The sequence below is a fragment of the Rutidosis leptorrhynchoides genome, chromosome 1 (assembly GCF_046630445.1).
Source record: "Rutidosis leptorrhynchoides isolate AG116_Rl617_1_P2 chromosome 1, CSIRO_AGI_Rlap_v1, whole genome shotgun sequence".
NCBI lineage: Eukaryota > Viridiplantae > Streptophyta > Magnoliopsida > Asterales > Asteraceae > Rutidosis > Rutidosis leptorrhynchoides.
The window spans coordinates 463,054,618-463,126,706 of NC_092333.1; the positions used below are offsets into that span (position 1 = coordinate 463,054,618).

Sequence of the window (72,089 nt, forward strand, 5' to 3'; positions counted from 1 at the left end):
CCTTGACTCATTTGACTCATTTTCAATTCTTTCATCATTTATAAGAGTGCTAGTGACTAGCAACTCAATTTAACACTTACAAAACTCCAAATACATGAACAAACGCTAGGTTAACACCATTTGGGTTATCTTACACCAATTTAACCCAAACTAGGTCAATATTACATAATTGACCCACTTACAATTCTTTCAACAATAAACAAGTGTGTTAATGCCTACCAACATAATTAACACTTACAAATCTCAATTCATGAGACCAAACCTTAGATTATAGCTATTAGGGTTTCTTTACATCAACATAACCCAAATTCACCCATTTTACCCTCAAATGGGTCATACAAGTCTCTAGTAACCAAAACCCTAGCCATAAACCAATTAAAACTCAAAACATAGGGTTAGGACTTACCAATACCATCAAAATGTAGCTAGAGACGCAAGGAACAACTTTAAAGCTTGGGTTCGGGCGAGATTCCTTCTTCTTCTTCTCCAAAGTGAGCTTTCTCTCACTAAAATCCTATCTCTCTCTCTAGATTTGATTTAGGTGGAAGAAGATGTGGTAAATGAGGATAGGATAAGGTTTGATCAGTTTTCAAGTTCTCCAAACCGTCCAACATGTTGAAAAGACCATTTAGCCCCTTAAAAACCCCAAATTTAAGGTTAAATTCGTAACCTGTCAGCACCAAATATTACGGCCGTAATCTACAAAATTGCGGCCGTAATCCCCAATATTATGGCCGTAATCCCCAATATTATGGCCGTAACTTGGCTGTTTTCAGCAACATGTCTCCCTGCTCATAAGTTGCGGCCGTAAGGCCATAAATTGCGGCCGTAAATTTTGGTTTTCAGGCCCTTGTTCATTTTATGACTAGATTAAACAAACATGGATAGAGTCAAACACAATAAAGATCGAATACGCACCTTTGGACTTCATACGCGAAAAAAGGGATGTTACAACTCTCCCCCACTTAAATTCGATCACGTCCTCGTGATCCTGGTCAACACTAGAAGTTAAGCACTTCTCTCTCGAACATTTCTGTTTTCAACGCGGAGTCACACATATAGTAAATCACGCATCCGAATTCCCGCTTCGTACACTAACGCATCATATCACAACGATCGTACTCTATACTTCCCTTTAATCAAAATTTCCACCACTCACTCGGAAGTACACCGTGAAACTTCATAACATTCTTCTAACGGCCTCACTATTCCATCATTTTCAATGATATCGGGTAATCAATACACGAAACAAAACAACCGCAAACGTTCGTTCCTACGCCGAGTATCCAAACTCATACCATACACCTCACAATCGTCCTAAAAGTAGAAAAATTTACGACAATTATCGTCGTCGTGCCCTTCAATCGTGGTGTATTCAAGAATCATCCCGACGCCTTACGAAAATCTCTCGTATCCGCCATTTGGGAACTTCGCCATTCCAACTCACGTCACAAAATATCCTTCACAATTCATTTCAAAGTCCAACTTGGGACTTCTCCAAAGACCATCAAAGTCTTCCTTTCCTAAATAAGCGATACCCGTTCACCCATCATGACTACTAGATAGGGATTATTCCGAAATCCCGGTACTTACTCCCCCACTTAGGATTCTAACCATGTACACTCACCGCCAAGGTGATAATATTTCGCAAAATCGTAACATTGCACAAACCCACTAAACACGATTCCTTCTAGGTCGCATAACTAGCCTATTAGCCTTTCAACTCATCGCTAAGGGGATGCTTGGAAACACCAAGGCTTATACTATTCCCACTTCGTCCTAACCATCGTCACGGTTACCTTCTCACATCAAGTCTATGAACACTCGCTACACGCACCGCATCGAACGTAATCGTGGTTAACAAAAATGCCTCTCTAATGGCATACCACGCATACACCCGAAAGTCATAGAAGGAAATAGTGGCCGTCAAGAGCGTACCACACTCGCCATATCGTATCCAAGCCAACAAATCAGACCACCAATTAACATGTATATACCTCCTAGCATGTTAATATCGTCAAACGTACAACTACACTCCGGTTACACCCTAATCGGTTTCACCATAATGCTCAACAAAATCGAAAAATCCTACGGGTCTAACTCGAACGAGTTTAACGACCCAAAAGCCACGACATAGAAAGCCTAGACAACCAAAGACCCAAAAAACAAAGTCAAGGCACACACAACGACCTATACGACAAATCTCCTCATCGATCATAGCTCATGATCTCTTGCGAATTCATTTCACCATAAAACCGACGCTTACTTTCCTCCGTTGGCATCAATTAAGCAACGACTTAACGCCAACATAACTCGTACCTCGTATATCAAGAATGCCACTACTCGCAGGGTAGACTTTTCCAACCAGTGGGTTCATTCGACCCATTGTACCCGAATTTGTCCGACCGACAATACACCTAAGTTTATCCTCTTGGTAAAAGAGTGAACTATGTTACCATAACAATTGCATTACTCACCTTTTACACCACCATCTCGTAAAAGAGAGACGAGGTTCACCCGTCTTGTATCTCATAACACACACATCACCAAACCTTGCTCCATCCTTGAGCATACGAAGGATTTCAGATTATCCTTTGCTACTTTAACCGAAGCATTTACCTAACTGTATGAGTATTACTGATAATGCCAAAAATGAACACATATTTTATAGCATTATTCCCCAAGAAAGACAAGATTTTAGTTGATATTGTTCAAATTACAAGCACTATTCGTTTAAATATTAAAAAGAGAAGACAAAAGGCAGATTCGACAAATTAAAGACAAAAAGGTCCAAAGAGCTAAAAAGTACAAGATTCAATCAAAAAGGTTCAAATTATTGATGAGGAACGTCTCAAAATGACAAGAGTACAAGTTACAAGACACAAAGTACACGATTTAAAATAGTACGCGAGGACGTCCGAAAATCCGGAACCGAGACCCGAGCCTAGAAGAAACGCCCGACGCAACGGACTAAAAATATCTACTCAACTATGCATATAAATATAATATAATATATAAATAATTATTAAAATTATTTATATTTTATTTATATTTAATAATTATGTCGACAAGCTAGCTGCCAGAAGATCCTGAGCTGGAATTCATGGCCATGCGAGTCGCATGGCCTTATGCCCATTATCATGCGACTCGCATGAGGGGTTTTTCCAGGCCACATTCTATATAAAGCGAGTTTCGTGATTCAGTTTGATGTACACCATAATATCTATCTCTCTCTGTCTCAAACATATGATATAAATAAATATTTATAATTTTAATTTTAATTAATAATAATAATAAGGTTATGTTAAGGATTGTTTTGAGTGTATAAGTCCAAATTCTGCCCGTATAATATTACTCTATATTATTAATCACTGTAAGTTATGTCTATATTATTTTCATTAATGTCTAGTAGCTAAGCCGTTATTATGCTTATTTAATACCGAAGTAATCATGATGTAAGGCTAAACACTAAAAATGGGGTAATTGGACTTTGGACCATAATTGGGGTTTGGACAAAAGAACGACACTTGTGGAAATTAAACTATGGGTTTTTAATGGGCTTTATATTTAATTAACGATACCTCGTTAATTTTATATAAAGGTTATAATTTTGTGTATCTATAAATATCCATTTACGCCTATTCAGATACGAGTGGCGGGATATTTATAAGTACATATTATTGTTCATTTGACCGAAAACGGGGGGTGAATTATTGGCCACTAGAATAGTTGAAACAGGGGTGGATTACATTCAAGGGTAATTGGTGTAATTGTTAACAAAGTATTAAAACCTTGGAATACACGCAGTTGTTAACCCGGTGTATTCATTAAAACAAAGAATTAAGACCTTGTTACAGTTTAAGTCCCCAATTAGTTGGAATATTTAACTTCGGACATAAGGACTATTTGACAAAGAACCTCGCATTTATAATTATGCCCGTTGGACCATTATGGACAAAACCGTATGGACATCTTGAATAATCCAGGACAAAGGACAATTAACCCATCGGATAAAAAACTAAAATTAATACGCCGAACATCATGATTATGGAAGTTTAAATAAGCATAATCCCTTTAATTTCATATTTAATTGCACTTCTAATTTACGCATTTTAATTCTCGCACTTTAATTTCTGTCATTTAAATTATCGTTATTTACTTTACTTTTTAAATTAAGTTTTAAGTTATTTTTAATATTTTGTTTTAGGATTTAACTGTTTTTAAGTTTTAAAAATCGACAAACCGGTCATTAAACGGTAAAAAAAACCCCCCTTTTATATATTTATAATACTACTACTTAATATTTATATATTTATATATTTTTCTTTTTATTGTACGTTTTACTTTTCGAGCTTTCCCTGTGGAACGAACCAGACTTACTAAAAGCTATACTATAATACGATTAGGTACACTGCCTATAAGTGTTGTAGCAAGGTTTAAGTATATCCCACTCGATAAATAAATAAATAACTTGTGTAAAATTGTAGCATATTTAATAGTATTTAGCACTAAAAATAATACTATTTCGTATACACCCGCTTCGACATCAAGTATTTTTGGCGCCGCTGCCGGGGAACGCCGAAGCGAAATGTCAAAATATATATAAAATTTTTTAAGTTTTAATTAGTTTTTGTATTAAATATATATTTTTGTTTAAATTTTGAAAAAATATAAAAATTAAAAAACTATAAAAACGAAAAAAAAAAAAAAATTTCATTAAAATCTATTTTTAAGTTATTAGTTATAAAATTATAAGTATTTTTATTTTTTTTAGTTTTTAAAATTAAGTTTATTTTAATTATATATAAATATCATATTATTAAAACAGAAAATAAAATAAATAATAAAAATACGTTTGAACCTGTATTTGACCTCCCTGATTTGAACCTGCAAGACAGGTCATGCGACTCGCATGACCTTCTGCCGTGGCCCATGCGACTCGCATGGTGAGACTGACCAGGTCACCTTTTTACCCTAAACTTGCATTAATTACGTATTTTATTATTATTAATTCTAAAACCCTAAACTATTATTATTATTATATTTAAGTTTTTAGTTTATTTTATTTATATTACTTAAAATCTAGTTTTATATTTTATAAACTTAATACTTCTATTAAAAAAATATAAAAATAATATTTTTATAAAATCTAATATTTTTATAACTTTTATATTTTGTATCTTTTAGTTGTTTTTAGCGTAATTTTTATTTTTATTCGTTCGTAATCAGTTTTAAGTCTAGTTTCTTGCCATAGTTTTATTTTTATTTCTAGAATCTTTAGGATTGCCGTAAAATCCCTTAAGTGCTTATTCCTTAGATTAAGTATTAGGTGCTTTAGAATTTTGCGACGCTATTTTTCTTGCTATTTTCTTATTTTTCGACGCCGTTTACCTATGTATCAATTACAATTCCAATTAGTGATCTCCATTTGCAATTTTAATTTTAAGATAATAGTCGTAATAAGGATCGATTAGTTGAGTGTTTTAAAAGTCTTTTAAGCCGCTCTTCGCCTTTTTATTTTTCGACACTTTTCGACGCGCAATCTATTTCTTCCTTATTTCTCGACACTCTAGTTATAGGACATAGAATTTTATCTACTTCTTATCTAATATTTCTTAAACGGAAAGAAAAATTATCTAAGTGGTTAAATTAATAGACGTTGACATTTTTCTGGTTCGTAGTAATAGTTGGATTTGTACGTGGAACGGGTTGTTGGAGCCAAACAGTCCTCAATTATATTGAGATCAAACGAATCCTGCCCCTCTGCTGCATCTTTTGGCTATTTGAAACGTGGGCAAAAATCAGAAAAGTCTATTAATTGGATAGCTTATATAAGTTTTTCTTATTATTTTTATAACTAATAGGATATTCTGTGAATGCACCGAGCAAAACGTTCGCCGCCGGTCATACGTTCGCCACCTGTAACTCGATCAAGACATCGTTTAACAAATATTGCCGCCGTTGATTTTTCTTTAAACTCGCCATCTAGTCAACCAAATACTCAAACTCAAATTTCCGATAATCCAGTTTTTGAAACAAACATCACAATTGAGAATCCGGAGAATACCCAGGGACAATTCCAAGACCCTGATCCACTAATTATTCCTCCGGAACCTCCAATTATTCAAACAGAGATTGTTGAGGAAGAAACCATTAAATCAGAAACCTCTAGTGATTCGGATACAACACTTCCAATCATGGAAAATCTAGAACCTTTAAGTATGGAAGACCGAATGAGAGCTAAACGTACTGGCCAAGGTCATGCAATTACTCAACCAAACGTTAATGCACCAGATTATGAAATCAAAGGACAAATTCTACACATGGTGACTAACCAATGCCAATTCAGTGGTGCGCCGAATGAAGATCCGAACGAACATCTTCGTACGTTCAATAGAATTTGTACACTATTCAAAATCCGAGAAGTGGAAGACGAACAAATTTATCTCATGTTATTTCCCTGGACTTTAAAGGGAGAAGCCAAAGATTGGTTGGAATCATTACCTGAAGGGGCGATTGATACATGGGATGTTTTAGTTGAAAAATTTCTTAAACAATTCTTTCCGGCATCCAAAGCCGTAAGACTTCAAGGAGAAATTGTTACGTTCACACAAAAGCCAAATGAAACTCTATATGAGGCATGGACGAGATTTGGAAAGTTGTTAAGAGGATGTCCGCAACATGGTTTAGATACTTATCAAATAGTGCAAATATTCTACCAAGGTTATGACATCACTACAAGGAAAGATATCGACATAGCAGCCGGTGGTTCCATAATGAAGAAAACCGCAACTGAAGCTTACAAAATCATTGATAACACTGCTTCCCACTCACATGAGTGGCACCAAGAAAAAGATATCGTTAGATCATCTAAAGCAGCTAGAGCCGATTATAGCCATGACTTAGATTCCATTTCTGCAAAGATAGATGCTTTCGAGAGACGAATGGAAAAGATGACTAAAGATATTCATGCTATACGAATTAGTTGTGAGCAGTGTGGAGGACCACATTTGACAAAAGATTGTCTCAGTATTGAACAAACAATGGAACAAAGAGAGAATGTTTCGTACATGAACCAAAGGCTTGGAAATAATTATCAGAATAATTATCAACCGCCAAGACCAAACTACAATCAAAACCAGAATTATAACCGAAATGTTCCATACAACAACCAACAAGGTCCTAGCAATCAACAAGTATCTAACAATACTTACAATCAGCAAAGACCTATTTTTCTGATTAAACCACCACAAACCGATGAGAAAAAGCCAAATTTAGAAGATATGATTTCAAAGCTAGTTGAATCTCAAACTCAGTTTTTCACATCACAAAAACAAACCAATGAACAAAATGCTCAAGCATTTAGGAATCAACAAGCTTCGATTCAAAATTTGGAACAAGAAGTGAGCAACCTAGCAAGGTTGATAGGTGAAAGAAAACCGGGAAGTTTACCGAGTGATACAAATGCTAACCCCAGGAATGAAACAGCTAAAGCCATTACCACAAGAAGTGGTATTACACTTAAACCACCTGAAATACCTGTAAATTCAGATGATTCTATTCCTACTCCACAAGAACCACAATCCGAGCAAGAAAAAGAAAAAGAACCGGTAGTTGAAAAGGTTAATGAAGATAACCCAGTTAAGGCAAAACCTTATGTTAAACCATACCAACCACCGCTTCCTTACCCGAGTAAAATGAGAAAAGAAAGACTTGAAGCCGAGCAATCCAAATTTTTGGATATGTTTAAACAAATAAATGTAAATCTTCCTTTCATTGATGTGATTTCAGGAATGCCAAGGTATGCTAAATTCTTGAAAGATCTAATCACGAATAGAAAGAAAATGGAAGAACTCTCGGCTGTCACTATGAATGCAAATTGTTCAGCAGTGCTGTTGAATAAGATACCCGAAAAACTCTCCGATCCAGGAAGTTTCACAATTCCATGTTTTCTGGGTAGTCTTAGTTCAATAGAAGCATTGGCAGACTTAGGTGCTAGTATAAATTTAATGCCGTATTCACTATACGCTAAACTAGACCTTGGAGAATTGAAACCAACAAGAATAAGTATACAACTAGCCGATCGATCAGTAAAATATCCTAGAGGGATAATGGAGAATATGCTAGTTAAAGTTGGTAATTTAGTATTTCCAGTAGATTTTGTTATTCTGGACATGGAAGAAGATTCTCGAGTTCCTCTCATATTAGGAAGACCATTTTTAAACACGGCTAAAGCAATAATAGACGTGTTCAATAAGAAACTGACCCTAAGTATAGAGGACGAGAGTGTTACCTTTTCAGTGGATAGAGCCATGCAACAACCGCAATCTGCAGATGATACATGCTATTATATTCAAACTATAGATTCATATGCTGAATTGTTAGAAGAATTTCCAGAATTACAAGGAACGGGAGAATGTTCGGTAGGAGAAGGAACTGAACCAATTGATGAAGCTGAAATGTTAGCTACACTTATGGATAATGGATATGAACCAACAACAGAAGAACTTCAAATGTTAAAAGAGGAAGACCGATATCGATATAAATCATCGATAGAAGAACCACCAACTTTAGAGTTAAAGCCACTTCCAACCCATTTGGAATACGCTTATTTACATGGTGAATCTGAATTACCTGTAATAATATCGTCTTCTCTCACAAACGATGAAAAATCTCGACTCATTTCTGTGCTTAAAGCTCATAAACCAGCTATTGCATGGAAGATTCATGACATCAAAGGCATAAGTCCTTCGTATTGCACTCATAAAATCCTTTTGGAAGAAGGTCATAAAACGTATGTGCAACGCCAACGAAGACTCAATCCTAATATGCAAGATGTTGTTAAAAAGGAGATAATTAAACTGCTAGATGCAGGTTTAATTTATCCAATTTCCGATAGTCAATGGGTAAGCCCAGTTCAATGCGTACCTAAGAAGGGTGGCATGACTGTCATCACAAATGAAAAAGATGAGCTTATTCCTACTAGGACTGTAACGGGATGGCGTGTGTGTATTGATTATAGAAAATTAAATGACGACACCAGAAAAGATCACTTTCCATTACCTTTCATTGATCAAATGTTGGAAAGGTTAGCCGGAAACAGTTACTATTGTTTTCTAGATGGTTTTTCCGGATACTTTCAAATTCCAATAGCACCCGAAGATCAAGAGAAAACCACTTTCACGTGCCCTTATGGTACTTTTGCTTACAAACGAATGCCATTTGGACTTTGCAACGCCCCTGCAACCTTTCAAAGGTGCATGATGGCGATTTTTCACGACATGATAGCAGAATGCATGGAAGTTTTCATGGATGACTTTTCAGTTTTCGGTGATACATTTGAATCATGTCTAGTTAATCTTGAACGAATGCTTATTAGATGCGAAAAATCAAATTTAGTTCTTAATTGGGAGAAATGCCATTTCATGGTTAAAGAAGGCATCGTTCTTGGTCATAAAATTTCAAAGAAAGGAATTGAAGTGGATAGAGCTAAAGTAGATGTAATTGCTAAACTTCCACATCCCACCAATGTTAGAGGAGTTAGGAGTTTTCTAGGGCATGCCGGTTTCTACCGACGTTTCATAAAAGATTTTTCTAAAATTGCCACTCCTATGAATAAACTCCTAGAGAAGGATGCTCCATTCATCTTTTCGGATGAATGCATCAAATCTTTTAATATTCTTAAAGAGAAACTCACTAATGCGCCGATCATGATAACGCCAAATTGGAATCTACCATTTGAACTCATGTGCGATGCAAGTGATTTTGCAATGGGAGCCGTTTTAGGACAAAGGATTGAAAAACGATTTCAACCTATTTACTACGCCAGTAAGACATTACAAGGAGCACAAACGAATTACACAACTACTGAAAAAGAACTCCTTGCTATTGTCTTTGCTTTTGACAAATTTCGTTCATATCTCGTTCTATCTAAAACAATAGTCTATACCGATCATTCTGCTCTTAGATACTTATTTTCGAAACAAGATGCCAAACCACGATTAATTCGTTGGATCTTACTCTTACAAGAATTCGATATTGAAATTCGAGACAAAAAGGGAGCAGAAAATCTCGCAGCCGATCATCTTTCTCGTCTTGAAAACCCCGATTTAGAAGTTCTAAATGAATCGGCCATTCAAGATAACTTTCCTGATGAATATCTATTGAAGATAGATTATAGTGAAATTCCATGGTTTGCTGACTTTGCAAACTACTTAGTATGTGGATTCCTTGAAAAAGGGTTGTCGTACCAAAAACGAAAGAAATTCTTCAGTGATATAAAACACTATTTCTGGGAAGATCCACATTTGTTCAAAAGATGTCCCGATGGAATAATACGCCGATGTGTATTCGGAGAAGAAGCCAATCAAATCTTAAACCATTGTCACACAGGACCAACAGGAGGGCATTATGGGCCTCAACTCACAGCAAGAAAAGTTTACGATGCTGGATTCTATTGGCCTACAATTTTCAAAGACGCACACCTTCTTTGCAAATCCTGTGATGCATGTCAAAGGGCCGGAAAAATAAGTCAACGTGATGAAATGCCACAAAATGTCATTCAAGTATGTGAAGTATTTGACATTTGGGGTATTGACTTTATGGGTCCATTTCCAAAATCTCATAATAATCGCTACATTCTCGTTGCCATTGATTATGTATCTAAATGGGCGGAAGCACAAGCTCTCCCAACTAACGATGCACGAGTTGTAGTCAATTTCTTAAAACGTCTTTTTGCAAGGTTTGGAGCACCGAAAGCTTTAATAAGTGATCGGGGAACTCATTTCTGTAATAATCAACTTGAGAAAGTTCTCAAACGTTATGGAGTAACTCATAAAATCTCAACCGCTTATCATCCACAAACAAGTGGACAAGTTGAAAATACTAACCGAGCATTAAAGAGAATTCTAGAGAAAACCGTAGGATCAAATCCGAAGCTTATGAAGACATGTAATCTTGATTTACATGAAGCCGGACGTCTACGATTAAGTCAACTTAACGAATTAGAAGAATTAAGGAATGAAGCTTATGAAAATTCATTAATCTATAAGGAAAGAACGAAGAGATGGCATGATAAAAGAATCAGAAGTTGTAAAGATTTTAGAGAAGGAGACCGAGTTCTTCTTTTCAATTCACGATTCAAGCTATTTCCTGGAAAATTGAAATCAAGATGGTCTGGACCATTCACAGTCAAAAGAGTTTTCCCATATGGAACAATAGAGTTGATGGATTCAAATGGAGTTGAATTTAAGGTTAATGGTCACAGAGTTAAACATTACATACACGGTCCGATGGAAGTTGACAATGAAGTTAGTCATAATTTCATTACCAAAGAAAATCCTCAGAATGAAACCATAAATATGTTATCAACAACATATGAAAAGTCAAAATCTGAAGAAGAGGAAGCTTCAAACTGGAGTGATGAAGAAGAATTTCTATACAAACCACCTACTCTAAGAAACAAAGGAAAACAAGAAGTAGAAGAACCGAGAAAAGATCACCCGGATAAGGTTAACAAACCAACTGTTCCTACCAAGGTAAGAGATCCAGGTGAATTTATCATTTCTTGTTTACTTAAAGATGGTGTTGTGTATAATGGACTCGCAGATTTAGGAGCAAGTGCAAATGTTATGCCACTTTCCTTACACAAAAGATTAGGTGCAGGTAAATTAAAACCAACCAAACTAAAAGTTCAAGTATTCGACCAAACCATTAAACACCCGGTTGGAATAGCAAACAACTTGATTGTTAAAGTGGGAAGTCTGACCTTTGTTGCAAACTTCATAGTTATTAATATGGAGGAAGACCTCAATATTCCTCTAATTTTAGGTCGCCCATTTTTAGCAACAACCGACGCGTCTATTGATGTAAGAATTGGTAGAATAACACTTAGGGATGGAGATGAATCAGTCACCTTTGTGAACAAAAAGTTTAGACCTCCACCAACCAAAACTGTTGAACCAATAGAACTGCCTAAGTGTGGGAAAGATAAAGAAACACCTGTTAAGGAATCGATAACAAAGAACCCCGATGATGATAAGAAATCAGATAAACCCATTATTAAAAGTTCAACGAAGATACTTTATCACCGGATTCTAGATGCTAGAAATAGGGGGAATTTTGAGTTATGTAATCGATTAATATTCAATTCATCACCTAGAGAAAGAGGGATGTTAGTTGAATATATAAATTTTAGAGGAGAAGTCATGAATTGGCTTAGAACAAAATTCAAGAATGAAGATGAAGCTAATCACAAATTTGATACCACAGCTAACTAAGTGTGGGGAGAATCGAGTCTTTTTAAGGATTATATGAATATCTGTTAGAGTTAGATTGTCTGTTTTCGTATACTTTTCGAAAATGGAACCCGATTGGTCTTTCCCTAGCAGACCCTAAAGAACTAGTCTTCTCCTCCCATTCTGAATTTTTATTTTTTTAGGTTTTTCAAGATGAAGAATTCCTTTGATCTGAACCATGGTTTACTACTACATGACATGATTGCTAAAAGTAATAATGACGAACTCCCGAGTGAACTAGTATCCGTAATAAGAGAAAGAATGGACATAGAAAGAAAAGAATTAAGGAACGATTATAATAAGATGCATTTTGGTAAAGGAAAATCAAAATCCGCAGCAAAAAGAAGAGCACGACACCTTGAAAAGTGTTACAAATGCGGAAAATGGTCCCATGAAGGAAAATGTTCGAACAATCAAACACATTCCAATACCGAGTTCGTTACGCTATGCAGAGAAGGACCGTACGTATGTTCAGAAGAAAAGTTACTAAACGCTCGTGGATACGCTTATGTAGCAATGGAAAATGAAATCGAAAGACTCTCATATGAGTCATCTAAAGCAGGTCATTAAGAATTCCATCTATCAGGTAAGTATGTACAGTTTTTTTTATTTTTATTGCTTTTAACCTTTTGAAACTAAAACGCTAAATCGTTCGCTATAGAGTATTAAATTGGTATTCAATAAAATTAGGCATAAGCCGAAATTATTGATATCGTCCAAAAATTTATTACATCACTGCGAAGCTTACCGTTTATTCATAAGGTATAAATATCTTTAATCAATCAAACCAAAATATTCCAAAAATTCGTCATGAGTAAAATTAGGCTAGAAAACTAAATTACTTTACCCAAAAAGAGGGGCGTATATTTTTGATAATATTTGATTGATTAAAGTGGGATAAAAGACCAAAAAGATTTTTAATTTTGTTTTTACTTTGTTTTAAAACTAATATATATAAATATTAATATTATAAATCTTATAATATAAATATCTTTAAGTTTTTAAATATTTTAAATTAATATTCAATATAAGTTTATAAAAATTAATATAAGTTTAAAAATATCAATGTTATATTGCATCTTTAATTTTTAAAATAATAATTTTTAATTTATTGCATTTTAAATTTAAGTTGTGTGAATTTAAAAACAAAAATTTACTTTATCTCTTTAAGTTAAAAATATGATTTTCAAAATTCGTCATGAGTTGAAGACTAGACCGTTGAGTCGAAATTGCTTTACCCGAGGGCGGGACGAGAATTTTTATTATCATTATTTTTAATCTTATTGATTTAAAGTATGCCAAAAAAAAAACAAAAAAAAATCAAAAAATCTAAGCTTTTAAAACAATTGCTTGAAAATGACAAATTTTAAAATTTTGTCGAGGGGCGGACTAGGGCATCGTTCCGAAACGTCCTCATTCTTAAAAGAAACAAATTTTTAAAATTAATTAATATTTGTTTTATAAGTTAAAGGTTTTATAAAAAAAAAATATGTATATATGTTTGTAGTTTATCTTATGTACACAACAGGGTAAAACAACGCATTTTCAAAGACTGGCATTAAGTTCAGCAAAAGTAACTAATTTTAACGACAAGATGAAAAACATATGTGATGTGATAACAGACGGAATGAACAAATGAAGTGCACCATTTATCATTCAACAAACAAACGCCAATATGTTTGGAAGCTTTGGTAAAATTTAATCATCTTTCTACGCTAATCACCCTCAATAATTTAAATTGTTTCTGATTTCTTGCAAATGAGGGCATTGCAAGATCTTAAGTGTGGGAAGGGGTTAAATTCTTTCAGATTTTTAAAAATTTTTTTGATTTAAACACTTGGTTACCATTAAAAATACTAGTAACGCAGTAGTTGTATTAGAATCTAGTGCTCTCTGATAACAAGGAACAACCCTAGTCTTATATACTGACTACCCACTTCTAGTAAATTTTTCAAAATTTTCAACAAAATGAATTCAAAATCATGTTTGTACATATTTATGAACGATGAAAACTAGGTCATTGAGCCGAAATTATCGTTACCTCGGAAAGGACATAAATTGCGAAACAACCAAAATGTTAGAATTCATTTAAGAATGGAATAGAGGAGAAAAAGGCAAAGAAAAATATAAATAAAAGCCAAGTGTGGGAAATTTTTACCAAGTTATTCAACATATATCACATATTTTTGTACAAACAATTGAAAATACTTTTTGGACGATAATCAACTGTTTTACCCGAAGAAAGAAAAGAAAAGATGGATCTACACGATGAATCAATTCCATCATTTAAAGGAAGTAAAGTCTTCCGAAAAAGACACGCGCTTCTTGATTTAGGTCATGAAGTTGTCGTCCAGACCAGCTGTAGGTTGACGAAAAATCTAGAAAAGTCATCACTAAAATTGGCTGGAAATCCACGGACCTCAGCATCAAACAGGGTCGCCAAGTGGTCAGATTTATCCTAACCATGAGAAGGATTTATCTCGTACAATGGGGGGGGCACCGTGCAAATTAGCTTGATAAGACTAATGAATCAGATCCCCAGAAAAGGATAATCTCCTTAAAAGATTAAAAATCAGCTTTTAAGACTGATATTACTCAATCCTTGAGATTGACATTAAAGATTGAGAATTACAACTCATGGAATTCAATGATATCTAAACTCGATCTTGAACGAGAAAATATTTTGATCAAAAATACAAACCGATTTGTTTTCTGAAAATCCATTTTCAATGCGTTCATTACCATTGAACGTAAAATCCTAGGAATTCACCTGGAATTCATTAGGTCACCTGAACCAAATCGGGTGTCAACCGTAAGAACGGTGGTTGCATAGCATGGTCGGAGACAGGACCTTGTGCCAGACTGAAAAATCATAGGATGATTATGATCTTTACTATCGCTCCTACCAAGGATAGTTCTAGCATCCGACACGTTTAAAAAGACCATAATCATCTGCATGTCATTGGACATTGCCTTAACAGTTTCTTGTTCATCGCTTTCCTTTACAACCGGACGGTAGTTTACCGAAAGGTAATATACGGAACAAGTGAACTGGATGTGTGCTATTCGATACCGGGATAGCAGTGGATTACACGAGCCTAAAAGTTTTTAGCCAAAATATTGATCCACAAATATATTTTGCAACACCGATGATGGATCAAATCAGAAAACTTGTCTAGGGTAAAATCTAGCTTGAATTTTTAAAAGATCAAATGTTTTCATAAAGATCCAATTTCCTTAAGGATCTAAATTTTTATAGTCATGTGGGACTGTAAACCGCCTTTCAAATGTGCACTTTGCTTTGGAAACCGAAAGTAAATCGGCTATTTGATTGCCAGTGTCGTTGACCTAAACCCGAGGAAACTATAAAAGACACACCCACCTTTAACCACATCGTTACTATCATTGTTTATACCGCTGTATTGAAGTCACTGATGTACAAAGTGTGAAGAATAAAGAAGTGATTCAAGTGTTTCAAGACTATATTGCTTGAGGACAAGCAACGCTTAAGTGTGGGAATATTGATAATGCCAAAAATGAACACATATTTTATAGCATTATTCCCCAAGAAAGACAAGATTTTAGTTGATATTGTTCAAATTACAAGCACTATTCGTTTAAATATTAAAAAGAGAAGACAAAAGGCAGATTCGACAAATTAAAGACAAAAAGGTCCAAAGAGCTAAAAAGTACAAGATTCAATCAAAAAGGTTCAAATTATTGATGAGGAACGTCTCAAAATGACAAGAGTACAAGTTACAAGACACAAAGTACACGATTTAAAATAGTACGCGAGGACGTCCGAAAATCCGGAACCGAGACCCGAGCCTAGAAGAAACGCCCGACGCAACGGACTAAAAATATCTACTCAACTATGCATATAAATATAATATAATATATAAATAATTATTAAAATTATTTATATTTTATTTATATTTAATAATTATGTCGACAAGCTAGCTGCCAAAAGATCCTGAGCTGGAATTCATGGCCATGCGAGTCGCATGGCCTTATGCCCATTATCATGCGACTCGCATGAGGGGTTTTTCCAGGCCACATTCTATATAAAGCGAGTTTCGTGATTCAGTTTGATGTACACCATAATATCTATCTCTCTCTGTCTCAAACATATGATATAAATAAATATTTATAATTTTAATTTTAATTAATAATAATAATAAGGTTATGTTAAGGATTGTTTTGAGTGTATAAGTCCAAATTCTGCCCGTATAATATTACTCTATATTATTAATCACTGTAAGTTATGTCTATATTATTTTCATTAATGTCTAGTAGCTAAGCCGTTATTATGCTTATTTAATACCGAAGTAATCATGATGTAAGGCTAAACACTAAAAATGGGGTAATTGGACTTTGGACCATAATTGGGGTTTGGACAAAAGAACGACACTTGTGGAAATTAAACTATGGGTTTTTAATGGGCTTTATATTTAATTAACGATACCTCGTTAATTTTATATAAAGGTTATAATTTTGTGTATCTATAAATATCCATTTACGCCTATTCGGATACGGGTGGCGGGATATTTATAAGTACATATTATTGTTCATTTGACCGGAAACGGGGGGTGAATTATTGGCCACTAGAATAGTTGAAACAGGGGTGGATTACATTCAAGGGTAATTGGTGTAATTGTTAACAAAGTATTAAAACCTTGGAATACACGCAGTTGTTAACCCGGTGTATTCATTAAAACAAAGAATTAAGACCTTGTTACAGTTTAAGTCCCCAATTAGTTGGAATATTTAACTTCGGACATAAGGACTATTTGACGAAGAACCTCGCATTTATAATTATGCCCGTTGGACCATTATGGACAAAACCGTATGGACATCTTGAATAATCCAGGACAAAGGACAATTAACCCATTGGATAAAAAACTAAAATTAATACGCCGAACATCATGATTATGGAAGTTTAAATAAGCATAATCCCTTTAATTTCATATTTAATTGCACTTCTAATTTACGCATTTTAATTCTCGCACTTTAATTTCTGTCATTTAAATTATCGTTATTTACTTTACTTTTTAAATTAAGTTTTAAGTTATTTTTAATATTTTGTTTTAGGATTTAACTGTTTTTAAGTTTTAAAAATCGACAAACCGGTCATTAAACGGTAAAAAAAAACCCCCTTTTATATATTTATAATACTACTACTTAATATTTATATATTTATATATTTTTCTTTTTATTGTACGTTTTACTTTTCGAGCTTTCCCTGTGGAACGAACCGGACTTACTAAAAGCTATACTATAATACGATTAGGTACACTGCCTATAAGTGTTGTAGCAAGGTTTAAGTATATCCCACTCGATAAATAAATAAATAACTTGTGTAAAATTGTAGCATATTTAATAGTATTTAGCACTAAAAATAATACTATTTCGTATACACCCGCTTCGACATCAATTACTCTAGCAATCATCGAATTGCTATAGATTTAACTTCCACACGAAGGCGAACACGCTCTAACATCCGAAAACCAAAGCCCGTCTCCATGGCTTGGTAGAAACATTTTCCCCAACACTAAGGAGTGCTTGGTTGGACCAAGTCTTACGCCCTGCAGTCGTCAATCCAACTCCAATATAGGGTAATTCCATTATGAATGCTACCCATAACAATACCACGTATTTACATTAATGCATTCGCCCCCAAGTCGCATTCTCATGAGTCAATGACTCAAGCGCTACCCTAGTGCACCGTCATCGTGATTACTAACCCCACACCTATATGGGTACTATTAAGATATACATTCACTTAAAACTAATTAGGTTTCGTAACGAGATTTAAGTCTCAATTTCATAACCGAATACATCGGCACACAACAATAATAATAAGGCATATTTGCATCGAAAAATGGAAATACCTGAAATAACATCGTTCGGTGCTTCACCATCCATCGAATACTCGCGCTCTAACCTCTTAACCCGCTCGGCAAACGATTCGGAACACTCAGACTTTCGGTGTCCCTCCTTCTGGCAAATGAAGCACTTAATCGTGCTTAAAGGTGTACCCGTACAATCCCGTGTCAAATGACCTCGTCCTCCAAACCTAAAACACGTAGGCACAAAACCTCCAAATCTCTTAGTCTGATTATTAGCTAAATCGGGACACTCAGACCTTTGGTGCCCTTCCTTCCGACAATAAAAACATACAGTTTTGCTCGACGGACATTCGCGAGACTTATGTCCTCGTTGCCCACAATTGTAACACTTAGACCCACCGGAGCCCGACATTCCCTTCCTCATGCTATGCTACTTGCTGCCTTAATTACACATGTACCTTGATCATTGAACAACTCGGGACACTCCGACCTTCGGTGTCCCTCTCTTCAACACTTAAAACATATGTCGTTTTTAGGAGGCGCATTTGTGCAATCACGCGACAAGTGACCCTTTTCTGCACAATTATAACACGTAGGTACATGACCTCCCTTACTCCTCTTTTTCACATTTCCGACGCCTTCAGGCGCACTTCTTGTCCTCTTACCAGGAGCACTTGACTCCAACCTTGCAAGTACTTCTTCATCACCACTACCTCGAGGTTTAGAAAACCTCTTCTCAAACTCTCCTCTTACGACCTTGGTCACTTGGTCTCGGACCATCTCGGTTACTCGCCCTTCGATTGACTCCTTGACTACTCGACCAACTCCGTTGGCGAAACCCGAGACGCATTGTTCAATTGCGGCTTCAACCATTACCGTTAACTCGTTCTTCCTTTCATGAGTAGGCTCTTCCGTCTTCATTCTTAAGAAATGAAATATATTAAACAACGAAACGAAAGGACATAACACGTATGTATATATATATATATATATATATATATATATATATATATATATATATATATATATATATATATATACCACACTACTCCATCTTGCTCAACAATCGTCGTACATCGCTCGTTTGGCACGATTTGAACCCGTAACAATGGTAGCTAATCATTGGTACGCGAGCACGTCGCGTTAGCTTGCTAGTAAAACGTCTATCTCGCTTGATGATTACAAACACGACACAAACTAATTAGCATAAGGTTAGATCACATAAACCTAAGCACTAACAATTCCCATTTCGACCCAAAGTCCTACAAGTCCCGCATAAAGCGCACACACAATAAAGTCTAAGTCTAGGCACCTATCTCAAGTCGCCTAAATCCCTTAGACCATGCTCTGATACCACTTGAAACAACCCAACCCGTATACATCCGACAAATTTTTTTTTATAATTTAATAAATCATAGATGCGCCGTTTAAATAGTTACATGAAATGAACCGTTTCTTACAAAACGTTTAAACATCCAACAATCCAAAGTTTACATAGTTGGCACGAAGGCCATTAACCAAATGTAATACAAGTTCGACCTTAAAATGATAGTTTTAGACCAAACGACACACGAGCATGGTTTGGGACTAAACTACCCAAACAATAGGTCGACTTCCAAAAGCTTCATCTAGCAACCAACATGGGATTATCTAATGCCCAACAACCCCTTTCCCTTTCTCCATACATGCACCTAAAAAGTAAACAAAGAGAGGGGTAAGCTAACGCTTAGTGAGTGCAATAAGTATCCACATGCATATATAATATACCTACTTGCAACCACCTACACACATACCACAAACATGCTAGCAATATAATATTAGCATACGAACTCCAAATATAAAGCTAATAACCTCCATTATCGCAACTATCATAAATCAATAGCATATACTCCAAAATATAATATGCTACACTACAATACATACACAAACTATATGGTTAACCATACGCGCGTCATGGTGCTACCGGCTCCGTGGTTTACACCATACGTAATGCTATGACGCTACCGGCTCCGTGGTTCACGCCACTACGCATTTGAGTCATACTCTTTTATAGTGCTACCGGCTCCATGGTTCACACTTCGGTGTTACCAGCTCCGTGGTTCACACCTCATTTTATAGTGCTACCGGCTCCGTGGTTCACACTTTGATGCTACCGGCTCTGTGGTTCACATCACAACTTGAGTCATACTCTCGTTGAGGCGATACCGGCTCCGTGGTTCACACCTCAACACTCGTGCTAAAGTGTTACCAGCTCTATGGTTCACACTACAACACACGTACCATGATGCCACCGGCTCCGTGGTTCACATCATAGCACACTCACACACACTATGGCACTTCCGGCTCCGTGGATCATGCCATAGCGTACAAATAAATATACTATATACATACATGCATAAATATCCCACTCACCTTAACGCCTTCGGTAAATTTAGAAATCAAGCTTGCAACCTTCAATGCAATGTACCTATTACATTATGCATATAATTAACATACAAATTCGTTGGTCTAAACACCAACCATTTACTCAAGTGCATTTAATGACCCATTTGCCATAAATGACCCATTTACACCAAAACCGCCCATTTAAAGCCAAGACTCATCATTAATCACTAAGAGCTAGTGATTAAAGTCTACTAACTTCAACTAGCATAAACTTAGAGTATTTCGTACCCATTTCACCACATTAGGTCAACCTTGAATCATTTGACTCATTTTAAATTCTTTCATCATTTATAAGAGTGCTAGTGACTAGCAACTCAATTTAACACTTACAAAACCCCAAATACATGAACAAACCCTAGGTTAACACCATTTGGGTTATCTTATACCAATTTAACCCAAACTAGGTCAACATTACCTAATTGACCCATTTACAATTCTTTCAACAATAAACAAGTGTGTTAATGCCTAACAACACAATTAACACTTACAAATCTCAATTCATGAGACCAAACCCTAGATTATAGCTATTAGGGTTTCTTTACATCAACATAACCCAAATGCACCCATTTTACCCTCAAATGGGTCATACAAGTCTCTAGTAACCAAAACCCTAGCCATAAACTAATTAAAACTCAAAACATAGGGTTAGGACTTACCAATACTATCAAAATGTAGCTAGAGATGCAAGGAACAACTTTAAAGCTTGGGTTCGGGCGAGATTCCTTCTTCTTCTTCTCCAAAGTGAGCTTTCTCTCACTAAAATCCTATTTCTCTCTCTAGATTTGATTTAGGAGGAAGAAGATGTGGTAAATGAGGATAGGATAAGGTTTGATCAGTTTTCAAGCTCTCCAAACCGTCCAACATGTGAAAAGACCATTTAGCTCCTTAAAAACCCCAAATTTAAGGTTAAATTCGTAACCTGTCAGCACCAAATATTACGGCCGTAATCCACAAAATTGTGACCGTAATCCCCAATATTATGGCCGTAATCCCCAATATTATGGCCGTAACTTGGCTGTTTTCAGCAACATGTCTCCCTGCTCAAAAGTTGCGGCCGTAAGGCCATAAATTGAGGCCGTAAGTTTTGGTTTTCAGGCCCTTTTTCGTTTTATGACTAGATTAAACAAACATGGATAGAGTCAAACACAATAAAGATCGAATACGCACCTTTGGAATTTGTACGCGGAAAACGGGATGTTACAGTGAGCAAGTGTAAGCTTGTAAGACTTGCAAATGAGTGTAATCACTAGTATTTAGTGATTATTGAGGTGTTGGAAGCCTTTTGGGTTCGATTGGTTGACTAATTTTGAATAGAGTCAAAATTAGGGTTTTATGATGTTTATGCCCGATTGTCGATTTAATAAGGTTTATAAACTTAAAATGAGCTAAGTGGAAGTATAAACTTGTGTTAATGGCGATTTAAAGTCAAAACTAGCAAATGGTGAGATGTTGACTTTTATGGGTCAAAATTAGGGTTTTGGTGTCATATTGGGTAAGACAAGTGTTTAACACTTGTGTTCGAGTTTAATTGGCGTATTAGGACCATTCTCACTTGTGTTTGTGATTATTGGTTAGTTTGGGCGCGGTTTGTGCTTGGAAGTGCAATTGGGTCGAAATTGCACTAGTTGTCAATTTGGGTTGATTTGTAAATCCACCTTAATTGTGTTACTTGTTATGTGATAAATGGAATAGGTACTTTCCATTGGTGATTGCGGATTATTCGGTGGCATTCATCAAGGCGACAAGGTGAGTGTAAATTTATTATGCACATGTGTATGTGTAAAATGGGTGCGTGTGTGTAGGGTGACCCTTGTTCGGGTTTACTCTATGTTCGTGTGGGAGAATGGACCTTGTGCTTCGGGTCCATATGGTTACGCTTATGCGTTGTGGGTTTTTACCCTTGGTGTTGTGAATTGGCTAGCGCTTTGGATAACCCTTTTTGGCGATGGGTTGCTAGCATTTGTTATTGAAGAAATGGATCTCGGTTAGTGCGGATTCATGATGACTCGGGTAGTTCGGTCATCTTGGTGATGAGGTGGTGAATTTCGGGTTGTGCGAATTCACTAAGGCTCGGGTAGTCCGACCAACCTCGGTTTTAGAAGTGGTGAAGGAAGTGAATCTCGGGTAGTGCGAATTCACTAAGGCTCTGGTAGTTCGGCCGACCTTCATGTGGTTTGGGTTAAGGGGTTAACCTTATCGTTATTGTTGATTATATTTGTTATATACGCGTATATACTTATTGTTGTGTTGTAGCTGATCTTGTGACGTTAGCTTGGCGATTACGTAGCGTGTAGCTACTTGTGTATTGGGCTCTTTTGAAGTTTGTTTGCCATGCGGAGGCGGTATGTGTTATTTTGATGCTTGGTGATGCGTAGCCATTTTGTGCATATGTATGTGTATAGTATCTTTACATTCACTAAGCATTAGCTTACCCTCTCGTTGTTGATATTTTTATAGGTTCACGCGTTGGCGGCTCGGGTAAGTGTGGGGATTAGAGATCTTGGCTAGGTTACTTTATAAGATCTTGTTTTTGGACTCGATTAGGATTTGGGTAGCGTAGTCCCAAATCACCATGCTCGATTTTGTGTAAACGTAACTAGTCGGGTCATAATGATTATAACCGGTTTATGATTTAACCAACGTATTATTGTATTAAGGAGTTTTAATTATTATTGTATGTTTTCAAGTTCGTTGAACTTACTTTGGTAATAAATACGTTTTGGAAATTGTGTAATTGGACCTAAAGTGTTATTTAACGTATATTAAAAGGAAAAAATTTTATGGGCCGGTTTAAAACGGGTTGGGTTGTTACACCTAAACCCTAAATTTCTAAACCCTAATATCTAAACCCTATTACCCCTAATGTCTAAACCCTAATATCTAAACCCTAATATCTAAAACCTCAACATACGCTCGAAAAACACAATAATTGTTATATATTAATTCTTCGAGCATTTTTTCACCAAAATAAAAACATTTATCACAAAGTGTCTTTATTAAATGTTCATATTTTCATCCAATCTATAATGTCCATGAACAAAAATTTTTCAAAAAACGGGAAAAAAAAATTGCTTCCCCCGCTTCCTCCCGATTGGTTACTTCCCCCTTGATCCTACCAATATATAGGGGCATGATCAATGGGGAAGTAACCAATCGGGGGGAAGCAGGGGGAAGCAAATTTTTTTTTTTCTCGTTTTTTTTGGAATTTAATTTTTCAGGCATCAAGATCACACGAAAATATGAACATTTAGAAAAGACACTTCTTGATGAATGTTATTATTTAGGCAGGAAAACGATCGACAAAAATAACATTCAAGATAATATTAATCGTGAAGAATGTTAACGTTTTTTTTCTTCATATTTTGTGAAGTAAAATTCAGCCCGATTTAGAGTTTAGGGTTTGGTGTTTTGGGTTTAGTCCCTAAACCCTAAACCCTAAACTCTAAACTCTAAACCGTTCATTTTAAAAACTCAATCTAAATCCTAAATCTAAACCCTAAATCCTAAACCCTATAAACCCTAATATCTAAACCCTAATATCTAAAACTTCAACATACACTCGAAAAACACGATAATTATTATATATTAATTCTTCGAGCATTTTCCCACCAAAATAAAAATATTTATCACAAAGTGTCTTTATTAAATGTTCATATTTTCATCCAATGTATAATGTTCGTGAACAAAGTTTTTTCAAAAAACGAAAAGAAAAAAATTGCTTCCCCCCGTTTGGTTACTTCTCCTTGATCCCTACCAATGTGTATATATATATATATATATATATATATATATATATAGGGTGAGGATCCATGGAGAACTTGGGTAGGGAGAGAACCTAGAGAACTCACATATTAATGTACATGCCCCTACCATGTGCACCTATTCTTTGAAAGGAAAAAATTCAAAACAAAAAATTTCCAGGAAATTTTTTTTTTCTGAAACAAAATTCTGAAATTATTTTTAATTCCACGTCAGCAGCTGACTGCCACGTCAGCACAGGCTGGCTGCCACGTCAGCACAGACTGACACGTGGCTCAGTCTGTGCTGATGTGGCAGTCAGTCTGTGCTGACGTGGCATGCTGACGTGGGAAATTCAACTTTTAAAAAAAAATCCGTAAATTTTTTTTTCCCCGATTTTTTTTTCAAAATTTAGCCCGATTTAGAGTTTAGGGTTTAGGGCTTAGGGTTTTGGATTTTGGGTTTAGTCCCTAAACCCAAAACCCTAAACCCTAAGCCTTAAACTCTAAACCGTTCGTGTTAAAAACTCAATCTAAACCCTAAATCTAAACCCTAAACCCTAATTTCTAAACCCTAACTTATGTTTAGGAATGAATTGATGCGATAAAACGAAAATACCTTTACTAATATGAGCCAAATAAGTGAAATAACATGGTGTTAAGAAAGGCTCGGCATGGAAGTGAAATAAGTGGAAATAACATGGTGTTATGGGTTCTCTCCTATGTCAAGTTCTCTCTAGATCCTTTCACTATATATATATATATATATATATATATATATATATATATATATATATATATATATATATATATATATATATATATATATATCATGGAATACCAATACATCTAGAAATTAAAATTTTATTTTTGTTATTTGGCTGTAAGTTTTGTAAATCAGCCCCAATATATTGGTTTCCTTGATTCACATATATGAATATTTGTTCATTCGCATTAGATTACGTCACTAGTATGTTTAAAGAGATGCAACTCTCTAGATTAAAACGTGTGTAGCTGATGTTTTTGTAAGAATTTTAAGAAAAAGACGGGAAAATGGTGGCTCATTGTATGGCCTTTTAATCCTTAGATTGTACTCATGTCTCAAATTGTACGGTCATATGGTTGATGAAATATGTTGTCTTTTCTCATATTTCTAAGTTCTTTCCTAGATCATAAGACCACAACTTCACTAAAGATTTCTTTTTCATATCAGCATCAACGTTTTTTACTATTCTTTCACTAACACATAACAAACATTACATATCCTTCACAAAATATCACCCACAAACATAAAATGTACCACAAACAACGTTTAGTACAAGATAAACAAGCAAGTGGTCCCACTTCTATCCGCAAAGCTCCTGCGACCAGCCTCACGGAATTTTCACAAAACGCATTTACAAACTCATTTCACGTCAGTGTGTCTATCAACGTGAAAAATTTGGCGGCTAGTCACGACTTGTTTCACGAAAGATACGGAACTGTCTAATGTGTTTTCATATATACTTTGAGGAGATATCATTAAGTTTTCAAAGTGCAAATTAATTAGAAAAAATTGTGGTAAAAAAAAGGAGGTGATGTGTCAAATGATAAAATCTTTAATGATGGTTTGTACTTTGGTAATTAATGAAAAAATCACTTAAAACCTTCTCATTCGAGACATTTCTTAGGGACTATTCACTTGGTATGCTACATGAACATTATTCATCTAGTAGTTAATCACTTAACCAATCTGCTTACCAAATTGATTACCTGTTCCTAGTAGTATAACTGGTTCAATCTATATGCAGTTAGAAATGATGAAACTCCACTCCCATTATTTTTATTCTTTGAGCAAAAGCACCAGTCAAATTCCATTACTTTTGGTCATTAAAGTACTAACCGTTTTGATGTAGTGATATTCATCTGCATATGAATATAAGGGGACCAAATGAGATGCATATTTGCTACTTTCGGGTTTTCATTCGTATATGAACGTGCCACTGAAGTTAAAACCCAACTCCGAACACAGAACCATTCAAAGACATAGTGACATTTGAACCGCCTTAAGATCTCCAGAAACTCTTTTTTCCTTTCTTAATTTGTACTCCTATTTACTTCAAAGACTTTGGGTGATTAATCATAAACAAGAAATGGTCAAGTTATATTTTTGACATTTGCACAAGAATGACAAACACAGTTGGTTGCCTAATAATAAAAAGGTACAAGTCGAAAACTAGGAAAATGTTGTGTTTGTTATGCACCTATGACCGACGTCAAGGATATATCGTAGCACCAGATCTTGTAAAAGATGAAACCCCTGGTAAACTCGGTAATTCTCAGTTGGAAGAAGATGCACAAATACTTGTCCTTTTGGGTTAAAAAATGAGAAAGAGATCAGCATGAAATTTGATCCGACCAAATAGACTCGAGTACATTAAAAAAGAACTCATACTTCCCCTCCTTGTCGACAAATTTGCCGACTTCTTTAACAGCATGACACTAAATAGAAAAAGAAAATGACATATAAGAACAAACCATCCTTTAAGGCGTTGATTCACAAATAACTGACCATGAAAGTCAAGAGCAAACAACTAACCCACTAACTGACGCCAACAAAAACCGAATGCCCATGTTATTGCTATGCTGATTAATCCTAAAAGCTGCATGAAAGTTTCTTTTGAATAGTGTTCTCTTGAATCTATCACATGTAAATACTGAAATAGACTAATCTAACTTATGGGGAAATCTTCTGCAAAGCAAAAATCTTTTCTGCCAAGCCTTATAAACCCTCAAGAAAACGAAAAAGAAGATTTCACATACCTTCTTCATGGTACAGATCAAACTACCAAAAAAAAAAAAATTGCTAATAAAAGTTTACGCTACACCACTCACTTCTTTGGTCTCTAATGCTTCAACCTCCAACTCTTTAACCACCCTTACAAGTGATTTTGTAATTCCGTTCAAAAGTAAACCCTTTTTCGTCATTTCATCCAATAACTGCTCCGCCATTACCCAATCAGCAGCCTTCAAACAAACAGACTGAATCAACTTATTATACTCATCACTATTAACCTGAACCCCACACTCTTCCATTTCTTGCAACAATTTCACAGCTTTTTCATATTTCTCAATCTTGCAATAACCACGAATCATCGTATGATACATGACAGATGTCACCTTACAATGATTCTTTTTCGCACAAGCTAACATTTTCCCAGCCTTGTCCATTTAACCCCCTTTTGCTTACAAACTCATAATCACACTGTAATTAAGCAAACACATCAGGATTAAGTCCCCTATCTTTCGTCACCCTCATTATCTTTATAGCTTCTTCCATATTTCCTGATTTACAATTTAAAAAAACGCATTTCCAGGAGGGAGACCCGCATCAATCATTTTCGACAACAACGATTTTGCACCTTCAACATTATTAATCCTACACAACCCTTGAACAACACAAGAAAACTTTTTGATACTGTACTTTCTTTTTAAATTTCTTCAAAATCGCCCAACATCTTCAACGCTAACTGAACCGAATCAGCATCATTCTTTGTCCGATCGCAAGGAGAGCTTATCAAAAAGTTAACGAACGGTTGTGGCGGGATTTTTTTTTTCCCTTTGCCAAGAAATAAATAGCATGCGCTTGTTTAACCATCCCACTTTTGCATAAGTAACATATAATATTCCTAATTTATCCTGCTTCTACTGGTAATTTTCCTTCGTTAACCATCTTCTCACTAACTAAACCAACTCGATCAAATACAGAACGCCTGCAAAGAGCTTCAATAGTAAAACAATATGAATCGGCATTTGTAACGCATGATAAATCATCAATCTTGTTAAACACTTCATAACCAGTCATCCCTTTACCCAACCTCGAAAACAAAAATATTAACGAATTAAGCATCTCGGTAGTCACAACCTTTTTTAAACTCATTACCAACTGATCTCACAAGTGCATCAAGCGACCTCGTAGTAACAGAAAACGCTTCTCGATTCTTATCTTCAGTAGCCCACTTAAAAAACACAATCAATTTTCCCCTTTTAAATTCTCACTTTCCAACACTCTAACAACAAACTCATCGCTTAGATTCAAATTCATATCATCAAGAGTCGATGCTATCGACCTCTTTGCAACATCAACATCCAATTAATCATCTTTAGTTTCAAGTATCGCTATCACTCTATCTAATTCATTCACATCAACTTCCTGAATTTCATGAGTAACAACTAATTCCACCTGTGTTTCAGAACCGGAAACATCTATTGGTAACACACTGCTAGCCTCATTAACATCATATTTCCACATCTCAATAATACTAAAATCACCTTCTTCATTAATTGAATCTAAGGTACTGGAACTGAACAATCTAGCAACATTTGATGATTGCGAAAACAACGCTACAGAGTTTAGATAATTTGAATACATGTAAGATCGTAGGGTTTGAACATTGTTTACCTTAGAATGCAATATAGGGAAATCTGAATTAGAATTTGAGAATCCTGTGATTGCATTTTTGTGAGCTTCTCGAAATCTATGTGCTGTTATTACTCTAGATCGCCAAATTTCCCTTTTTCAATTTTCTTTTTTCTGATTGAAGGTTTAAAACAGGAGAAATTCTATGTTGACAAAAAATTTACTAACAAAATTTTTACAAACTGATGTATACATCCTATGTGGCATTCCATGTCACCCCACTAATTTAGCCCATTACATTAACATAATTAACTTAATATTAAATTAGGTAAATATATTATTTATGGCAATTAATATCACATTGATTTTCTCCCTTTCTGTACGTATCTCTTTTTTTCGAAAAGCAAATTTAATTAACACAAGCCCACTAAGGGAGGAAACCCGTACAACTATCCACAATCGACAATCAACTAAAGAGAGCCATCGCATATACAACATGACAAAGACAAGTTGCGGAGATAGCAACTACTAAAGCTCTACTAGTCTTCATCGTCATCTTCTTCAAACTAAATCTTGATAACTGTTGCTGCTATTTTATGCTCTAAAGTAACAGAACCCAACTTCTATAACGTACATAAGACGTGATTATTTAATGATTGAAACTATGAAATATTGAGTACTTAAACTGTTTTCATCACTCCAAAACTAGCGGGTCCAAATCAAGAACATGTCATTCGTTCACCGAGTGGGCCATTCGTGCACCGAGCGGGCTATTCGTGCACCGAGCGGGTCATTAGTTCAACGAGCAGGCCGTTGGATAGTTTGGTACAAAATTCAATTATTAGGCCTTTCCTTAAGAAGTTGGATAAAGTTGTAACCTTTCTCCATTAATTGTTGTATACACGAATGAAAAGGATTGATTACTACGTATAAGTGAAGAAAATTTTAGCCAGTTTCTTGTTCCTTCATGAGGATGATGATGGTAAGTAGCAGTGCTTATGATGTTATGCAATTCACCTACTTTTCGTTGTAAATTAGCATATAATTGACTCTTTAAATTTTGCACGATTTTAACAAAATAAATTACTTCGGAAAGAGATACTTCGTATATACGGAGTATGACGCAAACAATTGTTTTATTTTTGAGAGGTAAATGAAAAAAGTGATAAAAGGGGAAACATTAAAGTAGGGAGAGAAGTTGATTAGTTAGGCCACTCCCTATCGTGACTAACACTATTCATCCTCTTAACTTCTACATCAGCGCCACATTAGCATTTAAATCCTATAACTAACCCATAAAATCCTATAACTAAATAATGCCTATCATGGTTAAAATATCTTTCCTCTTAACTGCCACGTCATTAATTAATTTTCTTTTATATTTATTTAACTAACATAAAAATAATTATATTTTAAAAAACAAAGCTTTTAATAATAAACATAAATACGATTATCCTTTTTAAAATAAAAAAAAAAAACAAATTTAAGAACCAAAAATAGAAATCGTAGCTTATTCAAAAAAATGACAAAATAAGTTGTAAAAGTTTAGGGACCAAAAAAGAATATTTTACATAACTCAAACCATCACCAACATAAAAGTTTAGGTACCAAATTGTAACTTATTCATCTTCTTCCTTAAACCATCGGAAGAGTAATGTATCAGTACATCCTTATTTTTAGCTTCCAAAATTGATAAAGTAAAAGTAATAGTTGATTAAATTAAAAAGTAACAAGAAAATACATAAGAAGACACATGTGAGGTCACCTGGCTTAAGAAACCATCGCCAAATTGATGGTGAATGCGGGTAACTAACGCGGGTAATGAATCCGTGCCTATGGTCTATTACGGGTAACTACGAGTAACTAACGGGTAATGACGGATAATGAGACCATAGGGAGTGGTCTTAAGGTAGTGGAGTGACTTGGAATGCCACATCGGATGTACACATCCGTTTGTAAAATTGTGTTAGTAAAATTTTTGTCATCATAGAATCTCTCTTAAAACAGTTGCTAAAACCCTGATTTTTTGGGGTGTTTTTAGGTTTTAGATTAGTGTTTGAATGTTGAGTGATGGGTCGGGTTGTTGATTTGATGCAAATACCCGTCAAATCCAAAACTAAAAAAAGTAAACAAACAAATCCGTTAATAATCTCATGTTTCATTATCTTTTATTATTTCATGAGAAATATTCAAATGAGTCCAACTTAAAAACTTTTAAGTTGAGATTCAAGGAACCAATCAGAGTGTGACACGTGGCAAGATAATCACATGTGATTGAAAAAAAATAAAAAATTTTGAAACTTTTTTTTTCAAATTTTTTTTTTCAATCACATGTGATTGGATTTGACATGCAGTAAATCACATGTGATTCTCAATGCCAATCACATGTGATTGTAAAACCCAATCACATGTGAATCGTGATTCTGCATGTGAAATTCAATCACATGTGATTGAATTTTTTTTATTAAATGACAAATTTCAGTAAATTTGTGTTAAAACCTTTAAACACCAAGTTTTTGATCAAAACTTGATCAAATCACCGAATTAAAGTCTGAAATTTTGAATATATGATCACGAAACGCTAACAAACTTGATCAAATCACTCAATTAAAGTCTGTTTTCGGTTGGAATTATTTTTGTGAAAAAAAATGAATTTTTTTTCAATCACATGTGATTGGATTTGACATGCAGAATCACATGTGATTGTGTTTTACAATCACATGTGATTGGGATTTACAATCACATGTGATTGGAATTGAAATGCTAAATTTTTTTTAAAAAAAAAATTTTAATTATTTAAAAAAATAATTTAATTTTTTTTTCAATCACATGTGATTGTCGCACCACATATCGTGCTCTGATTGGTCCATTAGTTTTCAAGCAAATTATTGAATTCAAGTGATTACAACTCATTATTTCATTTCATTTTATTCGTCGATAAATATAAGAGTAACATAATATATCCCACATATCTATATTGCTAGTGCAAATATTATACACATTATACGATATTTTAACAGATACTACGGTATAATTGTTTTTGTCTAACTGACATATCTATTCAATCAAATCATAACATCATTGAATCAAAATCAAATACAACTATTATACAAATGGATCTAAGTTTCGAAGTCACTAGTTAAAAGTTCAAAAAAAAAAAAAAAAATTAAACTATCGAGTGGTATCACAAACAAAAAATTACACTATCGAGTGGTATCATTAGTTAAAAACTCCAAAAATTTTCCATTGCATCGCGTATTCAGTGGTAGCCCGTGCTACCACCGGATCCAATATAGATCCGCTCTTGCATACAAACCTTAGAAACAATCAAACCCTGCATCTTCACATTTCTAGACAAAATTGCACCGTTGGTCCCTCAACTTTGCATCAAACAATACATGTAACATTTTTTTTATGACCTCGATGACCCTCATTTATCTATGTTTGACACAGATGACCCCACCACTAACTTCCGTTAGATCATGTTCATTAAGTTTGCTCACATGCCTTGCACATGAGGGCAATTTCATCCATTTACAGTTTTCTTGTTCATCCCTAAATAGAAAACTTCATCCTCAACCTGCTTTCATTTATTCAAGACCCAATCTCCTCAAAATCAAAATCATGAACAAACATCTGAATCCCAAACCCTAGTTTATGTCACGAAAGTTCGGTTAAAAATATTTTAACTTAAGTTTAGATTTGTAGTTAGGTAGTACTAATCTTATGTCTTAGTTTTAATTATTATTGTTAATTAATAATTATTAATTATTATATGGTCCGTTGAAAACGGTAAGTATAATGACCAAGTTTCAAACATCCGTTAATTGAGAAATTGTAAGTGGGTCGGTGGTTGTACCAATTCAAAAGGGATGTGAGTAATGGGTAGTAGTGTTTGTGGTGGTTGTACTAATTCAAAAGGGGTGCCAGTAATGGGTAGTTTTTTTTATATATATAACAGTTTTGGGATCACTCATGGGGATTAAACCACACATGCGTTCATCTCACGCTGTTACATAACCCATCCCTAATCGCTGCCCATGAGGAAATCCGGTCCAATCCAAGGGCATGGGCGGTAAAACCCCCCTCCCCCACTACCCCCGCAACGTAATTTGCGAAAGGCACCCTTGAGTGGAATTCAATGGTTAAGGGGCAACATTGTGTGCAATGTTGCACCCCACTGAAGTCGAACTCCTGACCTCTCGCTAAAAGCGGCATGCCACAACCATGCGACCTACAATGTAAGGTTATAGGTATGTATAAGTGTATTTCTCTAAATATTAAACGCTATCTTTTCTCATTCTTAGTAGTCGAAACCCTATTCATTTCACGGCGCCGCCACCTCCGGCATCAAGCCAGTGGTCGGTTTGGCTTCATCTTTTCGCCTTTTTGTACCTTTCCTTTTTATGCTCCTTCTTCTTCTTTTGTTCTTTCGTCCCCTGTAAGCACCGCACATTTATCCGTCAGTTTTTTCAAACGTCGGGGTGCTCGATATCCATTTTTTCGGGTTACGGGCGTCGAGTAACTGGATTTATCTCCGTCATTATGTTTTCTGTTGGGATCGGTAGTGGGGTGACCGGATTGGTCGATTTTCTTCAATTGTGTGCCGATTGGTTGCCGGATTTCTGCCTCATCTAGTCGGAGATCTGTTGTGGCCTTTTCTCCTTTCAAACACAAGCGACGAACGTCTCTTAACGTTCTATGGCTGACGAGAGGTTTTTTCGTTTGCTTTTTGCTTGGTCTTCTTATTTTCAGGCGAAGGCTAGGGGTTGTTTTCTTCTTCTTCATCTACAAATGGCATTTATCCACCATTTGCTTGCAATTTTTCTTGTCGGTTGTGTTGCAATATTTCATACTGGAGTTCGTCCGGAAGCACGATTGGTGGTCGTAGCCGATTTCCTTATGTGTCCCCCTTGGTACTTAGTCTATCACGGTCTTATGTGTTTTAGTGGCCATAATATTGGCTGACGATTCGTCAGACCGTGGATGACGTTGTAACGACCCTGGTTTTCCCAACGTTTAATTAATAATTATTATTATTAATACTTGAGATTTAACGAATGTATGTTATTACATTTACATGATGCCATGATTAACCGTACATGAGTTTTGGATGCCCGACACGTCTTTGTGACACACGAACTTTCACGAATAATATTTTTAGATATTATTTGCATTCATGATTAAGTTTTGTTAATCATTTTGATTAACTATGGTTATTAGTTAATCACTTGGGCTTTTATTGGACTTACTTGTTAATTACTTGAACTTGGGCTTGATTAATGTAAATAGACCCTTGAATATGGGTTTATAAGCCCACCCTACTTCTTAGTTGGACTATTTAGCCCATGTCTTTCACTTGTAAGTATCACTTAGGATGGTAACTAGTTAGTTAAGGAAATAAGAATCTAGTCTTCACATAATCCCCATGCACATACACCAAATAACCAACTTTTAACACCTTTACCATGCATGAACTAGTGGATTTTGGCCTCCTCCCTTCCCCACTTCTTGACCAACGACTTTGAGGGTTACAAGGGGAGTTTTGGTTGCAATTTTTCATTACTTACTCACTCACTTTACTCTCATTCCAAAAACACTTCAACTTGCATTTCAATTTTTCTCTCAATTCTCTCATTTTCTTTGTAAGTAACTTGATAAATTCTTCATCATTTCTTTCTCCAAAACCGTAGCCTTTGGCTACCAAAATCATCATCATCTTTTGTTATTTGTTGTTTAATACTTGTTCTTGTTTAATGTTTGATTACTTGTAGTTACTAGTTGTTGTTACTTACTTACTAGCTTTCAAGAATCAAGACTTGTTAGTTTGATTCTTCATTTTATCTTGTTATAACAAGAACAACAAGAACATAAACTTTCTAGTTATGTTCTACACTTGTTAATTTTAAAAGATTAATGTTCATGTGTTGAAATTATACTTGTAGTTCTTGAAGTAAACTTAAAGTTTACTTTCTAAAGATCAAACTTTGGTTTGAATCTTTAAAGTATGAACAACAATGAACTAGTTACTTGTTTACTTAGTTTACTTCTTCATTGTTGCACTTTAATTTCATGTTGTTAGTTTAAATGGTCAAGTACTACAAGTTAGCCTTGATCTCATAACTTTCTTGAACTTAAAGTTAACTTTAAAGATTCAAGAACATAGAAGTGTAACTCTCTAGTTATAACTTCATATACTTGTAATGGGTCTAAGTTCTATAGCTTATGGTCTACTTACTTTGTCATAAACAAGAGCTTTAAGGCTTACATACACTTTACTAGTTGATAATCAAAGTTTTGTAGCTTATGGTTTCACTAAAGTAAAGATTCAAGTGTTAGTACTTATGATATAACTTAATAACTTTAGATCTAGACTTTTGAGTCTTGGATCTTCAAGATCAAACTAAGAACTATGTTCTACTACTTATGATCTTGATTAGTTAGTTATTTTCAAGTTTGTAGTTCAATATTACCTTTATATTTCATGTGTGTGCAAAATCTAAGACTTTGATGTAACTTTGGTTCATCAAAATACTTGCAACACTTAATTGAGTTGTGCTTCATGTCTTAGACTTACACTTGGGTTATGATGGTCAAAACTTGGTCAAGATGATTCAAACACATCAACGAGTTGTACACTTGAAGCTATATGCATCAAGGATGAGAACAGTGATAAGCATCGAGCACCAAAACCCATCGGAATCCATTTACACTTTTATGTTTTCTGTTACAGCCCTCTGACCTACTGTTTCTGTAATAGACCAGTAAACCTGGGCTGTTGTAACCTTGATTTTCAAATAGGTCTTTTCGAGTAGATAATTTTTTGTTTAAGACTCGTCTTCATCCGAGTTACGGTTTAGGAGTTATGGCCCTCCGATCGTCACTATGTCCTTTTAACGTTGTGCTGAAAATTCTGACCTACTCGAACTTCGACCGTCGCCACGGTCAAACTAAGACGAGTTTGCTTCTGGGATTTTTACCACAACTAAAGGACTCATATACGGAGCCATGGCCACTGGTCTCACCTCTTTTCGGTTTGTGTAGAGGCCGTGGTGACTGACCGATTTCAGCCTTCGTTTTAAACTTGTTTCTTGAACAAAACTTACTTAATACCTTTCGTTTGATGATGATTGATGATGACCTTTAAGACCTATTTTACCTACTTATGAACCTATTAAGACGATTTACTGACTTAGTACTATTTGAATTAGGTTGAGGACTTTCGGACCGAATACTTGCACACCATTCCCGACTCAACTTAACCGCTACTTATCATTGTGAGTTATAGCATTCCCTTTTTACTTTAACTTATTTTGGGAACTGAGAATACATGCGGATTTTATGTTTTACATACTAGGCACGAGTACTTAAACTTTATATATGTGTGGGTTATATAACGGCAGAAAGATTCCCTTTAGCTCGGGTAACGTTTAATCATTGGTTTATGAACCGGTGAACGCGAATCTTAGATATGGATCCATAGGGTTTGACATCCCCACTCGGGCTAGTCGCGCTAGCAGTCAACGAGTGTTTAATACTTCGTAAACATACGCACTCGCCAAGTGTACTTGCAGGGGGTATTTTAAACGTTAAGTTAGTTACCGAGTGCCCACGGTTAAGCATATACTTAAACATACTGATTTGGATTACTATTTTGAAACGCTCGTTGTAGCACTGAAATCTCGTGACCTACTTACATTACTGTTATACTTAAACTATAGCTCACCAACCTTTGTGTTGACTTTAAGCATGTATTTCTCAGGTACTTGAGGTTGCTAGCTTCCGCTGTTGTACTAGTCCAGCTGTAGACACCCGCTGTTGAACTTTAAGATTAACTTAATACTCATCGAGCTAGGAAGCTTTGATGAAATAGTTGGAACGAACTGACTTTCAAGGATGAAAGCGGAATTTATTATAATGGGAAAATTTTATTTGTATACCTCGCAAGAATGGTGAAACTATTATGGGGAGAAATGTAGCCCGAAAACTGAACCTTATTAGTTACATGACAACAACCTGAAATTCCACAATGGAAATGGGAAGAAATTCACCATTAACTACCAGAGACGGTATGCGGTTAGGACATCATCTGGGTTATTATTGACCATCTCGCCAAAACTGCTCACTTTCTAGCCATGAAAGAAACCGATACAATGGACAAACTTGCACAACGATACTTAAAGGAAATTGTATCCCGTCACTTCAGCAATTCAAATTCTATATTGAGGATTACCCAAGAATCTCATTTGATACTCATTCTTACGCAACTCTAAATCCTAACTTATTACGAGGAATTTATTATTCGATGATAACCACTCCACCATCCTTTTTACTTCGATAATAGTCATAACAGTTCGAAATTTTCCAAAAATCAATGGGTGGTTCATTCTCATCCTCATACTCTCCCATTCGTATCTCACTTATAAGCAACAACTTCACACTTAAGCGTTTTTGGTCAAATGACTTATGCCCTACTAATAGTCGTCAATCACATATAAATTCAATGGTTTTTATTACCTCAAATATCACTCGAAATTTTTAAAAGTCTTTTACTCGATTCTCATCAATCTTTTCCAACTTGTAACCTCCGAAATATGAAAATTTTGTTTGCCAAAATCTCACACACATTATTTTATTGTGCTATCCTCTCAAAGATTTATAAAAATAAATATATTTTGTTCGCCATTCGCGCAAATTTTGAAATCATATACGTTATATAAAATAAAGTAAATGATTACTTATCTTTGACAAATACCTGTAAAAAAAATTTACTTTCACTCTTACAAATCAAATCTTTTGTTCAAAATATATTTTACTTTGAATGCTACGGGTTGTACATAACCCTAGTTTACTAAAACTTCGTTTCTTTCCATACATTGTCACCTTAAACAATTTCTATAAAAATTTTCGTTGCTTGCTATATAAAATTCTCCGTTGCTCATTCGTACCCAAGTCATCGTTAAGACTTTACAACCGTCGAAGTCAAGAGATTCATGTGTGTATGTGTTGAAGACACTTCTGCCACGTCATTTAGAGCCTTTGGGCATCCACTGACACTTAAACCATTTAAAAATCATTGCGTTACCCCAAGAACCTTATTTGCCACGCCTGTTGGAACAATGCTCTTTCTTACATAACTCTAAGTCCTGACTTATTTCAAGGGATCCTCATTTAGTGGTATTAATACCATCATTATTCCGACTTTAATACTAGTCATAACCTGTTTGGCACTTTGCAAATTCAAGAAGCAATCAACTTCTCATCCTCGTGCTTTATCCTTTGTACCCCACTTTTAGCAACGGCTTCGCACGTAAATATTTTTGGCCCAAAGACTTGTGTCCTGATAATTACCAAAACTGCATTTATGTCATTAGTTTTCATTACCTAGTAACTGGTCACCCAAGGATTCCAAGCTTTTTCACTCAATATTTTTCAACTCGTAACCTTTGAAATACGAAAAACTAAGTTTATCAAAAAAAAAAAAAATTTACACGTTGTTTATTTGTGCAGTCCTCACAAGATTTACAGACAATGAAAGTACTAAAAGAAACATTTCGGTCACTTAAACGATTTATAAAATCATATATGTATAAATCTATACTTACTCGTTTTGATACTAAGTTATATCTTCAAATTATTTAAAAACCGCTCCTTTACCGAGTTATTCAACTTAAGTCAAATAGTTTTGAGCAAAATGGTACACGTTGTACCTACTTCTAAATTTACTACGAACTTCGTTCCGTTTACGCTGTGACAACAAGCGTTCAAAGGTTTGATTTTCAACACTCCCTTGGTTGATTTTATTAAAGGCTTTCGTATTAGACTACACCATGTATGGATCACACTTTTTCTCACCCCCTGTTAGAGATGAAACTTACTATTAAGATCTTTGTTAAAAAAAAAAAAAAAAAAAAAAACTCTTGAGCCACTTTGGATGGCGGTTTTATAAAATTTGTTAGAAAAAAAAATCTCTGCACCCATAAAATGTTCTTTTTAAAGTTAGACATGATAAAAACGCGGGCCGATAAAACAGTTTTTCAGGGTACACTCAGTAGTCACCCCATCGTAGGACAGGCACTAGGTGAGTTCCTACTCTCAAAATTTCACTGCTAAACGCAACACCCTCATAAACATCATCTCTATGAATCAGTATGTTGAGATACAAGAACCATTTTGGAGATTCTTTTCACTCGGAATAAACCATTCTTTAGGACCAAGAGTTCACGTATCTTCTCATCCGCTCGTCCCCTTAAGTACACAGATAGACTCAGAACGAACCACTCGATGAGTTCACTCTCACGCCTTTCGTGCGACTTTCTTTTGGAAATGTAATATAAGATACTTTGAGAACCTATGAATCTCGTTATCCCTTTTGGGAAGAGACTGCTTAAAACATCTACGACACTCAGGTGGATACTCTATATATTTCTTCCTTCATTGGTTGCAACTGTATGTTGCTCTAGTTAACGTTAACCCTAACTTCAACATGTAACTGAAAGGATGAAGTTACATTGCGGAACTGTGTTTTCATTTCATCCAAGGATAGGGTCACCTGCAGTATGGTAAACTAGGTGATATCCCTCATTGTTCGTTCAGACCGTTCTGAAGACACTATGAATAATTATGGCTTGCCAGTCCGATTGATCACTTTTAGCTAAATTTCAATTCACTTATTCAAATGAAATGTTCTTAAATATCAGGTTCCTTATGCCTATGGTCTCCTTCCGAAATCAAGGGGTTAGTAAAATCCGTGGCTAACACTATCCAGACATCAAATCGCATGGTTGTGATCACCATGTTTTCATTCTACCTGTCAGCTTTGAATTACGACATAAGCGCTCGATGTTTTAGATGAGCTTAGAAATATTCAGAATGCATTTCACGCATCCAGCTTACTGAAGGTGCCTGTAAGGCTAAACACACCATCTTTCCTTTTGTGGATATACATTCAGATGACATACTCCTGTTAATCAGAAACGAAATCAATTTGTTGATCTCTTAGGACAAAAGACTTAATTAATGGAATATACCTATTCTTACTTTCATACGTCGAAGTACCTTTCAAGGTAAATAACTCACTTCTGATCCACGAGTCTCACGGAACTTTGATACGCTCCTTCTTATTTAAATGCGGTACCATTGTTGGTCACTCCTTAAAATTTCAGGAAGAAATTTTCTTTAACAGGTGGGTAATGTAACGACCCTGGTTTTCCCAACGTTTAATTAATAATTATTATTAATAATACTTGAGATTTAACGAATGTATGTTATTACATTTACATGATGCCATGATTAACCGTACATGACTTTTGGATGCCCGACACGTCTTTGTGACACACGAACTTTCACGAATAATATTTTTAGATATTATTTGCATTCATGATTAAGTTTTATTAATCATTTTGATTAACTATGGTTATTAGTTAATCACTTGGGCTTTTATTGGACTTACTTGTTAATTACTTGAACTTGGGCTTGATTAATGTAAATGGACTCTTGAATATGGGCTTATAAGCCCACCCTACTTCTTAGTTGGACTATTTAGCCCATGTCTTTCACTTGTAAGTATCACTTAGGATGGTAACTAGTTAGTTAAGGAAATAAGAATCTAGTCTTCACATAATCCCCATGCACATACACCAAATAACCAACTTTTAACACCTTTACCATGCATGAACTAGTGGATTTTGGCCTCCTCCCTTCCCCACTTCTTGACCAATGACTTTGAGGGTTACAAGGGGAGTTTTGGTTGCAATTTTTCATTACTTACTCACTCACTTTACTCTCATTCCAAAAACACTTCAACTTGCATTTCAATTTTTCTCTCAATTCTTTTTCTTTGTAAGTAACTTGATAAATTCTTCATCCTTTCTTTCTCCAAAACCGTAGCCTTTGGCTACCAAAATCATCATCATCTTTTGTTATTTGTTGTTTAATACTTGTTCTTGTTTAATGTTTGATTACTTGTAGTTACTAGTTGTTGTAACTTACTTACTAGCTTTCAAGAATCAAGACTTGTTAGTTTGATTCTTCATTTTATCTTGTTATAACAAGAACAACAAGAACATAAACTTTCTAGTTATGTTCTACACTTGTTAATTTTAAAAGATTAATGTTCATGTGTTGAAATCATACTTGTAGTTCTTGAAGTAAACTTAAAGTTTACTTTCTAAAGATCAAACTTTGGTTTGAATCTTTAAAGTATGAACAACAATGAACTAGTTACTTGTTTACTTAGTTTACTTCTTCATTTTTGCACTTTAATTTCATGTTGTTAGTTTAAATGGTCAAGTACTACAAGTTAGCCTTGATCTCATAACTTTCTTGAACTTAAAGTTAACTTTAAAGATTCAAGAACATAGAAGTGTAACTCTCTAGTTATAACTTCATATACTTGTAATGGATCTAAGTTCTATAGCTTATGGTCTACTTACTTTGTCATAAACAAGAGCTTTAAGGCTTACATACACTTTACTAGTTGATAATCAAAGTTTTGTAGCTTATGGTTTCACTAAAGTAAAGATTCAAGTGTTAGTACTTATGATATAACTTAATAACTTTAGATCTAGACTTTTGAGTCTTGAATCTTCAAGATCAAACTAAGAACTATGTTCTACTACTTATGATCTTGATTAGTTAGTTATTTTCAAGTTTGTAGTTCAATATTACCTTTATATTTCATGTGTGTGCAAAATCTAAGACTTTGATGTAACTTTGGTTCATCAAAATACTTGCAACACTTAATTGAGTTGTGCTTCATGTCTTAGACTTACACTTGGGTTATGATGGTCAAAACTTGGTCAAGATGATTCAAACACATCAACGAGTTGTACACTTGAAGCTATATGCATCAAGGATGAGAACCGTGATAAGCATCGAGCACCAAAACCCACCGGAATCCATTTGCACTTTTCTGTTTTCTGTTACAGCCCTCTGACCTACTGTTTCTGTAACAGACCAGTAAACCTGGGCTGTTGTAACCTTGATTTTCAAATAGGTCTTTTCGAGTATATAATTTTCGTTTAAGACTCGTCTTCATCCGAGTTACGGTTTAGGAGTTATGGCCCTCCGATCGTCACTATGTCCTTTTAACGTTGTGCTGAAAATTCTGACCTACTCGCACTTCGACCGTTGCCACGGTCAAACTAAGACGAGTTTGCTTCTGGGATTTTTACCACAACTAAAGGACTCATATACGGATCCATGGCCACTGGTCTCACCTCTTTTCGGTTTGTGTAGAGGCCGTGGTGACTGACCGATGTCAGCCTTCGTTTTAAACTTGTTTCTTGAACAAAACTTACTTAATACCTTTCGTTTGATGATGATTGATGATGATATTTAAGACCTATTTTACCTACTTATGAACCTATTAAGACGATTTACTGACTTAGTACTATTTGAATTAGGTTGAGGACTTTCGGACCGAATACTTGCACACCATTCCCGACTCAACTTAACCGCTACTTATCATTGTGAGTTATAGCATTCCCTTTTTACTTTAACTTATTTTGGGAACTGAGAATACATGCGGATTTTATGTTTTACATACTAGGCACGAGGACTTAAACTTTATATATGTGTGGGTTATATAACGGCAGAAAGATTCCCTTTAGCTCGGGTAACGTTTAATCATTGGTTTATGAACCGGTGAGCGCGAATCTTAGATATGGATCCATAGGGTTTGACATCCCCACTCGGGCTAGTCGCGCTAGCAGTCAACGAGTGTTTAATACTTCGTAAACATACGCACTCGCCAAGTGTACTTTCAGGGGGTATTTTAAACGTTAAGTTAGTTACCGAGTGCCCACGGTTAAGCATATACTTAAACATACTGATTTGGATTACTATTTTGCAACGCTCGTTGTAGCACTGAAATCTCGTGGCCTACTTATATTACTGTTATACTTAAACTATAGCTCACCAACCTTTGTGTTGACGTTTTAAGCATGTATTTCTCAGGTACTTGAGTTTGCTAGCTTCCGCTGTTGTACTAGTCCTGCTGTAGACACCCGCTGCTCTAGAGTTGTCACTGGATGAACTACTTTACCTTGCATTCAAACTTTAGTACTTTTGAACTATGTCTTGTAATGACCATTGGGGTCACATACACTTATTATTCGCTTCTACTTAGTGAAGCATACTTTTAGGTTGTAAAACATTCGACGTTGGTTATGACGTCACTTTTAATTATGAATGCAAACTCTTTTTGAAATCGCATATAGTACTTAACCTTGTAATGATCCTATTGTTGATGGTCCGTACATGATGATTTAGTACGGGCTGTCACAGACGTAGTGGTCAGCTTCTCTTTGGCGTCGATCGCTTCATCTTCGTTTTGATCTCGATCGCTTCATTTTCCTCGTAGCCGTTTCCTTCGGGTGTGGTCGACGTTGCCGAATTGTTTCAGTTTCGAAAAATCAAGGTTTTCAGGGGTGGACTCTCGTGGAGCTTATCAACTGCCCGAACAGGCGCTTTTCCTTATCGATAGTTCTCGGTGAAGCCCGAGTGTTTGTTTCTTTTTGTGGGATCCTCGGGTTTTGTTGGTGTCCGGAGTTTACTTCAGTTTGCTAGTCTCGAGGTAGGTGTTCTTAGGTTTCCAAGTGGACGTTTCCTGATGCTTGGTTGATAATTTGGATTAGCGGTGACTTGGTTCAAGCTCTAGGTCTTTTTTATAGGTTAGGTGCTTAGTGGTGGTTGCATTTTGTTGTTTGTGTGATATGATAATTCATTTTTGTTGTATGCTCAATTAGTGGTTCATGTACGTACACGGTTTAGATGGTGTGTCAATGTTTCTTGGTTGTTGAACGGAGGTTCATGTACAGCAGATCTTGCTCAGTTTGTAACTCACATAATCATTTGATATATATATATATATATATATATATATATATATATATATATATATATATATATATATATGTGTGTGTGTGTGTGTGTGTGTATGTTTTTGTGTGTGATATATATATATATATATATATATATATATATGTGTGTGTGTGTGTGTGTGTGTGTATGTGTGTGTTAGGGAAGGATGTTGGTTTATGCTTAACGATAATCTTAATCTTAACCAACGTCAATAAGTGTTTTGATGATGACACATGCACATAACCAAAAGTGATGGTAGACATCTTGACAAAAATATACAAGTTCACTAATCCACACTTACTCTAGCAAAATACCAAACCAAATGAAGCTTAGAATGAAAACAGATGCCACACGGTTTGGTCCACGGTCGACCACAGGTCAGACCGTGGGAATCCTGTACCTTGGTTTATGAAACTAGGTACACGGTCGACTCCATTGCTAATCGTGGATCGACGGTAAAATTTTCTGTCCAAATCTCTTGATCAAATAAAGTTTGACCACTTCAGGGCATTTATAATTCATGAAACCTGTTTCAACATGCTTAAAATAGTTGCCATCTTCATATTCAAAAGAGTTTTGGTCACTAGAACGCTAATCTTGGTTAATCACACCTAATGACTCCTTAATGATGTTTTAGCCTTTATTAAGGATAACACATAAGTGTTACAGGATAACTTGTGCTCCTAAAATGTATTTAGACATACTTAGGATGGTCATCAAGTCCCAACAAAGAGTTGCTCCTTCCTTGTACATGTGTTGGACATTAATGTATACTTATACATTAATCTTGCAAATGGCACATTGCAAGCAAACTTAGTATAGTTCTATGTCATCACTATGTGGTTAATCCTAGATTAATTTCTAAGTGATCTCTTGCTAGTCATTATGTAACATCCCGTCTTTTTCCGTTTACTTTCCGTTTAATTAATTTAAAGTCCGTTATTAAATTATAACATCTCCCGTTTACTCTACGTATTTAAGGTAATCCGTTTGGATAATTCACGCACCCGTTTTGAAACTCGAGGGACTAAGGTTGCCAAGTGGGCAAACTAGTTGACTAGGTCAACTAGTCAACCCACCATCCACCACCACTCATTCACTTCATCAACTCCTCATCTTAATACTTCTACTTTTTCTCTCAAATCATTAAATCAAATATTCGTCATCTATTCAAGATCTAGCAAGCATCAACTAAAACAAATTACATATTCGGAATCCTTGCATCTTTCTCTTCAATTCCATACCAACTTCATCTAATTTAGGTAACTTTCTAAAAACACTATATTCTTTGTTCTTGACGTTTTAACTTATAAAAGTGTTAATTAGTGTCCATGGCTCAAGTCTAACATGAATATATGATTAATATGCTTGTTCTTGTCATTTTGTTGTAACTAGCTTAAACTTGAAATGGGTGTGTTTAATCTTGAGATTTGGTTGCTTAAATGTTGTTAGATGTTAAAAGTGCATGTATTAAATGTGTTACTAGCATCACTAGCTTCAATTTGGTGTGTAGGTTGACATGGAAAAGCTTCATAAACATAATTGTTGAATTTATGATTTTGAGTTAGGGTTTGATAGAAGTAAAATGGATTTTTGATGCATTGAATGCTTCGCAATATTGTTTGTAAGTGTTTAGTTGTTTTGTATGCGTAATTACCTACGAAACGGCGTATTATATGTGTGCATTTATTTCCCAAATCATCAAAGTGCATTTATGAACTTGAAAGCATTTATGGTGAACATTTAATGAACTTTCAACTTGGATTTCGTTGTTATAAATGATGAATTTGATAGATGAAATGTGTTTAGTTGTTTTCCTCGTTAAATTACCTTTTCAACGACGTATGGCGTGCGTTTTAAGTGTTTATGGTTCATTAGGTTTGTTGGTTTGAAGTTTGGCTCGTTTTGACACTTGAAAAACTGCCCAGATTTTTGATCAGGTACTAACCGCGGCGCGGGCCTCCAAGCCGCGGCGCGGCTTAACACTAACCCAGATGGTCTGGGACCATCAAAAGCCTCGACTCCCAAAATAAGTTTTAACCCGTGGCGCGTGTATTCCAGCCACGGCGCAGCTTAAAGCTTTGAGAAATGGCTGTCCAAATTTGCAACTTACATTCAATTCTAACTATGCTACGCACCTTCGATAAACATGTAACTTGTTATAACATGCTTATATATGAATAATTAGCTCAGAAAAATAGTTCGGGACCCGACCCGAACGTGTTGACTTTTTCGTTGACTTTGACTTGACCAAAGTTGACTTTTGTTCAAACTTAACCAATACTTGTTTAAACCGTTCTAATCTTCTTGTATACTTGATTCTTGCATGAAACTTGACAATTTGATTCACATGCTATATAATCGAGTCGTAATGAGCCATATGACTAACTGAACAACTTTGACCAACCGTGTTTACCGTTATTGATACGACCTACTTGTTTAGGTCAAGACTAGCATTCGTTCTTGCACACGTTTACTTTGTGAAGTACCTTATTTACTCGTGCACTCAAGGTGAGATCATAGTCCCACTTTTACTCTTTTATACTTACATTTGGGATGAGAAAACATAAACGTTTCGTTTTACAAAGTGAACACAAGTACGAAAACAAACATTCTACGTACGAGTTAGAACAAAAATGCCTCAATTCGATTATCATTAGTTACACTTGCCGAGTGTAAGCGACAACTTATGTTGTATGGCCATATGGGTTTGACAAACCCTCATTCGGACGGTTCGCTACCGTTATTCGGATGATATATATTTTCGAGTATAAGTGTATGTTCTAACACTATATTAACGGGGTTCGTGACAGTTAAGCCTTGATAATTGGGTGCTCGTGATAACAACAACTTTTAGAACGGTCTACTATTATTTCAACGTTATAAATGTTGTGGTTCAACTTACTTAGTATTTAAACCTATGATTTCACCAACGTTTTCGTTGACAGATTTTATATGTTTTTCTCAGGTCCTTAAACGTTAAGTGTTGCATGCTTCCGCACGCTATTTTGATACTTGCTTGGATGTTGAGTATACATGCATACATGGAGCGTCTTTTGACTTACTTTAAATTGTGTCGCATAAGTTTCATTTGTACTTAAACATTGTAACGTAACTAGTTGTTGAACTACTTTTTGTAAACTTGAAACATCTTTACAATTGAAATGAATGCGGCATATTTTTGGTCAAACGTTGTTTTAAAGACTTATGACCACGTAACGGGACCTAAGTAGAGGGCGTCGTCAATGACGATTTTGTCGGGTCGCTACACATTACATAAGTATAACTTGACTACTTGCTATTATTACATTACATGAGTATTATTTGACCATCTGTCAAATGCCAACTAGCTAGTAGTTACTTAATATATATATGTATGAACTTTGTCTTGATATAAGCCATAGATTAGGAAATTACAAATGTATGCTTAGCCTACCCAAATGCATTAAGTGTAACTTGGTTGATACAATTGATATGTCATAATCAAATAGTCTTAAGTGCTTAAAGAATTTGATGATGTAGCGTGAGGGTACGAAATAGTATTATTTTTACTAGGAAATACTACAAAATATGACACAAGTTTTATTAATTTACGGATGGGATATACCTAAACCTTGCTTCAACACTATAGGCAGTGTACCTAATCGTAGAGTAGTGTAGTTTTTAGTAAGTCCGGTTCGTTCCACAGGGAGCTAGTGATTACGTACTATATTTTTATAAAACTATATTTATATAAATATATATATATATATATATATATATATATATATATATATATATATATATATATATATATATATAAGTAGTAATATTATTATAAAGGGGGGGTTTTTACCGTTTAATGACCGGTTTGTCGATTTTATATTTTTAAGCGTAAAGATAAATGACAATAATTAAAGTGCGTAAAATAAATAAATGACGATAAATAAAATAACAATAAATAAAATTGCGATAGAATATGAAATAAAAGGATTATGCTTATTTAAACTTCCGTAATCATGATGTTTGACGTTTTGATTTTAATTAATTGTTACTCTGGTTAATTGTCCTTTGTCATGGTTTATTTGATACCTATCTGGTTTTTATCCATAATAGTCCATCGGTCATAAATATAAAGTGCGAGTGTCCTCGTCAAATTACCCTTATACCCGAAGTCAAATATTCCAACTAATTAAGGATTTAAACTGTGACGCAGTTATCACTTCTGTCAACAATTACACCAGTTATCACTGTATGTAATCCACCCCTGTTTTGATTAGATATGAATATTAATTTACCCACTTGATCAGTTTGAATAATCAATTACCCAACCCGAATAATTAATTAAATGATTATAATAGATTCCATATGAATGTCATTAAATAGGACAACCATAATCATTATTAATTATTAGGATAATTAATTTGAAGATAGGTTCGACAGACTCCAATGAGTTGTCACTCAATTAGACAATACCCCCCATCTATTAATAGTCAATAGTCCAATTTCCACAAGTGTCGGTCTTTTGCCCAAACCTTAATTATGGTACAAAATCCAATAACCCCATCTTAATATTTTAGCCTAACATCACGATTACTTCGGCTCAAATAAGCATAATAATAACTTAGTTACGAGACATTAAATTAAAAAGGAAGAACATAGCTTACAGTGGTGATTAATCGCGTAGCGTTGCACGGACAGAATTTCGACTTAAAACTCGTAAAACATTTCTTACAATAACCCAACTAAACCATAACTTTATTATTAAAATTAACTTATATTAAAATTATAATATAAATATATATTACATATTACAGAAGAGAGAAAGAAATATGAAGAAAGGTGTACATAAATCGATAAAATGAATTGCCTTTTATAGGCAAATATTGAATTGAAATTTTCACTTATGACCCCTTAACTATGCTCAATTAACAACTTTTTATTATTTATTATTATTCTTATTATGAATTATTTAAATATTATATTATATTCTTGTGCATAGTTGACTTGTACTTTCAGCTCCGTTGCGTCGAGCGTTGATAGTTGGCTCGGGTACCGGTTCCGGATTTTCGAACGTCCTTTCGTATAATTTAATATCTTGTACTTTGCGTTTTGTAACTTGTACTCTTGTCATTTTTAGACGTTTCTCATCAATAAATTGAACCTTTTGAATTGTATCTTGTACATTTGAGCTTTTTGGACGTTTTGGTCTTTCAAATCTTTGTTTTTGTCTTTAAATCTTCATTTTCGAGCGATTTGCGTCTTTCGTCTTCGCACTTATTTATTTAACTATTACAACTAAAAATAAGGAAATTACATTTAAAAACTTTACATATTGGAACGATATTGCTACTAAATATATGTTCATTTGGAGCACTATCAAATATCCCCACACTTGAGCGTTGCTTGTCCTCAAGCAATACAGAACTTGAAATAAAAACATACATGAATCACTTTTTTATTCATCACATTTTGTACATCAGTGATTTTGATATAGCGGTATAAACAATGACAGTAATGATGGTTAAAGGTGGGTGTGTCATCCACAGTTGCCTCAGGTTTAGGTCAACGACACTTGCAATCAAATAGCCGATTTACTTTCGGTTTCCAAAGCAAAGTGCACATTTGAAAGGTGGTTTACAGTCCCACATGACTATGAAAATGTAGATCCTTAAGGAAATTGGATCTTTATGAAAACATTTGATCTTTTTGAAAATTTAATCTAGCTTTTACCCTAGATAAGTTTTCCGGAATAACCCTTCACCGGTGTTTGCAAAATATTTTTGTGGGTTGTGTGGGTTTCAGATTTGAAAATTTTAGCTCAACACTTGTGGTTTTGTGTTACCCACTTGCTAACCTTGTATTAGGAAAGCAACACGTCCAGTTTACTTGTCCCGTATATTACCTTTCGGCAAACTACCGTCCGGTTGTAAAGGAAAGCGATGAACAAGAAACTGTTAAGGCAATGTCCCGTGACATGCTTTTAATTATGGTCCAAAAACGTGTCGGATGCTTTTACTATCCTTTGTAGGAGCAATAGTAAAGCTCACCCTTATAATTTGTCGGTTTGACACAAGGTCCTGTCTCCGACCATGCTATGCAACCACCGTTCTTACGGTTGACACCCGATTTGGTTCAGGTGACCTAATGAATTCCAATGAATTCTCAGGATTTTACGTTCAATGGTAATGAACGCATTGAAAATAGGTTTTCATAAAACAAATCGGTTTTATTTTTGATCAAAATATTTTCTCGTTCAAGCTCGAGTTTAGATATCATTGAATTCCATGAGTTTGTAATTCTCAATCTTTAAGGTCAATCTCTAGGATTGAGTAATATCAGTCTTAAAAGCTGATTTTTGATCTTTAAGGAGATTATCCTTTCTGGGGATTTGATTCATTAGTCTTATCAAGCTAATTTGCACGGTGCCCCCCCATTATGCGAGATAAATCCTTCTCATGGTTAGGATAAATCTGACCACATGGCGACCCTGTTTGATGCTGAGGTCCGTGGATTTCCTGCTGATTTTAGAGATGACTTTTCTAGATTTTTCGTCAACCTACAGCTGGTCTGGACGACAACTTCATGACCTAAATCAAGAAGCGCGTGTCTTTTTCGGAAGACTTTACTTCCTTTTAATGATGGAATTGATTCATCGTGTAGATCCATCTTTCTTTAAAATATATTACAGTAAACCGGGTAAAACTGATTAGTATCGTCCAAAGCAAAAGTACCTGCAATAATTCTTATACAAAAATGTGATAGATAGTTTTTAATTGAATAACTTGGTACATTCTCCCCACACTTAGCTTTTATTTATTCTTTTCTTTGCCTTTTTATTCTCTTCTATCCCATTTTAAATGAATTCAAGCGTTTTGGGTTGTTTCTCAATTTATGTCCTCGAGGTAACAATAATTTCGGCATTAACACCTAGTTTTATCGTTCATAAATATGTATAAACATGATTTTGAATTCATTTAGTTGAAATTTTTTTCAAATTTTCACAAAATTTGGCAATTAAAACAAGTGTAAACCTGAAAGAATTTATAACCCTTCCCCACACTTGAGATCTTGCAATGCCCTCATTTGCAAGAAATCAGTAAAAATTTAAATTCATGAGGGTGATTAGTGTAGAAAAATGATTAAAAATACCGAGTTTGCAAACATATTGTTGTTATTTCACATTTGATATTTTGTTTCTTGTCGTCAAAATTAGTACCTTTTTCTGAACTTAATGACAGTCTTTGAAAGTGCGTTATTTTACCCTGTTTTGTATATAACATAAAATACAAACATACATAATTTTGAAGTTGGGTATATTACCCCACGTTCAAAAATTTATAAAATCTAATATTTTTTTTTTGCATACTTTAAATCAATTAAATTAAAAATAATGATAACAAAATTTCTCGTCCCGCCCTCGGTTAAAGTAATTTCGGTTCAACTACCTAATCTTCAACTCACGACGAATTTTAGAAATCATTTTTTTACTTAATGAAATAAAGTAAATTTTGTTTTTAAATTCACACAAAACTTAAATTTAAAAAGCATATTAATTTCATATAAAACCTACAAAATAAAAAAAAATCAGAATGGGGGAAGAAAACTAGTTCTTTAGTGTCTGCTAGCGGAAAAGACCAATCGGATTCCATTCTCGGAACTACACGAGAACAGAACAATTAACTCTAGACAGCATTTTCTTTTTAGAACATTTAAATCTCCCCACACTTAGGTAGCTGTGGTGTCGAATTTGTGATTAACTTCATCGTCAATTTCTCTTGGTCCATAATCAACTTGCATATCCGTGACTTTTTCTTTAAGCCATTGGTCGGATTCCTGTGTAATATCCACAATTTCAACTAGTTTCTCCTTTTCTTTAGGTGATAGATTGGATACTAACCGGTTACATAACTTAAAGTTCCCCTTGGTTCTAGCATCGCGAATCCGTTTAATAAGTTTCTTCATTGAACTATTAATAACGGGGTCATTTAATTTCGTATCAACAACGGGGTTCTTTGTTATCAGGTCATCATTATGTGTTACTTCATTTTCCCTACACTTAGGCGTTTTATTATTGCTAAGCACTACCGTTGGAGTTGGTAAAACAACATGGTTCTTACCAATCGTTTTTGCTGGTTCAACGGTTTTGGTTGGTGGAGATTTAGACTTTTGAATCATAAAGGTGATCGATTTTTCATCATTACTAAGTGTCATTCTACCATTTCTTACATCAAATAACGCCCCGGTGGACGCTAAGAATGGTCGACCTAAAATTAGAGGAATGTTTGGGTCCTCTTCTATGTCAATGACAATGAATTTGACTAGAAAGGTTAAATTACCTACTTGAATGGGTAGGTTGTTAGCAATTCCAACTGGGTGCTTAATGGTTTGATCAAGGAGTCGAACACTCATATCCGTTGGACTTAACTTACCTACACCTAATCTCTTATATAAGGAAAGAGGCATAACACTCACACTTGCACCTAAATCTGCCAGTGCATCATACATGACACAATCACTAAGTAGACAAGGAACAATAAATTCACCCGGATCACCTACCCTAGGTGGAGGTTTTGGTGGAACTGTATTCACCGGGTTTACTTCTACGGCTTTTGTTTCTTGTACTTTCTTATTCTTTTTCTTCTTCTTCTTTCCAGAAGTATCACAATCTTTATTACTTATTACTTGCTCATACTCAACTCCTTTTCTTGGAAACGGGATGGGTGATTTGTATGGTGACACCACTGGCTTTACATACTCGGGTGGTGGTGGTGGTGTAAATTCTTCATTGTTACTCTCATCTAAAACCTTCCCATCTTCTGGAGCTGGTTTTTCAGAATTTGTTGAAACCATATTAACATTCTCATTCCGAGGATTTACTTCAGTATTACTCGGTAGCTTTCCTTGTTCCCTCTCACTCATTATGCTAGCAAGAGTACCTACGTGTTTTTCTAGATTCAAAATGGAAGCTTGTTGAGTTCTTAATGACTGATCAAACCTATCATTTGTTTGGGTTTGAGATGTAATAAATTGTGTTTGAGATTCAAATAGCTTTGCCATTATTTCTTCTAGATTTGGCTTTTTCTCTTCGGTTTGTTGTGGTGGTTTATACAAGCCAGGTCTTTGTTGATTGAAAGTGTTGTTTTGAGTTGGTTGGTTATTCGGACCTTGTTGGTTATACGAGTTATTGTCGGGTCCTTTTGGATTGTAAAGAATGTTTTGATTTCGATTGAAGTTTGGCCTTGGCGGTTGATAATTATTCTGATAACTATTTTCCAGCCTTTGGTTCATGTAGACAACATTCTCACGTTGTTCCATCGTTAGTTCAATGTGACAATCTTTCAATAAGTGTGGTCCACCGCATTGCTCACAACTGATTCGTATTGCGTGAATATCTTTATTCATCTTTTCCATTCGTCTTTCGAAAGCATCTATTTTTGCGGAAACGGAATCAAAGTCATGGCTAGAATCGGCTCTAGCCGCTTTAGATGATCGAAAGATATCTTTTTCTTGATGCCACTCATGAGAGTGGGAAGCAGTGTTATCAATAATTTTGTAAGCTTCAGTTGCGGTTTTCTTCATAATGGAACCACCAGCTGTTATGTCGATGTCTTTTCGTGTAGCAACGTTGACACCTTGGTAGAATATTTGTACTATTTGATAAGTGTCTAAACCGTGTTGAGGACATCCTCTCAACAACTTTCCAAATCTTGTCCACGCCTCATATAGAGTTTCATTTGACTTTTGTGTGAACGTAACAATTTCTCCTTGAAGTCTCACGGCTTTAGATGCCGGAAAGAATCTTTTAAGAAATTTCTCAACTAAAACATCCCATGTGTCAATCGCCCCTTCAGGTAACGATTCTAACCAATCTTTGGCTTCTCCTTTTAAAGTCCAGGGAAATAACATGAGATAGATCTGTTCATCCTCAACTTCTCGGATTTTGAATAGTGTACAGATCCTATTAAACGTACGAAGATGTTCGTTTGGATCTTCATTCGGCGCACCACTATATTGGCACTGATTAGTTACCATGTGTAGAATTTGTCCTTTGATTTCATAATCTGGCGCATTAACTTCTGGCTTAATAATGGCGTGACCTTGGCCCGTGCGTTTAGCTCTCATTCGATCTTCCATACTTAGAGGTTCCGTTACTTCCATAATTGAATTCGTTGAATCGGTATCACTAGATGATTCTGATTTAATGGTTCGTTCCTCAACAATCTCTGTTTGAATGATTGGTGGCTCCGAAGGAAAGTTTAGTGGTTCAGGATCTACGAACCGTTCCTGAATATTCTCTGGATTCTCAATTGTGAGGTTGGGTTCAAAAAATGGATTATCGGAAATTTGAACTGAAGTACTTGGTCGACTGGATGACGATTCTAAAGAAAAATCAACGGCGGTTATATTTGCTAAATGTTTTGATCTAGTTACAGGTGGTGAACGTACAAAAGGTGGTGAACGTCTTGCTCGGTGCATTCACTGAATATCCTATTAGTTTTTAAAAGGAAAGAAAAATTATAATAAGTTATCCAATCAATAGACTTTTCTGATTTTGCCCACGTTTCGAATAGCCAAAAGATGCAGCAGAGGGGCAGGATTCGTTTGGTCTCAATATAATTGAGTACTGTTTGGCTCCAATAACCCGGTCCACGTACAAATTCAACTATTACTACGAACCAGAAAATTTTGATGTCTATCAATTTAACCACTTAAAATAAATTTTCGTAATTTTAAGAAATTTAGAGAAGAAGTAGAAAAAAATCTAAGTCCTAAAAACTAGAATGGCGAGAAATAAGAAAGAAAAAGATTGCGCGTCGAAAAAGGTCGAAAAATAAAAAGGTCGAAAAATAGGCGTCGAAAAATAAAAATAAGAAAGTAGTGCGAAATACGGCGCCGTAAAATTCTAAAGCACCTAAAACTTAATCTAAGGAATAAGCACTTAAGGGATTTTACGGCAAAGCCTAAAAATTCTAGAAGTAAAAATAACTATGGCAAAACTAAACTTAATACTAAAAGTTGCGACTATAGTCTAAAAATCTAAAGGTAATAAAACTAAAAAAAACAATTTTTTTATAGACAAAATCTTAAAAAATATATATTTTTTTTTTAATAATTTTTATTTTTTTTACGTTTTTTTTTTTTTTTTTTACGTTTTTTTTTTTTAAAAACGAATTTTTTTTCTAAAAAAAAAACGTTTTTTTTTACAATTTTTTTTTTAAAAAAAATGATTTTTTTTACAAATTAATACTTTTTTTTATAATTATTATTTTTTTTTCAAAACTTTTTTTTAATTCATTTACTATTCATGAATAGTAAATGAAAAGAAATTAATTAATTTACTATTCACATGAAAGCAACATGATAGAAATTATTAATTACAATTTACATAATATACCCCTGAAGTATTTAATAAATACGACTTTTTAAAACTTTTACGATTCAAAATATATTCTAAAATATTATTATATTATTATATTCTATTTCAATATTATTATATTATTATATTCTATTTCAATATTATTATATTATTATATTTTATTTCAATATTATTATAATTAAAAATATAGCGTTTTAGCGCTCCCCGGCAGCGGCGCCAAAAACTTGATGATGTAGCGTGAGGGTACGAAATAGTATTATTTTTACTAGGAAATACTACAAAATATGACACAAGTTTTATTAATTTACGGATGGGATATACCTAAATCTTGCTACAACACTATAGGCAGTGTACCTAATCGTAGAGTAGTGTAGTTTTTAGTAAGTCCGGTTCGTTCCACAGGGAGCTAGTGATTACGTACTATATTTTTATAAAACTATATTTATATAAATATATATATATATAAGTAGTAATATTATTATAAAAGGGGGGTTTTTTACCGTTTAATGACCGGTTTGTCGATTTTATATTTTTAAGCGTAAAGATAAATGACAATAATTAAAGTGCGTAAAATAAATAAATGACGATAAATAAAATTGCGATAGAATATGAAATAAAAGGATTATGCTTATTTAAACTTCCGTAATCATGATGTTTGACGTTTTGATTTTAATTAATTGTTACTCGGGTTAATTGTCCTTTGTCATGGTTTATTTGATACCTATCTGGTTTTTATCCATAATAGTCCATCGGTCATAAATATAAAGTGCGAGTGTCCTCGTCAAATTACCCTTATACCCGAAGTCAAATATTCCAACTAATTAAGGATTTAAACTGTGACGCAGTTATCACTTCTGTCAATAATTACACCAGTTATCACTGTATGTAATCCACCCCTGTTTTGATTAGATATGAATATTAATTTACCCACTTGATCAGTTTGAATAATCAATTACCCAACCCGAATAATTAATTAAATGATTATAATAGATTCCATATGAATGTCATTAAATAGGACAACCATAATCATTATTAATTATTAGGATAATTAATTTGAAGATAGGTTCGACAGACTCCAATGAGTTGTCACTCAATTAGACAATACCCCCCATCTATTAATAGTCAATAGTCCAATTTCCACAAGTGTCGGTCTTTTGCCCAAACCTTAATTATGGTACAAAGCCCAATTACCCAATTTTAATATTTTAGCCCAACATCACGATTACTTCGGCTCAAATAAGCATAATAATAACTTAGTTACGAGACATTAAATTAAAAAGGAAGAACATAGCTTACAGTGGTGATTAATCGCGTAGCGTTGCACGGACAGAATTTCGACTTAAAACTCGTAAAACATTTCTTACAATAACCCAACTAAACCATAACTTTATTATTAAAATTAACTTATATTAAAATTATAATATAAATATATATTATATATTACAGAAGAGAGAAAGAAATATGAAGAAAGGTGTACATAAATCGATAAAATGAATTGCCTTTTATAGGCAAATATTGAATTGAAATTTTCACTTATGACCCCTTAACTATGCTCAATTAACAACTTTTTATTATTTATTATTATTCTTATTATGAATTATTTAAATATTATATTATATTCTTGTGCATAGTTGACTTGTACTTTCAGCTCCGTTGCGTCGAGCGTTGATAGTTGGCTCGGGTACCGGTTCCGAATTTTCGAACGTCCTTTCGTATAATTTAATATCTTGTACTTTGCGTTTTGTAACTTGTACTCTTGTCATTTTTAGACGTTTCTCATACCATAGTGGTAAGTATTCCCGCCTGTCACGCGGGTGACCCGGGTTCGATCCCCGGCAGCGGCGCCAAAAACTTGATGATGTAGCGTGAGGGTACGAAATAGTATTATTTTTAATACAAAATACTACAAAATATGACACAAGTTTTATTAATTTACGGATGGGATATACCTAAACCTTGCTACAACACTATAGGCAGTGTACCTAATCGTAGAGTAGTGTAGTTTTTAGTAAGTCCGGTTCGTTCCACAGGGAGCTGGTGATACTTACTATATTTTTAACTATATTTATACAAAATATATATAATTATATAAGTAGTAATATTATTATAAAAGGGGAGTTTTACCGTTTAATGACCGGTTTGTCGATTCTATATTTTAAGCGTAAAGATAAATGACGATAATTAAAGTGCGTAAAATAATGACAATAAATAAAATGACAGTAAATAAAATTGCGAGTAATAAAATGACAGTAAATAAAGATACGATGAGAAATATAATAAAAGAATTATGCTTATTTAAACTTCCGTAATCATGATGTTTGACGTGTTGATTTTAATTTATTACCATGGGTTAATTGTCCTTTGTCCTGGTTTATTTGATACGTTTATCTGGTTTTTGTCCATAATAGTCCATCGGTCATAAAAATAAAGTGCGAGTATCCTCGTCAAATTACCCTTATACCCGAAGTCAAATATTCCAACTGATTAAGGATTTAAACTGTGACGCAGTTATCACTTCTGTCAACAATTACACCAGTTATCACTGTATGTAATCCACCCCTGTTTTAATTAGTTTATGAATATTAATTCATCCACTTGATCAGAATGAATAATCAATTACCCAACCCAATTGATTAATTAAATGATTATAACAGATTCCATATGAACATCACTAAATAGGACAACCATAATCATTATTAATTATTAGGTTAATTAATTTGAAGATAGGTTCGACAGACTCCAATGAGTTGTCACTCAATTAGACAATACCCCCCATCTATTAATAGTCAATAGTCTAATTTCCACAAGTGTCGGTCTTTTGCCCAAACCTTAATTATGGTACAAAATCCAATAACCCCATCTTAATATTTTAGCCTAACATCACGATTACTTCGGCTCAAATAAGCATAATAATAACTTAGTTACGAGACATTAAATTAAAAAGGAAGAACATAGCTTACAGTGGTGATTAATCGCGTAGCGTTGCACGGACAGAATTTCGACTTAAAACTCGTAAAACATTTCTTACAATAACCCAACTAAACCATAACTTTATTATTAAAATTAACTTATATTAAAATTATAATATAAATATATATTACATATTACAGAAGAGAGAAAGAAATATGAAGAAAGGTGTACATAAATCGATAAAATGAATTGCCTTTTATAGGCAAATATTGAATTGAAATTTTCACTTATGACCCCTTAACTATGCTCAATTAACAACTTTTTATTATTTATTATTATTCTTATTATGAATTATTTAAATATTATATTATATTCTTGTGCATAGTTGACTTGTACTTTCAGCTCCGTTGCGTCGAGCGTTGATAGTTGGCTCGGGTACCGGTTCCGGATTTTCGAACGTCCTTTCGTATAATTTAATATCTTGTACTTTGCGTTTTGTAACTTGTACTCTTGTCATTTTTAGACGTTTCTCATCAATAAATTGAACCTTTTGAATTGTATCTTGTACATTTGAGCTTTTTGGACGTTTTGGTCTTTCAAATCTTTGTTTTTGTCTTTAAATCTTCATTTTCGAGCGATTTGCGTCTTTCGTCTTCGCACTTATTTATTTAACTATTACAACTAAAAATAAGGAAATTACATTTAAAAACTTTACATATTGGAACGATATTGCTACTAAATATATGTTCATTTGGAGCACTATCAGAATTATTAATACACATATTGAGATATCAAAAGAGACATGTTTAAGTTTAGTAAAATGTCTAAGAATGGTTTAGTCTTTCTTAACATGATGTCTTAGAACATGCTTAACTGAACTTATTTGTTTCACTAGGTAAGACATCATTAACACATCTAATTAATCCATGTGTAAGCTTAAAAGATGAATAATAACATGCTTAGTGATTAATTGGGTTTTTGTCATCAATGACATGTTGACCAACCAATAGGATTTAAGCAAGTGTGTTAAAAACAAACAAAATATTAAGACAAATATGAGATTGCCTCAATTGGTTATCAAGACTTGTATCCAAGAATGTTGGACTTCCCTCTTTGGTCATGACAAGTCACTATTAAAAAAATACACCCAAGGAGAATCATACACTTAATGCATATAGTACTTGTATAGAATGTTGGGTATCTTTTGCAGGTATTAAATTAACTGAAGAGACCAAAAGAACCGGGTTTGAATGGATTCAAACGGTCATACAACGGTTAGATGGAAATGACCTGACAACGTGCGATCGACCCACGGTCTACCGTGGGCTGAGCCGCAGCAACGACTAGTTTTTTTATCTCTCTCTATAAATAGCAAGACTTGGAGAGCTTTGAAGATTTGACCCTCTTGCATGCTTTAACTCCAATTCATCAGAGAATCACTGATGATGTAGCGTGAGGGTACGAAATAGTATTATTTTTACTAGGAAATACTACAAAATATGACACAAGTTTTATTAATTTACGGATGGGATATACCTAAACCTTGCTACAACACTATAGGCAGTGTACCTAATCGTAGAGTAGTGTAGTTTTTAGTAAGTCCGGTTCGTTCCACAGGGAGCTAGTGATTACGTACTATATTTTTATAAAACTATATTTATATAAATATATATATATATAAGTAGTAATATTATTATAAAAGGGGGGTTTTTACCGTTTAATGACCGGTTTGTCGATTTTATATTTTTAAGCGTAAAGATAAATGACAATAATTAAAGTGCGTAAAATAAATAAATGACGATAAATAAAATAACAATAAATAAAATTGCGATAGAATATGAAATAAAAGGATTATGCTTATTTAAACTTCCGTAATCATGATGTTTGACGTTTTGATTTTAATTAATTGTTACTCGGGTTAATTGTCCTTTGTCATGGTTTATTTGATACCTATCTGGTTTTTATCCATAATAGTCCATCGTTCATAAATATAAAGTGCGAGTGTCCTCGTCAAATTACCCTTATACCCGAAGTCAAATATTCCAACTAATTAAGGATTTAAACTGTAACGCAGTTATCACTTCTGTCAACAATTACACCAGTTATCACTGTATGTAATCTACCCCTGTTTTGATTAGATATGAATATTAATTTACCCACTTGATCAGTTTGAATAATCAATTACCCAACCCGAATAATTAATTAAATGATTATAATAGATTCCATATGAACGTCACTAAATAGGACAACCATAATCATTATTAATTATTAGGATAATTAATTTGAAGATAGGTTCGACAGACTCCAATGAGTTGTCACTCAATTAGACAATACCCCCCATCTATTAATAGTCAATAGTCCAATTTCCACAAGTGTCGGTCTTTTGCCCAAACCTTAATTATGGTACAAAGCCCAATTACCCAATTTTAGTAATTAGCCCAACATCATGATTACTTCGTTTTAAATAAGCATAATAATAACTTAGCTACGAGACATTAATGTAAAAAGGTTGAACATAACTTACAATGATTAAAAATAGCGTAGCGTTACACGGACAGAGTTCCGACTTAAAACCCGTTAAACATTTGTTACACTACCTCAAAATTATTATTAAACTTAAAATTAAAATTAAAATTATAAATATAAATATATATGTTACAAAGAAAGAGAATTGAAAAGGTGTATCTAAATCATCGATTTAGATGGCCTTTTATAGGCAAATGATAAATTGAAATTTTCACTTATGACCCCTGAATTATGCTCAATTAACAACTTTTTAATATTTAATATTATTCTTATTATAAATTATTTAAATATTATATTATATTCTTGTGCATAGTTGACTTGTACTTTCAGATCCGTTGCGTTGAGCGTTGAAAGTTGGTTCATGTGTCGGTTCCGGATTTTCGAACGTCCTTGCGTACTATTTTATATCGTGTACTTTGCGTTTTGTAACTTGTACTCTTGTCGTTTTTAGACGTTCCTCATCAATAATTTGAACCTTTTTTATTGTATCTTGTACTTTTTAGCTTTTTGGACCTTTGCGTCTTCAAATCTTCGTTTTCGCCTTTTGTCTTCGCAATTATTTAAAATAAACGAATATTACTCGAAAATGGAACAATTGCAACTAAAATCTTGTCTTTCTTGGGGGATTTTGCTATGAAATATATGTTCCTTTTTAGCCTTATCAATATCCCCACACTTGAGCGTTGCTTGTCCTCAAGCAATACAGTCTTGAAATAATATAATACATCACACGAATCACTTCTTTATTCTTCACACTTTGTACATCAGTGATTTTGATAGAGCGGTATAAACAATGATATTAACAATAGAACCATGGTTAAAGGTGGTTGTGCCATCCACAGTTGCCTTGGGTTTAGGTCAACGACACTTGCAATCAAATAGCCGATTTACTTTCGGTTTCCAAAGCAAAGTGCACATTTGAAAGGCGGTTTACAGTCCCACATGACTATAAAAATTTAGATCCTTTAGGAAATAGGATCTTTATGAAAACATTTGATCTTTTGAAAATTCAAGCTAGATTTTACCCTAGACAAGTTTTCTGATTTGACCCACTATCGGTGTTGCAAAATATGTTTGTGGATCAATATTTTGGCTAAAACTTTTAGGTTCGTGTAATCCACTGCTATCCCGGTATCGGAAAGCACACATCCAATTTACTTGTTCCATATATTACCTTTCGGTAAACTACCGTCCGGTTGTAAAGGAAAGCGATGAACAAGAAACTGTTAAGGCAATATCTAATGACATGCATCTATTTATGGTCTTTTAACGTGTCGGATGCTAGTACTATCCTTGGTAGGAGCAATAGTAAAGATCATCCTTTGATTTTTCGGTCTGGCACAAGGTCCTGTCTCCGACCATGCTATGCAACCACCGTTCTTACGGTTGACACCCGATTTGGTTCAGGTGACCTAATGAATTCTGATGAATTCTCAGGATTTTACGTTCAATGGTAATGAACGCATTGAAAATGGGTTTTCAGAAAACAAATCGGTTTTAATTTTGATCAAAATATTTTCTCGTTCAAGCTCGAGTTTAGATATCATTGAATTCCATGAGTTTGAATTCTCAATCTTTAAGGTCAATCTCTAGGATTGAGTAATATCAGTCTTAAAAGCTGATTTTTAATCTTTAAGGAGATTATCCTTTCTGGGGATTTGATTCATTAGTCTTATCAAGCTAATTTGCACGGTGCCCCCAATTGTATGAGATAAATCCTTCTCATGGTTAGGATAAATCTGACCACTTGGCGACCCTGTTTGATGCTGAGGTCCGTGGATTTCCTGCTGATTTTAGTGATGACTTTTCTAGATTTTTCGTCAACCTACAGCTGATCTGGACGACAACTTCATGACCTAAATCAAGAAGCGCGTGTCTTTTTCGGAAGACTTTACTTCCTTTTAATGATGGAATTGATTCATCGTGTAGATCCATCTTTCTTTCAAATGTATTACAGTAAACCGGGTAAAACTGATTAGTATCGTCCAAAGCAAAAGTACCTGCAATAATCTTGTACAAAAATATGTGATATATGTTTTAAATTGAATAACTTGGTACATTCTTCCCACACTTAGTTTCTTTCTTTGCCTTTTTATTTTCTTCTATTTCATTTTAAATGAATTCAAGCGTTTTAGGGTGTTTCTTAATTTATGTCCTTTTCGAGGTAACGATAATTTCGGTATTATCACCTAGTTTTCATCGTTCATAAAAATATGTATAAACATGATTTTGAGTTCATTTAATTGAAATTTTTTCTAATTTTCACAAAATTTGGCAAATAAACTAAGTGTAAACCCGAGAGAATTTATAACCCTTCCCCACACTTGAGATCATGCAATGCCCTCATTTGCATGAAATCAGATTCTAATTATAAATTCATGAGGGTGATTAGTGTAGAAAAGTGATTAGAAATACCCAGTTTGTAAATTCTAAGCTCATCGAATGATAGATGGCGCGCCTCATCGTTCATTCCTTCATTTGTATATCACATTTGTTGTTTTGCGTCTTGTCATCAAAATCAGTAGCTATTGCTGAACTTAATGTTAGTCTTTGAAAGTGCGTTGTTCTACCCTATTTTGTACATAATATAAAATACAAACATATATATACATATTTTTGAAGTTGGGTATATTACCCCACGTTCAAAAATTTATAAAGTCTAATATCTTTTTGGCATACTTTAGATCAATAAAATGATAACAAAATTTGCCGTCCCACCCTCGGGTAAAGCAATTTCGGTTCAACGACCTAATCTTCAACTCACGACGAATTTTAGAAATCATTTTTTTAACTTAATGAAATAAAGTACATTTTTGTTTTTAAAAACTTAAATTAAAATGCATATTAATTTCATAAAAAAACCTACAAAACAAAAATTCAGAATGGAGGGAGAAAACTAGTTCTTTAGTGTCTGCTAGCGGAAAAGACCAATCGGATTCCATTCTCGGAACTACACGAGAACAGAATAACTAATTCTAGATAACATCGTCTTCTTTTTAGAACATTTGAATCTCCCCACACTTAGGTAGCTGTGGTGTTGAAATTGTGATTAACTTCATCGTCAATTTCTCTTGGTCCATAATCAACTTGCATATCCGTGACTTTTTCTTTAAGCCATTGGTCGGATTCCTGTGTAATATCCATAATTTCAACTAGTTTCTCCTTTTCTTTAGGTGATAGATTGGATACTAACCGGTTACATAACTTAAAGTTCCCCTTGGTTCTAGCATCGCGAATTCGTTTAATAAGTTTCTTCATTGAACTATTAATAACGGGATTATCTAATTTCGTATCAACAACGGGGTTCTTTGTTATCATGTCATCATTAGGTGTTACTTCATTTTCCCCACACTTAGGCATTTTATTATTGTTAAGAACTACCGTTGGAGTTGGTAAAACAACATGGTTCTTACCAATCGTTTTTGCTGGTTCAACGATTTTGGTTGGTGGAGATTTAGACTTTCGAATCATAAAGGTGATCGATTTGTCACCACTACTAAGTGTCATTCTACCGTTTCTTACATCAAAGAACGCCCCGGTGGACGCTAAGAATGGTCGGCCTAAAATTAGAGGAATGTTTGGGTCCTCTTCTATGTCAATGACAATGAATTCGACTAGAAAGGTTAAATTACCTACTTGAATGGGTAGGTTGTCAGCAATTCCAACTGGGTGCTTAATGGTTTGATCAAAGAGTCGAACACTCATATCCGTTGGACTTAACTTACCTACACCTAATCTCTTATATAAGGAAAGAGACATAACACTCACACTTGCACCTAAATCTGCTAGTGCATCATACATGACACAATCACTAAGTAGACAAGGAACAATAAATTCACCCGGATCACCTACCCTAGGTGGAGGTTTTGGTGGAACTGTATTCACCGGGTTTACTTCTACGGCTTTTGTTTCTTGTACTTTCTTATTCTTTTTCTTCTTCTTCTTTCCAGAAGTATCACAATCTTTATTACTTATTACTTGCTCATACTCAACTCCTTTTCTTGGAAACGGGATGGGTGGTTTGTATGGTGTCACCACTGGCTTTACATACTCGGGTGGTGGTGGTGATGTAACTTCTTCATTGTTACTCACATCTAAAACCTTCCCATCTTCTGGAGCTGGTTTTTCAGAATTTGTTGAAACCATGTTAACATTCTCATTCCGAGGATTTTCTTCAGTATTACTCGGTAGCTTTCCTTGTTCCCTCTCACTCATCATGCTAGCAAGAGTACCTACGTGTTTTTCTAGATTCAAAATGGAAGCTTGTTGAGTTCTTAATGACTGATCAAATCTCTCGTTCGTTTGGGTTTGAGTTTCAATAAATTGTGTTTGAGATTCAACTAGCTTGAATACCACGTCTTCCATATTTGACTTTTTCTCTTCGGTTTGTTGTTGTGGTTTATATAAGCCAGGTCTTTGTTGATTGAAAGTGTTGTTTTGAGTTGGTTGGTTATTCGGACCTTGTTGGTTATACCAGTTATTTTCGGGTCCTTTTGGATTGTAAAGAATGTTTTGATTTCGATTGAAGTTTAGCTTTGGCGGTTGATAATTATTTTGATAATTATTTCCAGGCCTTTGGTTCATATAGGAAACATTCTCTCGTTGTTCCAATGTTGGTTCAATGTGACAATCTTTCAATAAGTGTGGTCCACCGCATAGCTCACAACTGATTCGTATTGCGTGAATATCTTTATTCATCTTTTCCATTCGTCTTTCGAAAGCATCTATTTTTGCTGAAACGGAATCAAAGTCATGGCTAGAATCGGCTCTAGCCACTTTAGATGAACGAAAAATATCTTTTTCTTGGTGCCACTCATGCGAGTGGGAGGCTGTGTTATCAATAATTTTGTAAGCTTTAGTTGCGGTTTTCTTCATAATGGAACCACCAGCTGTTATGTCGATGTCTTTTCGTGTAGCAACGTTGACACCTTGGTAGAATATTTGTACTATTTGGTAAGTGTCTAAACCGTGTTGAGGACATCCTCTCAACATCCTTCCGAATCTTGTCCACGCCTCATATAATGTTTCATTTGGCTTTTGCGCGAACGTAACAATTTCTCCTTGAAGTCTCACGGCTTTAGATGCCGGAAAGAATTGTTTAAGAAATTTTTCAACTAAAACATCCCATGTGTCAATCGCCCCTTCAGGTAACGATTCTAACCAATCTTTGGCTTCTCCCTTTAAAGTCCAGGGAAACAACATGAGATAGATCTGCTCATCTTCCACTTCTCGGATTTTGAATAGTGTACAAATTCTTTTAAACGTACGAAGGTGTTCGTTAGGATCTTCATTCGGTGCACCACTGAATTGGCATTGGTTAGTTACCATGTGTAGAATTTGTCCTTTGATTTCATAATCTGGCGCATTAACTTCTGGCTTAATAATGGCGTGACCTTGGCCCGTGCGTGTGGCTCTCATTCGATCTTCCATACTTAGAGGTTCCGTTACTTCCATAATTGAATTTGTTGAATACGAATCACTAGAGGATTCTGATTTAATGGTTTGTGGCTCAGGATGAATAATTAGTGGTTCAAGATCTTGGAATTGTCCTTGAATATGCTCCGGGTTCTTAATTGTGAAGTCGGGTTCAAAAGATGGATTATCGGAAATTTGAGTTGGAGTTCTTGTTCGACTAGATGACGATTCTAAAGAAAAATCAACGGCGACAATATTTGCTAGATGTCTTGATCGAGTTACAGGTGGTGAACGTATGACCGGCGGCGAACGTCTTGCTCGGTGCATTCACTGAATATCCTATTAGTTTTTAAAAAGGAAAGAAAAATTATAATAAGTTATCCAATTAATAGACTTTTCTGATTTTGCCCACGTTTCGAATAGCCAAAAGATGCAGCAGAGGGGCAGGATTCGTTTGGTCTCAATATAATTGAGTACTGTTTGGCTCCAATAACCCGGTCCACGTACAAATCCAACTATTACTACGAACCAGAAAATTTTGATGTCTATCAATTTAACCACTTAAAATAAATTTTCGTAATTTTAAGAAATTTAGAGAAGAAGTAGAAAAAATTCTAAGTCCTAAAAACTAGAATGGCGAGAAATAAGAGAGAAAAAGATTGCGCGTCAAAAAGTGTCGAAAAATAAAAAGGTCGAAAAATAGGCGTCGAAAAATAAAAATAAGAAAGTAGTGCGAAATACGGCGTCGTAAAATTCTAAAGCACCTAAAACTTAGTCTAAGGAATAAGCACTTAAGGGATTTTACGGCAAAGCCTAAAAATTCTAGAAGTAAAAATAACTATGGCAAAACTAAACTTAATACTAAAAGTTGCGACTATAGTCTAAAAATCTAAAAGTAATAAAACTAAAAAAAAACATTTTTTTTATAGACAAAATCTTAAAAAAATATATTTTTTTTTTAATAATTTTTTTTTTTTACGTTTTTTTTTTTTACGTTTTTTTTTTTTTTTAAAACGATTTTTTTTTTTACAAATTAATAATTTTTTTATAATTATTATTTTTTTTCAAAACTTTTTTTTTTAATTCATTTACTATTCATGAATAGTAAATGAAAAGAAATTAATTAATTTACTATTCACATGAAAGCGATATGATAGAAATTATTAATTACAAGTTACATAATATACCCCTGAAGTATTTAATAAATACGACTTTTTAAAATTTTACGTTGATTCTAAAATATTATTATATTATTATATTCTATTTTAATATTATTATATTTTATTTCAATATTATTATAATTAAAAATATAGCGTTTTAGCGCTCCCCGGCAGCGGCGCCAAAAACTTGATGATGTAGCGTGAGGGTACGAAATAGTATTATTTTTACTAGGAAATACTACAAAATATGACACAAGTTTTATTAATTTACGGATGGGATATACCTAAACCTTGCTACAACACTATAGGCAGTGTACCTAATCGTAGAGTAGTGTAGTTTTTAGTAAGTCCGGTTCGTTCCACAGGGAGCTAGTGATTACGTACTATATTTTTATAAAACTATATTTATATATATATATATATATATATATATATATATATAAGTAGTAATATTATTATAAAAGGGGGGTTTTTTACCGTTTAATGACCGGTTTGTCGATTTTATATTTTTAAGCGTAAAGATAAATGACAATAATTAAAGTGCGTAAAATAAATAAATGACGATAAATAAAATAACAATAAATAAAATTGCGATAGAATATGAAATAAAAGGATTATGCTTATTTAAACTTCCGTAATCATGATGTTTGACGTTTTGATTTTAATTAATTGTTACTCGGGTTAATTGTCCTTTGTCATGGTTTATTTGATACCTATCTGGTTTTTATCCATAATAGTCCATCGGTCATAAATATAAAGTGCGAGTGTCCTCGTCAAATTACCCTTATACCCGAAGTCAAATATTCCAACTAATTAAGGATTTAAACTGTGACGCAGTTATCACTTCTGTCAACAATTACACCAGTTATCACTGTATGTAATCTACCCCTGTTTTGATTAGATATGAATATTAATTTACCCACTTGATCAGTTTGAATAATCAATTACCCAACCCGAATAATTAATTAAATGATTATAATAGATTCCATATGAACGTCACTAAATAGGACAACCATAATCATTATTAATTATTAGGATAATTAATTTGAAGATAGGTTCGACAGACTCCAATGAGTTGTCACTCAATTAGACAATACCCCCCATCTATTAATAGTCAATAGTCCAATTTCCACAAGTGTCGGTCTTTTGCCCAAACCTTAATTATGGTACAAAGCCCAATTACCCAATTTTAGTAATTAGCCCAACATCATGATTACTTCGTTTTAAATAAGCATAATAATAACTTAGCTACGAGACATTAATATAAAAAGGTTGAACATAACTTACAATGATTAAAAATAGCGTAGCGTTACACGGACAGAGTTCTGACTTAAAACCCGTTAAACATTTGTTACACTACCTCAAAATTATTATTAAACTTAAAATTAAAATTAATATTATAAATATAAATATATATGTTACAAAGAAAGAGAATTGAAAAGGTGTATCTAAATCATCGATTTAGATGGCCTTTTATAGGCAAATGATAAATTGAAATTTTCACTTATGACCCCTGAATTATGCTCAATTAACAACTTTTTAATATTTAATATTATTCTTATTATGAATTATTTAAATATTATATTATATTCTTGTGCATAGTTGACTTGTACTTTCAGATCCGTTGCGTTGAGCGTTGAAAGTTGGTTCATGTGTCGGTTCCGGATTTTCGAACGTCCTTGCGTACTATTTTATATCGTGTACTTTGCGTTTTGTAACTTGTACTCTTGTCGTTTTTAGACGTTCCTCATCAATAATTTGAACCTTTTTTATTGTATCTTGTACTTTTTAGCTTTTTGGACCTTTGCGTCTTCAAATCTTCGTTTTCGCCTTTTGTCTTCGCAATTATTTAAAATAAACGAATATTACTCGAAAATGGAACAATTGCAACTAAAATCTTGTCTTTCTTGGGGGATTTTGCTATGAAATATATGTTCCTTTTTAGCCTTATCAATCACAAGATCATAACTCTTACATATTTGTGATTAGCAAGAGAAGTTCTATAATCTCATAGATTATAGAAGTGTTTTAAACTTACTATCAAATTACTATCTTTGTGAGTTTACTTAGTGTTGTATTATTATTTGAATTGCCTTAGGATTTTCATCACTAGAAGGGGGAGTCTTGTACTTTGTAACTAGAAGCATAAGCTAGTTTAGCTATCATCTTCCTTAAAGGAATCTCGGGAACTCCGGCCATACCGAGTTCATAGAATCTTCAGATACAGTATAACCAGGGGTCTTAATCTTATGAAGTAGCTAATTTCATATAGGTGGACAAGTCCTAATCACAACCTAGGTTGGTCAATCCTTAAGATGCTAGCATACAAATCTATCAGACTTCCTAGTTCAGTATTATAACAGTAACCATACTAAATTAACATAATTACGCTAACCCAAACTTCTATCATGTCAACATACAGATTAATTAAGCTATCATGGCAATATCGGAACGCATTATTAAACATAAAAAGTAAGAACACATGTTTAATACAAAATACAAGCGTTTCGGATAAATACCTGAAAAGGCAGAAGAAATCTGCCCGAGATCGCAGGGACTCGCCGGGATATCCTCCGGAAAATAAAAGATACTACTAAAGACTAACTGAAAGCTTGAAAATATGAAATAAATTACAAATTGAGTGTGTGTTGAATTGGATGGAGAAAGCCCTTTAAATAGACTTGGAAATTGCCTGCAAACGTTTGGCAAGCCGTTTGCAGGGCCCTTTTGCTAAGGCAATCCGTTTATCGAGGCCATTTGATCTGGGCGTTTGGCAGGCCGTTTGCCACACTAGCAGGCCGTTTGGCAGCCCGTTTGGCAAACCGTTTGCTGGCCTGGTCAGCCTGATTTCACTGGATCGTAACTTGATTTCTTGTCTTTCACTGTTTTCGCTCTAGAATCTTCGTTTTAGCTCCGTTTTACTTGATTCTTTTTGCATCGCCTTCGTAATTACTTAATCTACAAAATCAACCGAAAAAGCGATAATTTTGCCGACAAAGTTTAAATCTTTATTGTTCTAGGGCTTAATATTGGGGGTAAAAATGTGACTTTTTGACCGATATCACATGTGCCGGGTTATAACCCCAAAATCTGATCCAAAGCTCATTCTTATCTCCATTTTAATCCACCAAAATCCATTTTAGAGAGAGGAAGAAAACCCTAGAGAGAGAAAGAGCTAGAGGAACAAGAAGGTGTTAATTCTTGCACAAATTGGTCTGCCATTCTTGTGTTCTTGCAACTAGCTCGGTTTTGGTGCTAAGGTATCCCTAGATCCGATTTGGGTATGTAAACTCTAATGAGGTGGGTTTAGGGTTTGATGACGAATCTGGTTATAATTTTCATGGATTTAGGTGCTAATCACTAGATTGTAAGTGTATTGGTGACTTAAATGTTCATAAGAACATGTGTTGGGTCAATTTGGGTGATGACTTGGAATGGGTCAAATTAGGGTTCATGACTTGATTTTGGGAAAGTCAAGTACATAAGTACTAGGGTTAATTGTGTAATTGGTGTTTTGGTGACATAATCACTATTACTAGTGATTATAAGTGTTTTTGACTTGTGTCAAAATTGGGTCAACTACTGCCATTATCTTAGTACTGTCTCTCAACAGCCTACTGCCATTATCCAGCCGTTACACAGTGCATGGATCGTGCCAGCATGCTACAGTGTCCTTTGCATTTTAATACAAGTCTTCAAATATCTATTTGCTTTGCGTGTATATTTTAGGTGGCGCTATTTTTAGCAAGTGCCTCTAGCAATGCGCATCAAACCTGGTGCAACTAATGTGCGCAATTGATGTGCAATTATGCGCGTCATTAGGGTCTTGCGCAATTGATGTGCAGTTATGCGCATCATTACTAGCCTACTAGGCATAAAGAATCTCAACACACACTCATACAAGACACCATACTCTTACACTCACACACACTTAACTCGTCGAACCGCAATTACCAAGTGGTCAACCCGTCTAACCACAATCTTCACAACTCATAAGCTTTGTACGGCAATAGGGAACGTTCCATGACAAATAAACCCTAGCGCCTTCCTTGAGCCATCACTTACCGGCTAACCCGATAATGGTGGGTCGACGTTTAACCACTCCTTCCGAGATCATCATCTTGTATTGAGGTTATTTACGGTACTCCGAACCGGATAATTAAAATCGAAAGACCCTTAAATCCTCCATCTTCGTTGACAAGCATGGACCGAACCCTAAAGGTCCATTCTATGCTTGATCAGAAGGCAAGTTTGTCGTTATGAATGGCATCGGGTCGGGTTTGGGTCGGGTTTAGGTAATCTCGGACCTGAACCCGATTAGAAAGACCCGTACCCGAACTCGTCGAGTATTAGTTACTAATTAGCGGGTAATCGGGTTTTCCCACAGGTATTCGGGTCCTCATTTACTTAAGAACTATTGGAAATGAGTTATCACACGGTTATTCAAGTCTTTTTTCGGGTATACGAGCCGGATAATAGGGTATACGGGCCAGATAATCCAGAAAACGGGCCGAGTAATCAGGTATACGAGCTGGGTATATAGACTTCGGTCTTTTTTCGGTTATACGGGGTGGGTAATCGGGTTTGTGTCTAACACCATCCCTGGACCCAACCCGCAAAAAATTAAAAACTATTCTCATACCCGTCCTAGACCCATATACCCGACCTGAACCCGACCCAAAAATATCGGGTTTTGAGTTTCCCCATCGAGTATGAGTTTTTTGCCATCCCTATTTGTCGTTATATTTTTTCCCGTGTCGTTTTACGAATGGTGTGCTTGGTTGAGAGTATTAAATGGTAAGGAATGATAATGATTATCATTAATTATGCTTGGTATGTTATAAGGAATGGAGTGAATACTAAGTAGTGCAGTGGGTAATGAAGTATTACCCTCTAAATTAGGGGTATTGAATATAATGGTAATACTTGTAACTGCCTAATTTTTTTATTATTTTGTTTCCTAAAAAATCTCAACTACTTTTCATATACGGAGTACTTTAATTTTGACGTGCCAACTGCAAATTAAGGGTTCAAATTCACCATTCCATGTTAAACAGTATCATCTTTTAAATCCGCCATTAATCTGTTCAATGTCTTGGTAGTAGCTTGAACTCACTTCATTTTAAGA

The 72,089-nt window shown here is 34.6% G+C and overlaps 1 non-coding gene and 1 pseudogene across 1 annotated transcript; both read right to left on the minus strand.

The window, feature by feature from the left end:
- Window positions 1-6,581: 6,581 nt before the first annotated feature.
- On the minus strand, window positions 6,582-6,688 carry LOC139887269 (small nucleolar RNA R71). The gene has a single exon (XR_011773107.1). It is a non-coding gene; the product is annotated as a small nucleolar RNA R71 (small nucleolar RNA).
- A 20,015-nt stretch (window positions 6,689-26,703) lies between these two features.
- Window positions 26,704-33,514, minus strand: LOC139904225 (uncharacterized; annotated as a pseudogene).
- Between the last annotated feature and the right edge of the window lie 38,575 nt (window positions 33,515-72,089).